Source organism: Oncorhynchus tshawytscha, linkage group LG20 (genome assembly GCF_018296145.1).
Source record: "Oncorhynchus tshawytscha isolate Ot180627B linkage group LG20, Otsh_v2.0, whole genome shotgun sequence".
Lineage (NCBI taxonomy): Eukaryota > Metazoa > Chordata > Actinopteri > Salmoniformes > Salmonidae > Oncorhynchus > Oncorhynchus tshawytscha.
Window position 1 is genome coordinate 11,044,074 of NC_056448.1, and position 70,640 is coordinate 11,114,713.

Sequence of the window (70,640 nt, forward strand, 5' to 3'; positions counted from 1 at the left end):
CTGTGTACAAGACAGTAGTTTTTTTGGAATTGTTAGTTAGATTACTTGCTCGTTATTACTGCATTGTCGTAACTAGAAGCACAAGCATTTCGCTACACTCGCATTAACATCTGCTAACCATGTGTATGTGACAAATAAAATTTGATTTGATTTTGATTTGATTTGATTAGCTTGTGTGGCCTACCACTTCCCATCTGAGCCGTTGTTGCTCCTAGATATTTCCACTTCACAACAGCACTTACAGTTGATCAGGGTAGCTCTAGCAGGGCAGAAATGTGACGAACAGACTTGTTGGAAAGGTGGCATCCTATGACGGTGTCACGTTGAAAGTCACTGAGTTCTTCATTACGGGTCATTCTAATGCCAATGTTTCTATGGAGATTGCATGGCTGTGTGCTCAATTTTATACACCTGCCAGCAACAGGTGTGGCTGAAATAGTCTAATCCACTCATTTGAAGGGGTGTCCACATACTTTTATATATATATATTCTATATACCCATTGATTCTTGAAGAACATAGTGGAGCTTAGTTCAACTGTCGGAACCCATCAGAACCCAAAATATATGCTTGTTTTACTCCAATGTTTGTAAACAAAGTAAATGTAAACAAACAATATCGTCTCAAAACATGTTTACAACTATGCATTATAGCTCTTTCTATAAATTTTAGAGTTGAAACTTTTCTCGAGCCCCATCCCTCAGCTTTTTTCGCCATAACAGTGGTGGGGAACACACTTTGTTATTGTTTCAACTGCTGATTTTATTTTTTATTTAACCTTTATTTAACTAGGCAAGTCAGTTAAGAACACATTCGTATTTACAATGATGGCCTAGGAACAATGACGGCCTAGGAACAACTGCCTTGTTCAGGGGCAGAACAACAGATTTTTATCTTGTCAGCTCGGGGATTCAATCTAGGAACCTTTCAGTTACTGATCCAATGCTCTAATCACTAGGCTACCTGCCACCCGATTGCTGCTTTAAGGAGGCCAAATGACAGTACAAGGACAGACTGGAGCAACAATTCTCCGCTAGCGATTGCTCATCTGTCTGGAGAGGGCTTCAAAAGTGCACCAATTACAAACACAAAGCCCCCATATAGCAGGCGACTCCTACTGCTGAAAAAACTGAACCAGTTCTATTGCAGTTTCGAATCACAAAAGACTCTCAACTCTCAGGTTACTACCCACCCTCCCCCATTCTACTACCAACTCCACCCTCCCCCATTTCTCTCCAGGCTCCTCTCTACTGTGCCATCCCAGACAACGTATAGAGACAGAAACAGACAGAGGAATTTACACAAAGTTTACATACATTATATACAAAAATGATAAGTGAACATAGAGAGCTGTATAAATTCCTCTCTGTTTCTGTCTCTATATGTTGTATCCTGCTAGCAGCACCATATCACCAATAAAAGTTCTGGGTATGTGTAAATATATTAACCGAATAAATGTGATTCTGATCTGGAATAAGAACATAGTCATACTGATTTTGAGTGATTTTAATGTTTCCTTCTTTCCAACTTTTATTTTTGTTTGCGTTGTCATTTTGAAAGACGTGGCTCTCTCTGACTTCATTATTGGTTCCTGTATATGTAGTCCATAGTATTTTAGCTCAAAGGTACTTTGAGACAAAACATGTTAGAAACGCGTACACTTCCCATCATCCTCAGCTGCCATAACGCAGACCAGGAAGAACCAAGGATGTGACGCTATTCTTACATGGTACACAGTGGTTGTATTTTACATGATCATAGCTGGGATTTTGGCTATAATTCTAACCGTATATTCGAAACAAAAACGAAGGTAAGATACTATTTTAGCGTATGTAGTTAGCTACAAAGACCGTTTGTTCGCGAGTCGAGGTTAGCTAATGCTAGCTATAATTGAGTATTTTTGACAGGTCGTTTGCTATTAATATTTCATCGCGGCCCAAAATGCGATAAATAAATAAGACAATTGAAGCGTTGATGTTAATTTGGTTTGACAAGTTGGATTTTAGATTTTTTTTTAAAAGTGTGGAAGCATCTTTGTTTTGTTATTGAATTGTAATGTGAGCTGACATACCAGCTAAGACGTTGGGCGCGTTCGACATTGCAGCCGACTTTAAGTCAGGTCGAGACTGACTGATCTACACATCACCTTGCATCCTAAATAACTACTCAATATTATTTGTAGATCAGTCAGTCAGTCACAATTTACCCATCATACATCACGGTTTTGATGCTCTCGAACACGGCCAATGTGTAGAATTAGCTAGTTAGCAAGCAAGGCGGCGCTCTCTGCTCATTTGAGGGATTTTATGTTTCCATGCACGGGCGCTGTTCCAAGCGCTGTTATGGATTACTTTATTAAAAACGGATTCGTTTTATTATCTTCAACATTTTTAAGCTAACAAGGGGTAGGCCTATGCCTTTCCATTTTTCTAGCGATTAGGGAGTGACTGTTATTTATAATAAGGGTTCCATGGAGAAAATCGGACCTCTTCAGAAATTTAAATGGATGGCCCTCCCTATATTTTACCTAAACCCTCCCTGAATGCTTGAAAGTGACCTTCCCCTATATACCCCAAATAATAATTCAAACAAATTGGATAGCAGAAAACATGTCTCCTTAGAAATGCATCATTAGAAACTGTGGCTGTAAGCATTACATGGATTTTGATGGTACACAGGGCTGCGGGCCAGAAGGTTGTGGGTTCGCAGACCACAGTATGGGTGGAAACATATCCTTCATAGTAAAACATTGCATGAATCTATCATCATATTTGTAGGTCAGAGAAAAAAGGTCCTATTGCAGATCAGAACAGTGTTGCGGCGTCACTACAGCCTGGGGTTCGATCCCATAGGAGTCCCATAAGGCGGCGCACAATTGGCCCAGCGTCGTCCAGGTTAGGGGAGGGTTTGGCCGTGGAGGACTTTACTTGGTTCACTGAGCTCTAGGGACTACTTGTGGCGGGCCTGGTGCCTGCAGGCTGACTTCGGTCGTCAGTCGAACAATGTTTCCTCTGACACATTGGTGGAGCTGGCTTCCGGGTTAAGCGAGGAGGTTATTTAAGAAGCGTGGTTTGGCGGGTCAAGTTTTGGAGGACGCATGATTCTACCTTCGCCTCTCCCGAGCCCGTTGGGGTTGCAGCGATGAGATAAGGTCGTAATCACGAAAAAGGGGATAACAATTACAAAAATAAAAATCTGAGACATCATTAGGAATCTGAGCCTGGTACTTTTCAAAAGTAAGGTCTACCAATGCAGAAAAATGTAAGCTTTAACTGCAGGCTACTCTTCTGTTGCTTCACGAGGTCACAAGTGTTTCGCTAAAAGCTGTCTGGGTTTAAACATCTTCTATTGTACAGAAATTGAATAGCTTAATCACAATTGATAGTGACGGAATTAGATTACTTCCCAAGCAGTTGTAGTGACTGAAGATCAGATCAAATTTTATGCAGAAATCCAGGTAATTCCAAAGGGTTCACATACTTTTTCTTGCCACTGTAAACATTATTAAAGTGGCATTATTTAAAGTTATTAGTGATCCATGTATTTAAGTGTCCAGTGATTGGGTCTCAATGTAGGCAGCAGCCTCTCTGAGTTAGTGATGGCTGTTTTGCAGTCTGATGGCCTTGAGATAAAAGCTGTTTTTCAATCTCTCAGTCCCAGCTTTGATGTACCTGTACTGACCTCGCCTTCTGGATGGTAGCGGGGTGAACAGGCAGTGGCTTGGGTGGTTGTTGTCCTTGATGATCTTCTGGCCTTCCAATGACATCAGGTGCTGTAGATGTCCTGGAGGGCAGGTAGTTTGCCCCCGGTGATGCGTTGGGCAGACCGCACCACCCTCTGGAGAGCCTTGCAGTTGAGGGCGGTGCAGTTGTTGTACCAGGCTGTGATACAGCCCGACAGGTTGCTCTCGATTGTGCGTCCTGTCAGGGTTTTGGGTGACAAGCCAAATTTCTTCAGCCTCCTGAGGTTGAAGAGGCGCTGTTGCGTCTTCTTCATCACACTGTCTGTGTGGGTGGACCATTTCAGTTTGTCTGTGATGTGTATGCCGAGGAACTTAACTTTCCACCTTCGTATTCCCACTGCGGTCCCTTCGATGTGGATAGGGGGTGCTCCCTCTGCTGTTTCCTGAAGTCCACGATCATCTCCTTTGTTTTGTTGACGTTGAGGGAGAGTTTGTTTTCCTGACACCACACTCCGAGTGCCCTCACCTCGTTCCTGTAGGCTGTGTCGTTGTTGGTAATCAAGCCCACTACTGTTGTGTGCAAACTTGATGATTGAGTTGGAGGCGTGCATGGCCACGCAGTCGTGGGTGAACAGGGACTACAGGAGAGGGCTGAGCACTCACCCATGTGGGGCCCCAGTGTTGAGGGTCAACGAAGTGGGAGATGTTGTTTCCTACCTTCACCACCTGGGAGCGGCCCGTCAAAGTCCAGGACCCAATTGCACAGGGTGGGGTTGAGACCCAGGGCCTCCAGCTTGATGATGAGCTTGGAGGGTACTATGGTGTTGAATGCTGAGCTGTAGTCAATGTTAGCGAGCCGCGACGGTGGCACTGTATTATCCTCAAAGCGGGCAATGAAAGTGTTTAGTTTGTCTGGAAGCATGACGTCGGTGTCCATGAAACAGGCTGTTTTTGTAGTCCGTGATTTCCTGTAGACCCTGCCACATATGTCTCGTGTCTGAGTCGTTGAATTGCGACTCCACCTTGTCTCTGTACCGGCATTTCGCTTGTTTGATTGCCTTACAGAGGGAATAACTACACTGTTTATATGCAGCCGTATTTCCAGACCTCTTTCCATGGTTAAATGCGGTGGATTGCGCTTTCAGTTTTGCACAAATGCTGCCACCCATCCACGGTTTCTGGTTAGGGTAGGTTTTAATAGTCACGATGGGTACAACATCTCCAATGCACTTCTTTATAAACTCACTCACAGAGTCAGCGTATAGGTCTATGTTGCTCTCTGAGGATGACCGGAACATATTCCAGTCCGCGTGATCAAAACAATCTTGAAGTGTGGCTTCCGATTGGTCAGACCAGCATTGAATGGTTCTCGCCACTGGTACATCCTGTTTGAGTTTCTGCCTATAAGATGGTACGAGCAAGATGACGTTGTGGTCGGATTTGCCGAAGGAAGGGTGGGGGAGGGCTTTGTATGCATCGCAGAAGTTAGAGTAGCAATGGTCAAGTATTATCCCTGCACTTTGTGCAATTAATATGCTGATAGAATTTAGGTAGCCTTGTTCTCAAATTTGCTTTGTTAAAATCCCCAGCTACGATAAATGCAGCCTCCGGATATATAGTTTCCAGTATACATAGTCAATCAATCAATCAAATTTATGTATCAAACCCGTCTTACATTAGCTGATATCACAAAGTGCTGTACAGAAACCCAGCCTAAAACCCCAAACAGCAAGCAATGCAGGTGTAGAAGCACGGTGGCCAGGAAAATCTCCCTAGAAAGGCAGGAACCTAGGAAGAAACCTAGAGAGGAACCAGGCTATGAGGGGTGGCCAGTCCTCTTCTGGCTGTGCCGGGTGGAGATTATAACAGAACATGGCCAAGATGTTCATAAATGTCCAGCAGGGTCAAATAATAATCATCACAGTGGTTGTAGAGGGTGCAACAGGTCAGCACCTCAGGAGTAAATGTCATTTGGCTTTTCATAGCCAATCATTCAGAGTATCTCTACTGCTCCTGCGGTCTCTAGAGAGTTGAAACAGAAGGTCTGGGACAGGTAGCAAGGTCTGCAGGCAGAACAGTTGAAACTGGAGCAGCAGCACGGCCAGGTGGACTGGGGACAGCAAGGAGTCATCAGGCCATGTAGTCCTGAGGCATGGTCCTAGGGCTCAGGTCCTCAGAGAGAGAGAGAGGGCCAGACTTCACTCAATCATAGGACCTACTGAAGAGATGAGTCTTCAGTAAAGACTTAAAGGTTGAGACCGAGTCTACGTCTCTCACATGGATAGGCAGACCATTCCATAAAAATGAAGCGCTATAGGAGAAAGCCCTTCCTCCAGCTGTTTGCTTCGAAATTCTAGGGACAGTAAGGAGGCCTGCGTTTTGTTACCGTAGCGTACGTCTAGGTATGTACGGCAGGACCAAATCGGAAAGATTGGTTGGCGCAAGCACATGTAATGCTTTGTAGGTTAGCAGTAAAACCTTGAATTCAGCCCTTGCCTTAACAGGAAGCCAGTGTAGAGAGGCTAGCACTGGAGTAATATGAGTCCAGTGAAGTTCCTTGAGGGTTGTCTTGGTGTTTGCTTGAGGGGGAATCTACACAGCTATGACTATATATAGCCATCATGAGGTTGCTAAAAACCAGCCTAAGAATGAAAGTTTACAATGTAGGTGCACACAGGTCGAGAGACAAATTTGAGGCGACAGTGACATTAAATACTGCCTTGCACACTTGCCAGCATCTAGCTGATATAGGGTGTAATCATTAGTCCAACCGTTGCAAACGAGAGTTTCTATTGGACACATTCAGGTATGTTTATCCCCATTTGCTTCCATTTAATTCTTCTTTTTAAAATGAACTTAGTTCATAACAACCATATAGTATTCCTTTTATGAACTCTCCTTCTCTCACCTTGTCCCTTCGCTTGTGGACTTCAATGCACAACACATCAGCTGTATGTGACCAGGCGAAAAAACCTTTCCAACCAAGCTCTACACACAACCTACATCGTTGTCAACATATTAGCTAAAGTAACGTCATAGTCAGCATAGCTAATAGAACTAACTTGCTAGTAAACCTGCTGCAATCATGCAGTAACATTAGTGTACAATTAGTGTACAATCAGTAAGCAGGCGGACCCCGGTGACAATAAATTAGTAATACCAAATGCTTACCTTGACTTAGAGTTCCAGTGTTGTGTTGGATAGTCATAGCCAGCTAGCTAATATAGCATTGCTCTGTTTGAGCAGGGTGTTTCAGTAGGCTAAACTAGCTACCTGTATTTGCTAGCTAAAAAATTACAATCTCTATATTTCTCTCTTGCTTCTCCTTCATTGAGGAATAAATACTATTACTAAGAAAGCTATTGTCTTTCTCACTCTGAGTCAACTACTCACCACATTTTATACACTGCAGTGCTAGCTAGCTGTAGCATATGCTTTCAGTACTGGATTATTTCTCTAAAACTTGATTGGGTGGAAAATATGTCAGTTCATGCTGCAAGAGCTCTGTTCGGATGGACGAGGTCCTCCGGAAGTTGTCATAATTACTGTGTATGTCTATGGGAGGGGTGAAAACCATGAGCCTCCTATGTTTTCTATTGAGGTCAATGTACCCAGAGTAGGATGGAAGCTAGCTGTCCTCCGGCTACACCATGCTGCTACAGAGTGCTGTTGAGTTTACTGTAGACTTTCTTTGCAAAATAGTGTGTTTTAACCAATTGTTTGGTGATGCGATTATATTCAGTATAGTTTTATCTAAAATAATTACTTTTTAAATGTTTTACCATCTTTACATTTTCCTCCTCTGAGGAGCCTCCACTGTCGCACAGTGATCCCAAAATAATACTCCTGGTCGCACAGCAAAAACTTTGGTCGCATATGCAACCACATTGGTCGCACTTTAGAGGCCTATGCTCCATTCAGTTTAGGAGTCTCAAAACCCCAAACCCTGCTCTCCTCAGAACGCTGCAATCAATACCTGGGCTTCTTCCAAAGCAAAATTGAAAACCTCAACACCATCCTGTCCCCTCCAGCCCCTTAGTTGATCTACGCTTACTGAGTCAAGGTTCTCCACCTTCACCATAGACACTGCAGCTGATGTAACCAAGCTGGTTAGGACAGTGCGGCCATGAGGCCCACCACTTATTCACTTGACCCTATTCCCCACCTCCCTGGTCAACACCTGCTTACCTGCTCTGGAGCCTTCCTTCACAGAAATCATCAACAATCCCTCATCACTGGATGTGTCCCTCCTCAGCTCAAACTCGCCTCAGTCAAATCCGTACTTAAAAAGGCTGGAGCTTTATTTTTTTCTTAAGATCCCCATTTTATTAGGATATGACCATGACGACATCCAGAACTACAGGCCTATCTCCAACCAGCCCTTCCTGAGTACGCTCATCGACACCATCTGGCCACTCACAACCTACTGGAGCCCTTCCAGTCGTCTTTAAGAGCTCACCTCCCCCATCTTCCAAGCAAAACAATTTAATGGCCCCCCTCTTGACAACAGAGAGAAGTTTTAGAGTTAATTTCATGCAATTCTACTCATTTTGCCAGATGGTGGAGAGAAATGTTTGCTAAGAAAATCAATGGGGGCCCCCCGGTCGGTAATTCCACCATGATTACTACAAGTTGAATTATCTGGCCGCTAGCCTAATTTACCAATCTAAAACATGTTAGCCCACATGGGCTAGTTTAGTTACTCCCAGTGACAAGAAAGAAACTCTGTACCCAAGAATCTGTCTGTCCTCACTCCTCATTCTACCCTCCTGCCCCACACACACCTTCACTCCTCCAGGTCTATCTCCCTTCAGCAGCCCCACAGCACACTAAAAACTATGGATGACATGGCTGTGGAACAGACTTCTAGGCACTGTCAGGGCTGCAGAGTCTCTGGCCTCATTTAAGGCTCAGCTCAAGACTGAGCTGTTCAGAAAAGCTTTCAAGGACATCCGTTAATTCTGTTCTACTGTCCACTGGATCTGACAACACCTGTATATAGCGTTGATTGGTGTCTGCTTACTATGTTCTGTGTTTTGGATTGTTTTTTATTATTAGAATTTTATTTTTGATGAATTCCTTTAGTGCCTTGGGTGTAAGAAAAGCCAGCGTTTTCTCCAAAGGAATGTTAGCGAGGTGCTGGGCCAGCTTGTGGACTGGTAACATATGTTATCATATAAGGCAATTGTTTGCTCTAGATTGCAGGAAATGGTGGTTACAGTCCGCCCCCCCGGCTATACGCAGCAGCACCACCTCATTAAAAGAATCCGGGGAAGAACCCTGAAAGCACATTTTAAATGAATTATTATTATATTAGGTAGTGAATATGGCATTTCTCTTTCACAGCCTCTAGTCTATATAACTTCTAGGGATTGATTCTAAAACTTTCTCTCTTTTCAGTGACTGCTGTTGAGAGAGCGGTAAGAGAGGCAGGATGAGTGGGGCTGCGCTGGGCATTGAGATAGTGGTGGTGTTCTTCCTGGCTCTGTTCCTGCTGCATCGCTATGCAGACTTCCGTAAGCAGCAGAGAATGGTGCTGTTTGGCACCTTGCTGGCCTGGTACCTGTGTTTCCTCATCGTCTTCATTCTTCCTCTGGACATCAGCACAGTTAGTACTATTATTGAACACATTCACCACACACTGAAGCCTCATCTTATCCATTCCCTTTGACAAAAAACCTGGATCAAAATGGTGACCATTAACTTTGTGGCGTCTGTGTTTGCGTACCTCTCTGATGTCTTCCTGTGTGTTTGACCTTTCAGACAATCTACAAGCAGTGTAAGATTGATCATGAGGAACATCCCGCTGTACTCCCTGTGATCCCACTGCTATCCAATCAAACAGCAGGAAACTCAACTATGGCCACTGCCACTAAAAGGTTAGAGTGCCTAGGGTGTCATCAAATGTTCATGTGTAATATGATTTGGTTCAGCATTCAGGGTAATGACATGATAGGTCAAAGGTCAGGATTTGGTTGACCAAAACGCCAGCGTACCCTGGTTACCAAAGACCAGGGACGAGGGGCCCAGCCAGAAAGCAGTAACCACTGCTGTAATTTCAAACATGACACTGTATTTCAGCTGTCTTCTCAAACCAGAGAGGTTTTGCAGAGGCTCGTCTAAATCTGATTTACAAGACAGGTTTTGTATATCTGTTGTCACACACACGTATTTGCAACAGCTAGACGTAATCTAATTTCACTTATAAAAGTCCAGCCTCTTCCTACCATGAAATGTTGAGTACATCGGGTCCTTTTTAGTTTTGCTCATCGTTATGTAAAGTGTTTTTCCCAGTCTGACATGTTACCCATATAGTTTATACAAGGCAAACATTGGAGTTCCATGGTTTAAATATGAAGATCAATGTTCGTGTACTTTGCTCCAGTTTCAATGTTTTGATTCATCTTAAATAGGTCACCAGCACAGTATACACTGAGTGTACAAAACATTAACTCGGTGTATAACTAACTTAGTGTATAATCAGTATAGCGTAAGCTTTATTTCCCCAAGTTTGCTTACATATTAACACTTTGTGTTTTCCTTGACAGTGTTCTAAAGGTGTGTTACAAGCCATGGAGCTACATTCCAGATGGAATCATGCCTGTGTTCTGGAGAGTTGTTTACTGGACCTCTCAGTGTCTCACCTGGTGAGGTTTAGAGCAGAATTTGCATGGTGTTGTATGTACTTGTACTGGAAACACTAGACTGACAAGGACTTGGGACAGGAATTGTCTGCCCGAGTTAATTTAGTTTGACTGACAGTCTTTCTTCACTAAGCCAAATACCCACATCTGTCCCTATAGAGATGTTCTCTTAATTCACATATTCTAGTACACCTGCCTTACTCCAGATGTTTATGTTCTTGCAGGCTGCTGCTGCCCTTCATGCAGTCCTATGCACGCTCAGGGGGCTTTTCCATCACTGGGAAAATAAAGACTGCACTGATAGAGAATGCCATTTATTACGGAACGTACCTGCTCATCTTCGGCTCACTGCTTATCTACGTGGCCGTTCATCCTCAGTGGCACCTCTCCTGGTGAGTGCACCGCAACATGGACAAATTTGTGGTTTGGAAAGTGTGCTGTATACTACAACAACAAAAAGGTTTAACATTCTGTATTTCACCTCATTTGTATTCTACACAACTCGGTGCAAACATGGAAGGGTAATTAGGAGGAACCATATTTGTCTTCGTCTCGCGTAAATCTGGTTTGGTCTGTCTCCCTGCTTCTCTCAGGTATGAGCTGCAGACAATAGGCATCACTGCAGCCAACACCTGGGGTCTGTTCCTGCTGGTGCTGTTGCTGGGTTACGGCCTGGTGGAGATTCCGCGCTCCTATTGGAACGCCTCGCGGCGGGGACACCTGCTCATCAAGACCTACTTCAAGGCAGCCAAGCTGATGACGGAGAAGGCTGATGCACAGGAGAACCTAGAGGATGTCATGGAGGTAGGGAATACTTCCTGCTCTCACTATGAAATGGAAAGTTTAACATTCTAACAGTCTAATAAATACATTTTATATACAGTATGCTATCGCAAAAAATTACATTAGAATACAAAAGGATTTCAAAGAACACAATAGCATTTTCAACTGTAGACCATACAAAGGAAAAAAACACAAACGCCATAATTTGTGTTAAAAACCATTTAAATAAACATCACCACAAATATCATTAATTCATTGCAAGCAGGTCTTAAGGAACATTTTGAATTTTTAATAAAAGCATTGAAAAAGAACAGAATAGCATTTTGAATTTAAATATATTACTGTGGGCCTCCCGGGTGGCGCAGTGGTTAAGGGCGCTGTACTGCAGCGCCAGCTGTGCCATCAGAGACCCTGGGTTTGCGCCCAGGTTCTGTCGTAACCGGCCGCGACCGGGAGGTCCGTGGGGCGACGCACAATTGGCCTAGCGTCGTCCGGGTTAGGGAGGGCTTAGTCGGTAGGGATGTCCTTGTCTCATCGCGCACCAGCGACTCCTGTGGCGGGCCGGGCGCAGTGAGCGCTAACCAAGGTTGCCAGGTGCACGGTGTACCCTCCGATACATTGGTGCGGCTGGCTTCCGGGTTGGATGCGCGCTGTGTTAAGAAGCAGTACGGCTGGTTGGGTTGTGTATCGGAGGACGCATGACTTTCAAACTTCGTCTCTCCCGAGCCCATACGGGAGTTGTAGCGATGAGACAAGATAGTAGCTACTACAACAATTGGATACCACGAAATTGGGGAGAAAAAAGGGGTAAAAAAAAAAAAAAAATAAAAATATATAATATATTACTGTGAGTGTTGCGAGTTCACGTGGGGAGCGCATGGAATCTTGGTAATTCTTCCAAAAAGTTATATATATTTTTTATAGAGCTCAAGGGTTGTTTTGGCAATGATAGGTAATTTGGAAACTACAGAATATGCTCTTTCTGATACTATATAGACATAATTTGAAAAAGTCACTTTTTTGGCGCTCTGTTTACCTGCCTCTGTGTCAATTCCAAGCCGCATCAATCAATCACATGTATTTATAAAGCCCTTTTTACATCAGCCGATGTCACAAAGTGCTGTACAGAAACCCAGCCTAAAACCCCAAACGGCAAGCAAAGAAGATGTAGAAGCACAGTGGCTAGGAAAAACTCCCTAGAAAGGCAGGAACCTAGGAAGAAACCTAGAGAGGAACCAGGCTATGAGGGTTGGCCAGTCCTCTTCTGGCTGTGCCAGGTGGAGATTATAACAGAACATGGCCAAGATGTTCAAACGTTCATAGATGACCAACAGGGTCAAATAATAATAATCACAGTGGTTGTAGAGGGTGCAACAGGTCAGCACCTCAGGAGTAAATGTCAGTTGGCTTTTCATAGCCAATCATTCAGAGTTAGAGACAGCAGGTGCGGTAGAGAGAGAGTCGTAAAAACAGCAGGTCCGGGACAAGGTAGCACGTCCGGTGAACAGGTCAGGGTTCCATATCCGCAGGCAGAACAGTTGAAATATATTGCATCAGATTCTTCATATACAATTTATAATATTCTCACCCATCAGACTATTGTCAATTTAATCTCATCTTTGGGCTAACTCTCTTATTCTATGTGTGAATTTATTTGTTAGGTGTAGTTTTGATGGGCCATCAGCTACGCAGGCTGACTGCCAGTGAATGACTCGCGGTGAATAAGGGGCACGGGGGGAAAATGTCATGTCCTCTTGAAACTGCTTATAACTCATTATGTTTGATTGTATAGACTTATTTAGGAAAGTCAAGGACATGTGGGGACATGGGATGACTTAAAAAATGGCAGAGTAATTAAAAAAGGTACATTTTGTTTTGAGTCAACATGACGCTCTCAGCTTCCCTAGAGTTAATTGATGTCTTTTTTTTTTTTGTCCACATTTGTTGTGGATCTGTTTTAGGAAGTGCGAAAGGTCCAAGAATCCATCAAGTACAACCACCCATTGAGGAAGTACATCGATACTGTTCTTAGAAAGGTAAGATTAAAGGAGCTTCATGAGGAAAGAAACAATTTGCACATTCTTAGTGAAGAATAGATGGAGCCCCAACACAATCTCCACTCCGTGTGCTTAACGTGAGGATTAAACAAGTGGAATGTGACGTGGCCTGAGAAAGACGGGCGCCTTTTGTTAATCCTAACACAAGAGTTTTCTCCCTTAGTGCCCTGTGGACTACCAGGAGAAGATGGGCAGAAACATGGATGACTATGAGGACTTTGATGACAAACAGAACACCTATCCGAGTGAGAAGAGCCTGGTGAAGCTTCACAAACAAGTAAAATGAAGAAATATATTAGAAGGCTTTTCACTTAAGTATTTCATTGTGTTTACTTTATTGTACTGATATATCCAGTAGCTATATTATATTCAATTGTGGTTAAATCAGAGTAATGTGGTTATTTTTGTGAATGGTCAGGTAATTTACGCAGTGCAGAGACACAACCGGACCCGTGTCCAGTGGCTGATCCTCCTGCAGCAGGCTATGCACCTGGAGGACGTGGCCAAGAATGAGACCAGCTCAGCCCACCAGTTTGTCCGCAGCTTCCCCTCCACAGAACCAACTAGCTGGCTCAGCCGATACTTTTACACTCCTACCGTAGGTGGGTCTCATCAAATTGTATTGGTCACGTACACTTGTTTAGCAGATGTTATTGCGGGTGTAGCGAAATGCTTGTGTTTCTCGCTCTAACAGTGCATTAATATCTAACAAGTAATATCCAACAATTTCACAAATAAAGGAATGGAACCAAGAATATACAAATATTTGGGCGAGCAATGTCAGAGCAGCACCGACCAAGATACAGCTGAACAGGAAAGGAACAGGAACAGGAAAGAACACAGCATACACATATGAGATGAGCAATGCAAAATATGTAAACCTCATCAGTGACTAGTGTTCCACTATTAAAGCGGCCAACTATTTTGAAGTCTATGTATATAGGGCAGCAGCCTCCAATGTGCCAGCGATGGCCATTCAACAGTCCGATGGCCCCTGTCCCTCAGTCTCTCGGTCCTAGCTTCAATGCACCTTTACTGCCCCCTCCCTCTGGACGACAGCGGGGTGAACAGGTAGTGGCCCGGGTGGCTGCCATCCCCGATGATCCCCTTGGCCCTCCTGTGACATCGGCGCTGCAGGTGTCCTGGAGAGCAGACAGCCCGCCCCCGGTGATGTGCTGGGCAGACAACCCCGACCCTCTGGAGAGCCCCGCAGCTGCGCCGCTTCAGGCGGCGACACAGCCCGACAGGGCGCACTCAACTGTGCATCTGCAAAAGCTTGAGGGTTTTAGGCGCCAAGCAAAATCCCCTCAGCCTCCTGAGGTTGAAGAGGCTCTGCTGCACACCCTTAACCACACTGTCCGCACGGGTGGACCGCCTCAGTGTCAGTGATGTTTACGCCGAGGAACTTGAAGCCCTCCACATTCTCCACTGCGGTCCCGTCCTGTGGACAGGGGGGCGCACCCTCCGCTGCTTCCTGAAGTCCACGATCAGCACCTTTGTTTTTTTGACGTTGGGTGAGAGGCCATCTTCCCGGCACCACACCCCCAGGGCCCCCACTTCCCCCCCTGCAGGCCACCCGGCACTGTTGGCAATCAGGCCCACCACTGCCGTGTCGGCCGCAAACTTGATGACCGAGCTGGAGGCGCGCGGCCACGCAATCATGGGAGTACAGGAGGGGGCCGAGAACGCATCCCCGCTGGGCCCCAGTGCCGAGGACAAAAGAAGTGGAGGTGCCCTTCACTACCTGGGGCTGGCCCATCAGGAAGGCCAGGACCCAGTTGCATAAGGTGGGGTTCTGACCCAGGGCCTCAAGCTTAACGATGAGCTTGGAGGGTATTATGGTGTTGAATGATGAGCTATAGTCAATGTACAGCATTCTTACATAGGTATTCCTCTTGTCCAGATGGGATTGGGCAGTGTAGTACGATGGCGATTGCATCGTCTGTGGATCTATTGGGGCGGTAAGCAAATTGAAGTGGGTCTAGGGTGGCAGGTAGGTGATATGATCTTTTACTAGTCTCTCAAAGCACTTCATGATGACAGAAGTGAGTGCTACGGGGCCATTTAGGTGAGTTACCTTTTGCTTTCTTGGGTACAGGAACAGTGGTGGACATCTTGAAGCATGTGGGGACAGCAGACTGGGATAGGGAGAGATTGAATATGTCCGTACCCTCTGGATCAACTTTACAACTGACTGACTGTTCACTCACCTACAGTATGCTCTTCGCAGTGTCGGGTGCAGGGCTCCCTAATGGGTCTTACCTTGTCTAGTCTTCCATTCCGCTTCAAATTTAGGATGTTTCTGAACGTCTTAAGATCCTTGTGTGTTTGTTGTTCTTCTCCAGAGTGGTACTGGGAGTGCCTGCTGAAACATTGGTTCTACCGGCTGCTGGCTGTGGTGTTGTCTCTGTTTTCTGTGGCCGTGGTGTGGTCTGAGTGCACCTTCTTCAGCACCCGACCCGTCCTCTCCCTCTTCGCTGTCTTCATCCAGCTCGCTGAGAGAGACTACAACTACTTGTACATTGAGGTGAGACGCCAACAGAAAGCAGTTACACCAATTAGTACAGTAGTACACCAGTATCTGATATCATCAACATCCTGTTGTGTATTCATAATTCAGTTGGAGCTTGTCGGTCTTCTCACATGGTTATTGTTTTGTCCACTAGATGGCGTGCTTCATCACCATCTTCTTCCTGTGCACCTGTGTTTACTCCACTGTGTTCCGGATCAGAGTGTTCAACTACTACTACCTGGCCTCACACCACCAGACTGACGCCTACAGCCTGCAGTTCAGTGGCATGTAAGTGACTGGGCGGTAGAGAGCAGTGAGAGGAGGAATTTGGGTCTGATTGGATAGCTAAGTATTCAAAGAGAGAGAACTTCTCTGGAAATCATAGACCGTAGAAATGGAGGAAATTGACATTCAGAAAGTGGTGTGTTTTTCTGGTTTTGGTGCATATGTGCACAGAGCTATACTGTATGTGGACAGCTACACTGAAAATGACCATACCATCCCTTACTTTTCCCCTGGTATATGTGTATGTAACATGATTTCATGTTAAATGTCTAATGTTGTCTTGTTGCTCTTTAGGCTGTTCTGCCGTCTGACCCCTCCTCTGTGTCTGAACTTCCTGGGTCTGATCCACATGGACTCTGCTATCTCCCACCAACAGAAGGAGCAGACTGCCTACACCTCTGTAAGACACAAGCACGTCCTTCTGACAGGGATTGAACATATTCCTTGATGTGTTCTTTTCCTCATGTTGATGATATGTTACTCCTTTGCAGATCATGGGTTCTATGAGGGTCCTATCGTTCATAGCTAATGGCTTCTACATCTATTACCCCATGCTCATATTGCTGCTCTGCATCGCTACCTACTTCAGGTGAGTCCAGTCTGCTGTTTAGATTTTGGAATTCAATTGCATTTGTAGATCAATAATATTAGGATACATGATGATATCAACTTACTGTTCTACAAGGAGTACTCCTCCAATGACCCAGAAGGACTATCAGCGCACACACATACTGTGCAAGAACAAGTATTGATTTATGATAGACCCTCATAGTTTCTGTATGAACCCTTTAGCCTGGGCACCCGCTGTCTGAACCTCCTGGGCTTTCAGCAGTTTGTGGGAGACAATGAAATGACCTCTGACCTGATCGATGAGGGCAAGGAGCTCATTCGGCGAGGTTTGTCACCACTTGAATTGAAACCTTTTGAGGGGGGGGGGGCTTTGGTTTTCTGTGTATGTGTGGTTCTCGACAAAAACAACGGTACTTAGTGATTTCTCTGTTTCTGACAGAGAAAAGAAAGCTCCAAAGGATTGAGGATGGAGAGAACCGACGAAGGGCGAGTGCCTAGTTTTAATTTCCCATGGCCCTTTATTGTGTGCGTTGGTAGTTATTTTTTTGCAAAGAAACAGATCCAGATGGTAACGTCAGGCCTGTGTTCTAGGAGTGGAAAGAGCGCTATGGTAACACCCGGGAAGACACCGCCAGGAACAGGATTAGAAATGAAGCAGCAGAAATGACAGAGACCAACTACTCCGATACTGTCCCTAACACTAGACGTGAGTGAATGGTCGCCGAGCCTGCTTGCATTACGTTGTGCTTGTTTTTCTACAGTTTGACTAGGTTTTACACGTTGCTTTGTTAAACAATCAATCACTGGTTCGTTTCCTATTGTAGAGTCATGGCTTATCATAACGCCACTGAGGATATCAACACCACATTTTCTTTATAAATCCCTTCTAACATGTATCTGAATTGAACTGCGGAAGGCAGTGAAAACGGTATTGACTGTTGTCGTTCCTCCAACAGAGGCCAAGTACTCTCGGACTGGCAGAGGAACAGAGAGAGACTCTATAGAACTTCTCCAGGACGCAGAGCCTTTGGACTTCAATGCAGAAACCCTTTCAGACGACCCTCTTGAAGCAGGTTCCACCAGGTAATACGTCCTCCAGTGCCCACTCTTATCTAATTAAGTGTGTTAGTATAATTTTCTGCTCTGCTGTGGTCGATACCTGTAAGCAAATAACACAGACGTGTGTGTGTGTGTGTGTGTGTGTGTGTGTGTGTGTGTGTGTGTGTTGTTAAACATATACAATATGCTCACTGTGCCTCTCCATGTTGCAGACATGTACCAGGCAGGTACCTGTCCATGTCCTCGTCACGGAGCAGAATCTTTGATGACGTTTGAGAGAAGTAGAGAGGGGAAGTCGAAGGAACAGGAAAGCTAGAAACACACATTCATTTTCATCCTCCACTTTTCAGGGAAGACCATACGAAGGAGAGACGCTCTCTCAACCTCTGTGAATGTAGCACATGACCTCTATCTCACACTACACTGTTGGCCTGATGTATCTGCTACCCTTCGTTTCCAATAGCTTGTCGCCTGTCAGAACACTCCAGTGGCTGTTAATATACACTTCCCCATTAGGCAGATGGTTGTCCTCCCAGTGCCAGCCAGTGTGCATCATGTCATGAATGCATGAACCTGTACCCTATTTGGGCTTATCATTGTTAATCTGTTTTGTTATTTCATTTGTTACTTATGTGCATGAATTTCTATTAAAGGTCCTCTGTTCATTTGATACCCACTGGGATGTGTCTTCCCTCAAAAATCTGGTTGACGGGTTGAGCGAATTGTTATTTTTTTTGAGAAGATAAGTAATTAACACTAATGAAGGATATTATGGAGGGGGGAGACATTATATACACTACCGTTCAAAAGTTTGGGGTCACTTAGAAATGTCCTTGTTTTTGAAAGAAAAGACATTTTTTTTGTCCATTAAAATAACATAAAATTTATCAGAAATACAGTGTAGACATTGTTAATGTTGTAAATGACTATTGTAGTTGGAAACTACAGATTTTTAATGGAATATCTCTGAGACCCATTATCAGCAACCATCACTCCTGTGTTCCAATGGCACGTTGTGTTAGCTAATCCAAGTTTATAATTTTAAAATGGCTAATTGAACATTAGAAAACCCTTTTACAATTATGTTAGCACATGGAATAGTCTTCATTTCTCAGAACAAGAATAGACTGATGAGTTTCAGAAGAAAGAGCTTTGTTTCTGGCCATTTTGAGCCTGTAATTGAACTCACAAATGCTGCTGCTCCAGATACTCAACTTGTCTAAAGGCCAGTTTTATTGCTTCTTTAATCAGAACAACAGTTTTCAGCTGTGCTAACATAACTGCAAAAGGGTTTTCTAATGTTCAATTAGCCATTTTAAAATGATAAACTTGGATTAGCTAACACAACGTGCCATTGGAACACAGGGGTGATGGCTGCTGATAATGGGCCTCTGTACGCCTATGTAGATATTCCATTAAAAAATCTGCAGTTTCCAGCTACATTAGTCATTTACAACATTGACAATGTCTACACTGTATTTCTGATCAATTTGATGTTATTTTAAAGGACAAAAAATGTCCTTGTTTTTTTAAAGAAAAGCACATTTCTAAGTAACCCCAAATCTTTGAATGGTAGTGTGTGTGTGTCTGTATATATATATATTTTTTAATGCGTTTTATATTTATCTCCTAAAAGTTCCTAACTACCTACTTTATTTAACTGTGCCAGAAAAATAGAAATAGTGGAACAAATGATCAATGTTTCAATGAATTAGTCTTGTGTTGTCACTTGTCAGTCTTGTAGAATTCTATGATTTATGGTTCTGGTTTATGGAAGGATGGACAGTTGCTTGGGACTGTTTCTGAAGCTGCTACCATAGAAACCAAGTGTACAGTAGACAGTCCTCTATTTCTTGTATAATCTATGTGATCCAGCCCATACTGAGCTAAGACGCATGGTGTTTATACTGCCCATAGAGCTGAATACTAACTTGAGATGTGTGTTGTTAACTCGCATTATTTGTGCAAGGGAATTGATGTCAGATTAGTGCAAAACGGAACTCAAGTTGGAATTCGGCCCATAACGCTAGAGATGTTGTTGCAATTGATGGAGGTCAACTGATACAGCTGTTATGTATTGTTATGTATACTCTCTTTTCTATTCCTAATGTCAGAATGACCTTAAACTTTTTGTGTTTGAGAATTTATTTGTTTAAATTCTGTTGAAAGGCCTGTTTAAAAAAAATAATTAGCAATATTGTGTCATTAACCATTGACCGCTGGACATTTAGTAAACTATTTAGAATTGTAGGTGTTAAAGAATCTACTGAAGTCTTTTTGGGGTATCATTGTGCCATTTATTGTTTTATTTGTGTTTATTCGGCTGCATTACGAAAATGGCAAATACACATTTTCCCAATTATGATTCCATTTTTGGTTTTAATTACTTGGCTCAATCAACAAAAACAAGTGACCTTCAAATGTCTTACTTTTTAAATGTTTATCCTTACATTGATCAAGAGGTCTTGCTGGCAGGTACAGCAAAGCAACAGGCCATTTTACATCTCTGAAATACTGTACATTCCCAAACATCTTTCAAGGCAGGTTCCCAAAAGAAGGACTGCACAATGTGTCAACATGGAAGAACTACTGTATGAGCTCTAGTTGGATTGAGTAATTCAGATGTAACACACACCATAGCATGCAGGTTAAATGCATGATATTCATATTTGAAGGAGATGGACAATTATTCTAAAATCATGTTAAATTATAATTGAATGTAATCTGCTGTAAATAATATTTTAGATTTAACCAGAAAAGTCTCTCCGTGTCTTTGTTAATGATGCACTGTTGTATATTTTGTTTGCTTTTTTGTTTTGTTTTATATTGTTATTTTAATATAGCAGACAGAAAAGGTCAACACATGTACAACATGCTATTTATTGTAAATGAATTGAACTACATCTGTTTAGATGCCCATTTAACTTAATCTCCTTAAAATCTCTGTAAAAAAGTAAGAAATTAATTAAAGTTCCTAATGAATTATACAGTATACTGTAGTGTTAGTGAGATGGGTAACCTCACACTGATTTTGGTGAAGACGTTTTTGCTTTGTATCTTGAAATATATTATGTACAGGTATATTTCATTTTCTTTGCACATGTACTCTGATGCTGGAATGTTATAATTTATTAAACCCAGGTGTTGGTCCTCTGGGTTTTTTTAAATGTAGTATTTAGACTAAAGTGTTGTGGAATGAAATAAAACATCTTAAAATTATGTATTCCTATCATATCGTATTTTTTTTGGAGAGGACTGGCAATTTACAGACAGGACAAGGGGCACCTATGGTGCACTTGCGTAACCTTTCTTTTCAACAATAAAAAGGTTATTATGATCTTCGTAAGCAGTGGTGGAAAAAGTACTCAATTGTCATACTTGAGTAAAAGTAAAGATACTTTAATAGAAAATTACTCAAGTAAAAGTGAAACTCACCCATTTAAAATTCTACTTGAGTAAAAGTTGAGTGTTTTTGAGTCTGCCAGATTACAAGCAGTAGGGATGACAATGCGTAATGTTGAGGATTAATGTACTGTAGGCTACTTACTGTGATGTGGTTGTTCCACCTTGCTATCTTAATGTGAATGTACTAACTGTAAGTCTCTGGATAAGAGCGTCTGCTAAATGACTAAAATGTAAAATATTGATAGGTGCGTGAATTTGACCATATTGCTCTCCTGGCTGAGCATTTGAAATGTAACTAAACTCAGCAAAAAAATAAACATCCTCTCACTGTCAACTGTTTATTTTCAGCAAACTTGTGTAAATATTTGTATGAAAATAAGATTCAACAACTGAGACATAAACTGAACAAGTTCCACAGACGTGACTAACAGAAATAGAACAATGTGTCCCTGAACAAAGGGGGGGGGCAAAATCTAAAATAACATTCAGTATCTGGTGTGGCCACCAGCTGCATTAAGTACTGCAGTGCATCTCATGGACTGCACCAGATTTTCCAGTTCTTACTGTGAGATGTTACCCCACTCTTCCACCAAGGCACCTGCAAGTTCCCGGACATTTCTGGGGGGAATGGCCCTAGCCCTCACCCTCCGATCCAACAGGTCCCAGACGTGCTCAATGGGATTGAGATCCGGGCTCTTCGCTGGCCATGGCAGAACACTGCCGTTCCTGTCTTGCAGGAAATCACGCACAGAATGAGCAGTATGGCTGGTGGCATTGTCATGCTGGAGGCTCATGTCAGGCTGAGACTGCAGGAAGGGTACCACATGAGGAAGGAGGATGTCTTCCCTGTAACACACAGCGTTGAGATTGCCTGCAATGACGACAAGCTCAGTCCGATGATGCTGTTACACACCGCCCCAGTCCATGACGGACCCTACACCTCCAAATCGATCCCACTCCAGAGTACAGGCCTCAGTGTAACACTCATTCCTTTGACGATTAAACGCAAATCTGACCATCACCCCTGGTGAGACAAAACCGCGACTCGTCAGTGAAGAGCCCTTTTTGCCAGTCCTGTCTGGTCCAGCGACGGTGGGTTTGTGCCCATAGGCGACGTTGTTGCCGGTGATGTCTGGTGAGGGCCTGCCTTACATCACTGATGGAGGGATTGTGTGTTCCTGGTGTAACTCGGGCAGTTGTTGTTGCCATCCTGTACCTGTCCCACAGGTGTTGTTACACGTGGTCTGCCACTGCGAGGACGATCAGCTGTCCGCCCTGTCTCACTGTAGTGCTGTCTTAGGCATCTCACAGTATGGGCATTATAGTTTATTGCCCTGGCCACATCTGCAGTCCTCATGCCTCCTTGCAGCATGCAAGGCATGTTCACGCAGATGGTCATGGACCCTGGGCATCTTTCTTTTGGTGTTTTTCAGAGTCAGTAGAAAGGCCTCTTTTTAGTGTCCTAAGTTTTCATAACTGTGACCTTAATTGCCAACCGTCTGTAAGCTGTTTGTGTCTTAATGAACGTTCCACAGGTGCATGTTCATGAACTGTGAATGAAGCATGGGAAACAGTTTTTAAACCCTTTACAATGAAGATCTGTGAAGTTATGTGGATTTTTACTAATTATCTTTGAAAGACAGGGTCCTGAAAAAGGGACGTTTCTTTTTTTTGCTGAGTTTAGTATGGTCTACCCTTTCGAAAATGTATGGGAGTAAAAAAGTACATATTTTCTCTAAGGAATGTAACGTTAGTCAGGTCAAAGATATCAACAAAATATAAACAGTAAAGTACAGATACCCCCAAAAACAATTTAAGTAGTACTTCAAAGTATTTGTTTGTAGATACTTTACACCACTTTCCGTAAACTGACTTGTGCTCAAGGGCCAAAGGGGGCAGTGAAGAGGATAAGGCAAGCCCACATTTCTATGGAAACGCGTAGGGGTGGGGACTGGGAGGGGCCGCTGCTGATGTTGTTTACAGTTGCAGGTTGCAATATTAACTTTCACGGTAAGTTGCTCGCATCTACAGATAAAGTAGCAAACAAACTCCAAATAATTTGTAATTAGGAAGCTAGAATATCTAAATGTATACAGTCAGACTTTATTGCCAACACGGTCATAATGCAAACGACTTGCTAGGCTAGTTTGACCGTTCAGCTAGCAAGCGCCAGGTGACAACTTGAACCTACCTGTTCGTTTCCCCACTACGCCCTTTTTGTCACATAGCTATCACATAGCTCTAGCTTTATGTTTAATTTATCTTTGTCACCAACGTCACTCAAATACCGTCCCACTACGCCCTTTGTCACATAGCTATGGCATAGCTTTACGTTTCATTTATCATTGTCACCGTCTCTCGAATACTGTACTAGGCGTCATCGAAAATGGAATGTTTTCTGTATCAAATCGAACTGAATGCTTGGAAATCAGTTATGCAAATGCATTTCCCGGCAGCAGGTATCATGGCGGGGACGTCACGACATGATCGGGAGATGGCAGTGAACGCCAAAAAACAGCTATCTGTGTGCACAGACCCTGTGGAAAGCTTGAGGTTGCAGTGTCTTGCAAGAGGCTCTTCTGGCATCAAGGGTCTGGGCAGGTGAGAGAAAGGACAGTAATACTTTTATGTGATGGGCAGAGTAAATAGTTATATATCAACTGTTGCCCAGGAGGTCATCAACATCAAATTAATAGTTTTATTTTATTTGACCTTTTATTTAACTAGGCAAGTCAGTTAAGAACAAATTCTTATTTTCAATAAAGTAGTCTGAATTAGTCTAAGGACCTTTCTTGATTAGTTTATAAAATGCAAGGATTGTTTCAGTAATGTAAACTCCAAGAAATACTGTCTGATTTTCTTCAACAGCCAAGTATTTATCTTTTTTTCTTCTTCAATTGTTTAATTATCTGTCAGAACATTCAAGATAATGGATGATGACAATAACCGTACATTAGATATGAAGGAGTTTATCAAGGGCCTTAATGACTATGGTGTCCTCATCGAGAAAGAGGAAGCCGTGGCAATGTTTCAGCGTTTTGACCGGGACAACAGTGGATTCATCGACTTCGATGAATTTCTCCTCACTCTCAGGGTAAATATCAGTGGTAGGGGTGAGCCTCCGAAGTACATGATAGCTGTTGAAATGTGATCACACTTACAGTATGCCATTTGTAAACTTTATTTTTGCTTGCAGCCTCCAATGTCCAATGCCAGGAAGGAGGTGATCACGCAGGCCTTTAGGAAGCTGGATAAGACTAATGACGGGGTGATCACTATTGAAGATCTAAGAGGGGTTTACAATGTCAAGTACCACCCCAAATATCAAAACGGGGAATGGACAGAGGAGCAAGTATTCCTCAAATTCCTGGACAGCTTCGACTCTCCTTACGACAAGGACGGACAGGTAATACTGATGACAACGTTGGGTAGAGGTAATAATGGTCTCACCATCATCCACCTCTAATGTAGTGTACACCTATACTGCTCAACTAACAGCCTGTACATTATTCAGTCAGATATGAATGAGATTATAGATTTTCTTATCTAACCTTTATTTAACTAGACAAATCGGTGAAGAACGAATTCTTATTCACAATGACGGCATACCAAAAGGCAAAAGGCCTCCTGCGGGGACGGGGCCTGCAATTAAAAATGATAATATAGGACAAAACGCACATCACGACAACACAACACTACATAAAGAGAGACCTAAGACAACAACATAGCAAGGCAGCAACACATGACAACACAGCATGGTAGCAGCTCAACATGACAACAACATGGTAGCAGCACAAAATATGGTACAAATATTATTGGGCACAGACAGCAGCACAAAGGGCAAGAAGGTAGAGACAACAATACATCACGCAAAGCAGCCACAGCTGTCAGTAAGATGTGTCCATGATTGAGTCTTTGAATGAAGAGATTGAGATAAAACTATCCGGTTTGAGTGTTTGTTGCAGCTCGTTCCAGTCGCTAGCTGCCATGAACTGAAAAGAGGAGCAATCCAGGGATGTGTGTGCTTTGGGGACCTTTAGCAGAATGTGACTGGCAGAACGGGTGGAGGATGAGGGCTGCAGTAGATATCTCAGATTTGGGGAGTGAGGCCTAAGAGGGTTTTATAAATGAGCATCAACCAGTGGGTATTGCGACGGGTATACAGAGATGACCAGTTTACAGAGGAGTATAGAGTGCAGCGATGTGTCCTATAAGGAGCATTGGTGGCAAATCTGATGGCCGAATGGGAAAGAACATCTAGCCGCTCGAGAGCACCCTTACCTGCCGATCTATAAATTATGTCTCTGTAATCTAGCATGGATAAGATGGTCATCTGAATTAGGGTTAGTTTGGCAGCTGAGGTGAATGGATGATTATGAGACACCTTTCTTAGACTCCTGACATTTACTGCTTATCTATGAAACCATCTTAAATGGTTGTTATCTTAAAAGCTACAAACTTGTTCTTGTTGATCATCCTTTCTTATTTCTGGAACACATTTGGTCACACGAGGAGTTGCGAGTGCCCCCGTTGATACATGTATCTACTTTATTATCATGATGAAAAGTGCCTGGAAACTTAACTAACGGAGGGGGGCGGGGGCGCAATGCAAATGAGGGTAGCAAAAGGGTGACACCCTCAGCTCTCACACAACCTTGTCTTTCCCTTTCACCTCTTTGGTGTTCCAGTCCTCCTTATCAGTGCAATGTGGGTTTTCTGTCTCTATCTGACACTGATGGTATAGGCTGGTTCAGTAAGGTCTGTCTGTCACTTCCTCCCCTTCTGCAGGTCACCAAGGAGGAGTTTCTCAACTACTACTGCGGAGTCAGCGCCTCCATCGATAGTGATGTCTATTTCATTCTCATGATGAAAAATGCATGGAAATTATGAGTTTTAAGCTGATACATTTATGATAATGATTTTTAATGGACAGTTCTTCAAGGTGCTTTCTTAAACTAATATTTTGTTATGGAAATCATGTTGACAAACTAATATTTATAATTTTCCAATGATATGCAAATGGTTATGAATGACTTGTTTATATTTTGTGCAATGTTAAAATATGTATTTCAGTTAGTCACTCTCTCCACAAGCTAACTAACAACATCTAGCTATACAGTGGGGCAAAAAAGTATTTAGTCAGCCACTAATTGTGCAAGATCTCCCACTTAAAAAGATGAGACGGGCCTGTAATTTTCATCATAGGTACACTTCAACTATGACAGACAAAATGAGGGAAAAAATCCAGAAAAACACATTGTAGGATTTTGAATGAATTTATTTGCAAATTATGGTGGAAAATAAGTATTTGGTCACCTACAAACAAGCAAGATTTCTGGCTCTCACAGACCTGTAACTTCTTCTTTAAGAGGCTCCTCTGTCCTCAACTAATTACCTGTATTAATGACACTTGTTTGAACTTGTTATCAGTATAAAAGACACCTGTCCACAACCTCAAACAGTCACACTCCAAACTCCTCTATGTCCAAGACCAAAGAGCTGTCAAAGGACACCAGAAACAAAATTGTAGAACTGCACCAGGCTGGGAAGACTGAATCTGCAATAGGTAAGCAGCTTGGTTTGAAGAAATCAACTGTGGGAGCAATTATTAGGAAATGGAAGACATACAAGACCACTGATAATCTCCCTCGATCTGGGGCTCCACGCAAGATCTCACCCCGTGGGGTCAAAATGATCACAAGAACGGTGAGCAAAAATCCCAGAACCACACGGGGGGACCTAGTGAATGACCTGCAGAGAGCTGGGACCAAAGTAACAAAGCCTACCATCAGTAACACACCGCCAGGGACTCAAATCATGCAGTGCCAGACGTGTCCCCCTGCTTAAGCCAGTACATGTCCAGGCCCGTCTGAAGTTTCCCATCTGAAGTTTGCTAGAGAGCATTTGGATGATCCAGAAGAAGATTGGGAGAATGTCATATGGTCAGATGAAACCAAAATATAACTTTTTGGTAAAAACTCAACTCATTGTGTTTAGAGGACAAAGAATGCTGAGTTGCATCCAAAGAACACCATACCTACTGTGAAGCATGGGGGTTGAAACATCATGCTTTGGGGCTTTTTTTCTGCAAAGGGACCAGGACGACTGATCCGTGTAAAGGAAAGAATGAATGGGGCCATGTATCGTGAGATTTTGAGTGAAAACCTCCTTCCATCAGCAAGGGCATTGAAGATGAAACGTGGCTGGGTCTTTCAGCATGACAATGATCCCAAACACGCCGCCCGGGCAACAAAGGAGTGGCTTCGTAAGAAGCATTTCAAGGTCCTGGAGTGGCCTAGCCAGTCTCCAGATCTCAACCCCATAGAAAATCTTTGGAGGGAGTTGAAAGTCCGTGTTGCCCAGCAACAGCCCCAAAACATCACTGCTCTAGAGGAGATCTGCATGGAGGAATGGGCCAAAATACCAGCAACAGTGTGAAAAACTTGTGAAGACTTACAGAAAACGTTTGACCTCTTGTCATTGCTAACAAAGGGTATATAACAAAGTATTGAGATAAAATTTTATTATTGACCAAATACTTATTTTCCACCATAATTTGCAAATAAATTCATAAAAAATCATACAATGTGATTTTCTGGATTTTTTTTCTCATTTTGTCTGTCATAGTTGAAGTGTACCTATGATGAAAATTACAGGCCTCATCTTTTTTAGTGGGAGAACTTGCAATTGGTGGCTGACTAAATACTTTTTTGCCCCACTGTATATGTATTGTAGAAAACTGTAGTCCACAGTCTGACGCCTCTATCAGACCGACAGCGTCATTACATACCGTTTTGCATCGCTACCCAACTAAACTGAACACATGTATATACCATACCATGTAATGCATTACACAGAACGCACTGCAACTGCCTCTGCAACGCAATGCTGCAAAGCAAAAGCAGCATTCCTTTGTAAATGAATGTACTTCTGGTGTACCAGATTGTGATTGAGGCGTCAATGTAGGAGTACAACTTTATAAAGACACAGGAAAACCATAGAGATCCCCTTACATTCAGATTGGTTGAGCAGATACAACATGAATGATACGTCAAAGTACAGTCATTTCAGGGGATGAGAGCAGAAGAAATTATACTTTTTATTTATTTATTATGCATACATACACATTTGATCTGTTTTAATAAAACGTTTTAAACAAAATTCAACAACAGTGATTTTTATACAGGAAATGCTGTCACATTTGTCAGAGTAAAATATACAAATTTAAAAAAACTGTAATACGGTGAAGCTGAAGACTGTCTAATGCTATGTCTCCCATAACGTGTTCAACAAAATGATCAAGCATTCTGCATTGAAAACGAATGCATGATAGTGCATAGTATAGTAATAGTATAATACATTCAAAGTAAAAAACTACGTACTGGTAACTGCAGGAAATACAATCATGTATGTGCAAAAAAGAAGGGAAAAATGTGACAAACATTAGACAGATAAATTAATCAAACCTTATTTCCATGTTTATGTATACAAATGTGTAGAAGGGTTCAAACCCTGAGGAATTGAATGATACATTCTAGGTTTACTTTGCAGCTGTTGTCATGGTAAAGTAAAGAGTATCTTTGTCAAGGCCATAAGAAGCAGCAGTGTGTATTATTATAATATTAGGCCAGGATATCACCATGGCTCCTCACTATACTATCCTCAGTATAATATACAGAATGGGAAGAAGTGCAAATGCAAAAATAATGTATAAAGAGGGAAAGCTTTGTATTTCAAGTTAGTCAAGTCAAGTTTGCAACTTCCAACAGATTAATAACACAAGACCTAAGAAATGTAATGAGGATAATAATGAGGATGTCTCCTATCATTTGTAAATAACATGTGCATTGAGTTCTGCTAGTCTCTTGTGATACTGGGAGTCAGTGGATAGTCAGTTTGAGTCACGGTGGATCAAATAGTCTTCAAATGAAAGCAGCCGTTAACAAAGTCGCTCAGAGCTCAGCGTAAGAATGTAATAAGAAGCTATAATCTTGAATAAGCTCTTTCTCTCTACATCTCTCACTGGATCTGATAGAAACTAGACATGGTGACATACACCTCACCTTTGTCTCCTTGCTGAGTAGCGACTAGCCCCTCAGGACCAATGTTACCATCACTGTCGTCTGTCTCCACACTCTCCGTGTCACTCTTCAGGTCCAGGATACCCATGGTGGAGCCACTGCTCCCAGCCCCAAAGTTGGGGTGCTCTCCTGGGGACTCACACCTCAACAGTATGGCCTCCGAACCTCCACTACTGGTGCTATGGCAGGACTTCGTATCTCCGTCACACTCCTGAATGAGGTATTGATCTTTGACCTCAGTGAGGTGATTGGCGTTAGAGTCAGGGGTTTGGGCAGTAACGTGCTGCTCCTCGTCCAGCTCCACCAGCTGGATCTTGAGGTCACTGAACACCTCGGGGTTAAAGCTCAGAGGTTGGCCCTGCTGGGTCACAGGAAAGAGACAGGATAAACCAATATCCTTCTAACTCATTATGGACATTATTGTTCCCAATCTAGTGCATATCAGAGGACTTACACTACATAACAAAAAGTATATGTGGACACCTGATTGTTGAACATCTTATTCCAAAATCATGGGCATTAGTATGGAGTTCGTCCCTCCTTTGCTGCTATAACAGCCTCCACTCTTCTGGGAACGCTTCCCACTAGATGTTGGAACATTGCAGCGGGGACCTGCTTCCATTCAGCCACAAGAGTATTATTGAGGTTGGGCACTGATGTTTGGCGATTAGGCCTGGCTCGCAGTTGGCGTTCCAATTCATTCCAAAGGTGTTCGATAGGGTTGAGGTCAGGGCTCTGCAGGCCAGTCAAGTTCTTCCACACCAATCTCGACAAACCATTTATGAATGGAACTTACTTAATGCATGGGGGCATTGTCATGCTACAATAGGAAAGGCCCTTCCTCAAACTGTTGCCACAAAGTTGGAAGCACAGAATAGTCTAGAATAGTATTGTATGCTGTAGCGTTAAGATTTCCCTTCATTGGAACTAAGGGGCCTACCCGGACCATTAAAAACCAGCCCCAGACCATTATTCCTCCTCCACCAAACTCTACAGTTGGCACTATGCATTCGGAAAGGTAGTGTTCTCCTGGCATCCGTCAAACCCAGATTTGTCCATCGGACTGCCAGGTGGTGAAGCATGATTCATCACTCCAGAGAACGTTTCCACTGCTCCAGAGTCCAATGGCGGCAAGCTTTACACCACTCCAGTCGACACTTGGCATTGCGAGTCGTAATCTTAGGTTTGTGTGCGGCTGATTGGCCATGGAAACCCATTTCATGAAGCTCCTAATGAACAGTTCTTGTGCTTTTGAGTTCTTGTGCTTGTAAGTGCTTTTCTTGAGAGTTTGCAACCGATGCGGCTTAGCACTCGGCTATCCCATTCTATGAGTTTGTGTGGCCCACTTTGTGTTCATGAACTGGCTTGTTGGAAAGGTGACATCCCATGACGATGACACGTTGAAAGTCAGTCACTGAGCTCTTCAGTAAGGCCATACTACTGCCAATGTTTGTCTATGGATATTGCATGGCGGTGTGCTGGATTTTATACACGTGTCAGCCATGGGTGTGGCTGAAATAGCCGAATCCACTAATTTGAATAGGTCTCCACATACTTTTGTATGTAGAGTGCATTTGAAAAGTAATTCAGACCCCTTTTTTTTCACATTTTGTTACGTTAGAGCCTTATTCGAAAATAGATGTTTTTCCCTCATCAATATACACACAATACCCCATAATGAGAAATAGAAAACAGGTTTTTAGAAAATGTTGCTAATTTATTTATATACCTTATTTACATAAGTATTCATACCCTTTGATATAAGACTTGAAATTGAGCTCAGGTGCATCCTGTTTCCATTGATCATCCTTGTTTCCATGACTTGATTGAATTTACCACAGGTGGACTCCAATCGATTGTGCATGATTTGGAAAGGTACACACCTGTCTATAAGGTCCAACAGTTGACAGTGCATGTCTGAGCAAAAACCAAGCCATGAGGTCGAAGGAATTGGCCCTCAAGCTCCAAGACAGGATTGAGGCACAGATCTTGAGAAAGGTAGCAAAAACTTTCTGCAGCATTGAAGGTCCCCAAGAACACAATGGCCTCCATTCTTAAATGGAAGAAGTTTGGAACCAGCAAGACTCTTCCTAGAGCTGGCCGCCCGGCCAAACTGAGCAACGGAGGGAGAAGGGCCTTGGTCAGTGAGGAGACCAAGAACCCAATGGTCACTCTGACAGAGCTCCATCTGTGACAGAGCTCCACCTTCCAGAAGGACAACTATCTCTGCAGCACTCCACCAATTTTTTTAATTTTTTATTTTTTATTTCACCTTTATTTAACCAGGTAGGCTAGTTGAGAACAAGTTCTCATTTGCAACTGCAACCTGGCCAAGATAAAGCATAGCAGTGTGAACAGACAACACAGAGTTACACATGGAGTAAACAATTAACACGTCAATAACACAGTAGAAAAAAAGGGGAGTCTATATACATTGTGTGCAAAAGGCATGAGGAGGTAGGCGAATAATTACAATTTTGCAGATTAATAACACTGGAGTGATAAATGATCAGATGGTCATGTACAGGTAGAGATATTGGTGTGCAAAAGAGCAGAAAAGTAAATAAATAAAAACAGTATGGGGATGAGGTAGGTAAAAATGGGTGGGCTATTTACCGATAGACTATGTACAGCTGCAGCGATCGGTTAACTGCTCAGATAGCAGATGTTTGAAGTTGGTGAGGGAGATAAAAGTCTCCAACTTCAGCGATTTTGCAATTCGTTCCAGTCACAGGCAGCAGAGAACTGGAACGAAAGGCGGCCAAATGAGGTGTTGGCTTTAGGGATGATCAGTGAGATACACCTGCTGGAGCGCGTGCTACGGATGGGTGTTGCCATCGTGACCAGTGAACTGAGATAAGGCGGAGCTTTACCTAGCATGGACTTGTAGATGACCTGGAGCCAGTGGGTCTGGCGACGAATATGTAGCGAGGGCCAGCCGACTAGAGCATACAAGTCGCAGTGGTGGGTGCTTTAGTGACAAAACGGATGGCACTGTGATAAACTGCATCCAGTTTGCTGAGTAGAGTGTTGGAAGCAATTTTGTAGATGACATCGCCGAAGTCGAGGATCGGTAGGATAGTCAGTTTTACTAGGGTAAGTTTGGCGGCGTGAGTGAAGGAGGCTTTGTTGCGGAATAGAAAGCCGATTCTTGATTTGATTTTCGATTGGAGATGTTTGATAGGAGTCTGGAAGGAGAGTTTACAGTCTAGCCAGACACCTAGGTACTTATAGATGTCCACATATTCGAGGTTGGAACCATCCAGGGTGGTGATGCTGGTCAGGCGTGCGGGTGCAGGCAGCGAATGGTTGAAAAGCATGCATTTGGTTTTACTAGCGTTTAAGAGCAGTTGGAGGCCACGGAAGGAGTGTTGTATTGAAGCTCGTTTGGAGGTTAGATAGCACAGTGTCCAAGGACGGGCCGGAAGTACATAGAATGGTGTCGTCTGCGTAGAGGTGGATCAGGGAATCGCCCGCAGCAAGAGCAACATCATTGATATATACAGAGAAAAGAGTCGGCCCGAGGATTGAACCCTGTGGCACCCCCATAGAGACTGCCAGAGGACCGGACAGCATGCCCTCTGATTTGACACACTGAACTCTGTCTGCAAAGTAATTGGTGAACCAGGCAAGGCAGTCATCTGAAAAACCGAGGCTACTGAGTCTGCCGATAAGAATATGGTGATTGACAGAGTCGAAAGCCTTGGCAAGGTCGATGAAGACGGCTGCACAGTACTGTCTTTTATCGATGGCGGTTATGATATCGTTTAGTACCTTGAGCGTGGCTGAGGTGCACCCGTGACCAATCATGCCTTTATGGTAGAGTGGCCACACTTAAGCCACATGGCAGCCCTCTTAGAGTTTGCCAAAAGGCACCTAAAGGACTCTGACTATGAGAAGCAAGATTCTCTGGTCTGATGGAACCAAGATTGAACTCTTTGGCCTGAATGCCAAGCGTCACGTCTGGAGGAAACCTGGCACCATCCCCATGGTGAAGCGTGGTGGTGGCAGCATCATGCTGTGTGAATGTTTTTCAGCTGCAGGGAAAGATGAAGGGAGCAAACTAAAGGGAGATTCTTGATGAAAACCTGCTCCAGAGCACTCAGGACCTCAGACTGGGGCGAAGGTTCACCTTCCAACAGGACAACGACCCTATGCACACAGTCAAGACAACGCAGGAATGGCTTCAGGACAACTCTCTGAATATCCTTGAGTGTCCCAGACAGAGCCCGGACGTGAACCTGATCGAACATCTCTGGAGAGACCTGAAAATAGCTTTGCAGCGATGCTCCCCATCTAACCTGACAGAGCTTGAGAGGATCTGCAGAGAAGAATGGGAGAAACTCCCCAAATACAGGTGTGCCAAGCTTGTAAGCATCAACACTTGGGGATGTAATCGCTACCAGAGGTTCTTCAACAAAGTACTGAGTGAAGGGTCTGAATACTTATGTAAATGTAATATTTTAGTATGCTTTGTCATTATGGGGTATTGTGTGTAGATTGATGAGGAAACATATATATATTTTTTTACAAGGCTGTAACGTAACAAAATGTGGAAAAAGTCAATGGGTCAGAATACTTTTAGAATGCACTGTATAGTGTACCTTCATTGGCTCGTACGTCTGGACGATCTGGAGAAGTGTGTGTTTGGGATGTGGAATGCTTGGCCATATGAAGGAATGTATTCTGTGAGGAAAGAGAGACATGAGAGTGGAGGACATGCACACACGCACACACACATACATGCCGGAGGGGATGGCTGCCGTCTTATCGGTTCTTAACCAACCATGCTTTGTTGTTTGTTTTTTCACATGTTCGTAACTTGTTTTGTACGTAATGTTGCTGCTACCATCTCTTATGACCGAAAAAGGGCTTCAGGACATCAGAACAGCGATTACTCACCTCGAATTGGACAAAGAGTTTTTCTTTATTGAGCCGGACGGGAAGGATATACTACAAACACTCTAACGGACCCTCATCTCCGTCATTCACTTGAGAAGGTAACAAAGATTTGCGTAAAGAGATCAGGGTGCCTTGTGAGGATCAGGCAACGATCTGCCTTTACCATCCGTCCTGCTAGCTAACGTTCAATCCCTGGAAAATAAATGGGACGAACTGAAAACACGTATTTCCTACCAACAGGACATCAAAAACTGTAATATCTTATGTTTCACCGAGTAGTGGCTGAACGACGACATTTAATAACATACAGCTGGCGGGTTATACACTCTATCGGCAGGATAGAACAGAAGCTACTAGTAAGACACGGGGCGGGGGCCTATGCATATATGTAAACAACAGCTGGTGCACGATATCTAAGGAAGTCTCAAGGTTTTGCTCACCTGAGGCAAAGTATATCATGATTAGCTGTAGACCACACTATCTACCTAGAGAGTTTTCATCTGTAATTTAAAATGACTACATACCACCACAGACCGATGCTGGCACTAAAACTGCACTCAATGAGCTGTATACCGACATAAACAAACAGGAAAGCGCTCATCCAGAGGCGGCACTCCTACTGGCCGGGGAGTTTAATGCAGGGAAACTTAAATCAGTTTTACCTCATTTTTATCAGCATGTTAAATGGGGGAAGAAAACCATAGAAAAAAAACACCTTTACTCCACACACCGAGACGCGTAAAAAGCTCTCCCTCGCCCTCCATTTGGCAAATCTGACCATAATTCTATCCTCCTGATTCCTGCTTACAAGCTAAAATTAAAGCAGGAGGCACCAGTGACTCAGTCAATAAAAAGGTGGTCAGATGAAGCAGATGCTAAACTACAGGACTGTTTTACTAGCACAGACTGGAATATGTTCCGGGATTCTTTCGATGGCATTGAGGTGTACACCACATCAGTCACAGGCTTTATCAATAAGTGCATCAATGACGTCGTCACCACAGTGACTGTACGTACATACCCCAACCAGAAGCCATGGATTACAGGCAACATTTGCACTGAGCTAAAGGGTAGAGCTGCTGCTTTCAAGGAGCGGGACTCTAACCCGGAAGCTTATATGAAATCCCGCTATGCCCTCTGACGAACCATCAAACAGGCAAAGCGTCAGTATAGGACTAAGATCGAATTGTACTACACCGGCTCCGACGCTCGTCGGATGTGGCAGGGCTTGCAAACTATTACAGACTACAAAGGGAAGCACAGCCGCAAGCTGCCCAGTGACACGAGCCTACCAGATGAGCTAAATAACTTCAATGCACACTTCGAGGCAAGTAACACTGAAACATGCATGAGAGCATCAGCTGTTCCAGACGACTGTGTGATCACGTTCTCCGCAGCCGATGTGAGTAAGACCTTTAAACAGGTCAACATTCACAAGGCCGCAGGGCCAGACGGATTACCAGGACGTGTACTCCAAGCATGTGCTGACCAACTGGCAAGTGTCTTCACACCCTCAGGGGTGCGTGCTCCCTTCCTGTACTTCCATTTCACTCATGACTGCACATCCTGGCACGACTCCAACACCATCATTAAGTTTGCCGATGACACAACAGTGGTAGGCCTGATCACTGACAACGATGAGACAGCCTATACGGAGAAGGTCAGAGACCTGACCTGACAGGAAAAGGAGGACTGAGCACGCCCCCATTGTCATCGACAGAGCTCTAGTGGAGCAGGTTGAGAGCTTCAAGTTTCTTGGCGTCCACATCACCAACAAACTAACATGGTCCAAGCACACAAACACAGTCATGAAGATGACCCAACAAAACCTATTCCCCCTCAGGAGACTGAAAATATTTGGCATAGGTCCTCAGATCCTCAAAAGGTTTTACTGCTGCACCATCGAGAGCATCCTGACACGTTGCATCACTGCCTGGTATGGCAACTGCTCAGCCTCCGACTGCAAGGCACTACAGAGGGTAGTGTGTACAGCCCAGTACATCACCGGGGCCAAGCTTCCTACCATCCAGGACCTCTATACCAGGCGGTGTCAGAGGAAGGCCCTAAAAATGGTCAAAGACTCCAGCCACCTTAGTCATAGACTGTTATCTCTGCTACCGCACGACAAGTGGCTAATCAAATGGCTACCCAGACTATTTGCACCCCCCCCCTTTCTGTGCTGCTGCTACTCTCTTTTATTATTTATGTATAGTCACTTTAATAACTCTACCTATATGTACATATTACCTCAATTACTTTGACACCGGTGCCCCCGCACATTGACTCTGTACCGATACCCCCTGTATATAGCCCCGCTATTGTTATTTACTGCTGCCCTTTAATGATTTGTTATTCTTATCTCTTACTTTTTTGTAGGTATTTTCTTAACTGCATTGTTGGTTAAGGGCTTGTAAGTATTTCACTCTAATGTTGTATTCGGCGCATGTGACAAATCACATTTGATTTGCACACACACACACACACACACACACACACACACACACACACACACACACACACACACACACACACACACACACACACACACACACACACACACACACGATTTGCAGAGGAAAAGGAGACCAATTTAATACTCACTGTATTCTCCAGAAAATACTAACTGCCAAGGTGACCAGAAGCAGAGCAAAAATGGCCACGATGAGTGAGTAGGACAGCATCTGGACATCTGTCTTTGTCTCTGTAGGGGAGGGGAGAGAGAACGAGAGCAGAGACGATGCATGTGACTCCCATTTCCTCTACACTCTATCACTTCCAACTGCACAGTCTCGATATCATACTATACTTTTAAGACACGTAAGTCTCTTTTTTTTTACCTTCGTCTGTTCTGAAACTGAGAGGGACACTCCATTCACTCCAGCTCCCTTCAAAGTACCCCCCGTTTGGCTTGGCTCGAACCTTGACGTGATACTCTGTGTTCTTATGGAGGTACTCGTCCCCCTCGATGATCAGAGGCTGATAGGTTATGCTATGAAACTATGAACAGGGGACACCGTAACAGAAGAACAAGACAGAAATTGTGTTCATAGAATATACTGTAGTATACAGAGTAACTACAGTGTTGCGAAATAATTATTATGTCGGAATTAAAGTGAAATATATATCATATAGTTAAGCGTTTGCATCCAAAAATCCAAGAAAAATCGGCTTTTGGCTACTGTACCAGAGTATTTTTGACACTCCAGATGTGAAATTGGAACAGTTGATTGCGGGCTTTCAGGTAATCGTTTAGGTATGGATTCCCAATGTAGATAAGAGCCCGGTTGGAGCTCCCCAGAAATGTGACATTCACCACCCAAGGACTCATGGGTTTAACTAAACCAAAAAGATGAACAAGAAACAGAGGATAAGTGTTAAGGGCAATTGATGAAGGAGACAACTAAGGACTATCAATTGATGGAAGATGTCATGTAAAAACTGTAATTCAAACCATAGTGTCTTCACTGATATTTTCAACCTCTCCCTGACCCACTCTGTAATACCTACAAGTTTCAAGCAGACCACCATAGTCCCTGTGCCCAAGACCACCAAGGTAAACTGCCTAAATGACTATTGCCCCATAGTGCTCACATCTGTAGCCTTGAAATGCTTTGAAAGGTTGGTCACATCAACACCATCACCCCAGACACTCTGGACCCACTCCAATTTGCATACCGCCCCAACTGGTCCACAGATGACTCCATTTCTATTGCATTCCACACTGCCCTTTCCCAGCTGGACAAAAGGAACACCTATGTGAGAATGCTGTTTATTAACTACAGCTCAGCGTTCAACCCCATAATTCCCTCCAAACTCATCACTAAGCTAAAGACCCTGGGACTTAACACCTCCCTCTGCAACTGGATCCTGGACTACCTGATGTGCCGCCCCCAGGTGGTGAGGGGGTAGGAAACAACACATCCGCCACGCTGACCCTCAACACGGGGGCCCCTCGTGTGTGCTTAGTCCCCTCCTGTACTCCCTGTTCACCCATGACTGCGGTGATAGGCCTGATAACCGATGACGATGAGACTATAGGGAGGAGGTCAGAGACCTGGCAGTGTGGTGCCAGGACAACAACCCCTTCCTCAATGTCAAAGATGCCGATCGCGGATTACAGGAAACAGAGGGCCGAGCACGCCCCCATCCACACCGACAGGGCTGCAGTGGAGCAGGCCGAGAGCTTAAAGTTCCTCGGTGTCCACATCACTAAGAAATGATCATGGTCCACACACACCAACACAGTCATGAAGAGGGCACGACAACGCCTCTTCCCACTCAGGAAGCTGAAAAGATTTGACATGGGCCCTCGGATCCTCAAGAAATTATACAGCTGCACCATTGAGAGCATCTTGACTGGCTGCATCACAGCTTGGCATGGCAACTGCTTGGCATCTGACCGCAAGGCGCTACAGAGGGTAGTGCGTACGGCCCAGTACATCCCTGAGGCCGACCTCTCTGCTATCCAAGACCTCTATAGCAGGTGGTGTCAGAGGTAGGCCTTAAAAATTGTCAGACTCCAGCCATCCAAGTCATAGACTGTTCTCTCTACTACCGCATGGCAAACAGTACCGATGCACCAAGTCTGGAACCAACAGGACCCTGAATAGTTTCTACCTCCAAGCCATAAGACTGCTAAGTAATTAGTTAAAAAGATAACCACTAGGCCTCCTGAGTGGCGCAGCGGTCTAAGGCACTGTATTGCAGTGCTTGAGGCGTCACTACAGACCGAGGGTTCGATCCCAGGCTGTGTCGCAGTCGGGCGCGATCGGTAGACCCATGAGGCGGTGCACAATTGGCGTCCGGGTTAGGGGAGGGTTTGGCCGCCCGGGATGTCCTTGTCCCATCGCTCTATAGTGGCCTGGGCGCATGCACGCTGATGCACGCTGATGCACGCTCTAGACCTTCATCTCTCCTGAGTCCATACGGGAGTTGCAGCTATAGGACAAGACTGTAACTACCAATTGGATATCCCAATATTGGGGTAAAAAAAAATTCAACTAAAGATGACCAATAGCTACCCGGACTATTTGCATTGACACTTTTTTCACTAACTTTTTTGACTCATCACATACGTTGCTGGTACTGTTTATTATCTATGTTGCCTAGTCACTTTATCCCTACCTACAATACCAGTCAAAAGTTTGGACACACCTACTCATTCAATGGTTTTTCTTTATTTATACCAATTTTCTATATTGTAGAATAATAGTGAACACATCAAAACTATGAAATAACAAATAAGAAATCATGTAGTAACCAAAAAAGTGTTAAACAAATCAAAATATATTTTATATTTCAGATTCTTCACCCTGTCTTGATGACAGCTTTGTACACTCTTGGCATTCTCTCAGCTTCATGAGGAATGCTTTTCGAACAGTCTTGAAGGAGTTACCACATATGCTGAGCATTTGTTGGCTGCTTTTCCTTCACTCTGCGGTCCAACTCATCCCAAACCATCTCAATTGGGTTGCGGTCGGGTGATTGTGGAGGCTAGGTCATCTGATACAGCACCATCACTCTCCTTCTTGGACAAATAGCCCTCCCACAGCCTGGAGGTGTGTTTTGGGTCATTGTCCTGTTGAAAAACAAATGATAGTCCCACTCAGCACAAAACCGATGGGATGGCGTATCGCTGCAGAATGCTGTGGTAACCTTTCTGGTTATGTGTGCCTTGAATTCTAAATATATCACTGACAGTGTCACCAGCAAAGCACCCCCACACCATCACATCTCCTCCTCCATGCTTCACGGTGGGAACTACACATGCAGAGATTATCCGTTCACCTTCTCTGCATCTCACAAGGACACGGTGGTTGGAACCAAAAATCTCAAATTTGGACTCATCAGACCAAAGGACAGATTTCCACCGGTCTAATGTCCATTGGTCGTGTTTCCTGCCCAAGCAAGTCTCTTCTTCTTATTGGTGTCCTTTAGTAGTGGTTTCTTTGCAGCAATTCGACCATGAAGGCTTGATTCACGCAGTCTCCTCTGAATAGTTGATGTTATGATGTGTCTGTTACTTTGTAACTCTGTGAAGCATTTAATTGTGCTGCAATTTCTGAGGCTGGTAACTCTAATGAACTTATCCTCTGCAGCAGAGGTATCTCTGGGTCTTCCTTTTCTGTGGTGGTCCTCATGAGAGCCAGTTTCATCATAGAGCTTGATGGTTTTTGAGATTGCACTTGAAGAAACCTTCAAAGTTGTTGAAATTTTCCTGATTGACTGACCTTCATGTCTAAAAGTAATGATGGACTGTCGATTTCTCTTGGCTTATTTGAGATATTTTTGCCATAATATGGACTTGGTCTTTTAACAAATAGGGCTATCTTCTGTATTCCACCCCTACCTTGTCACAACACAACTGATTGGCTCAAAAGCATTAAGAAGGGAAGAAATTCCACAAATTAACTTTAAACAAGGTGCACCTGTTAATTTAAAGGCATGCCAAGAACGATTTTGATGTCTTCACTATTATTCTACAATGTAGAAAATAGTAAAAAATAAAGAAAAACCCTTGATGAGTAGGTGTGTCCAAACTTTTGACTGGTACTGTGTATGAACATACAGTATCTGCCTCAATTACCTCGTGCCCCTGCACATTGACTCGGTACTAGTACCCGTGAGTGTAGCCAAGTTACTGTTACTCATTGTGTATTTATTCCTCGTCATTATTTTTTAACTCTGCATTTTTGGGAAACTACCCATAAGTAAGTATTTCACTGTTGGTCTACACCTGTTGTTTAACTTACTTATTTTTGCCAAGAGGATTGTTTTCCAAAATGTGCTGCCTCCTTTCAATTGAATGGTGAGATTACATGGTGACAGTGTGTCCAGGTTCGTAAATGTGACATTATTCCCCTTCTCTGTTAGACAGCGTTGCTCACCAATGCGCTTGCTGTAGCTGTAAACATAATATTCATAAAATCAGATTCAGGGAATCATTTCCTAGTCCAGCTGAGGATTTTACACATTTGGATATCTGTATACGCAGTAAGGGTGGAGTTCTTCTTCCCATGATTTATGTCCTATGTATTGTACAAGCTCCTAACTAACATAGCTGATGTTCAGTGGTCTTCTAGAAGGTTCATTACCAAAGAGTCATGGCTTTTACGTCCTCTATTTCATCATCCCCGTTGTCATCATCAAGGTAGCAGGTTAGGGTGTTTGGTGACGACAGACTTAGATGAGAAGTGCAGAGTATTCTGGGTTCTGGGAGGGAAAGGAAAGGAAAGGAAATAATTAAAGCAGTTTAGATGAGGTCAACAGCAGCGAATCCAGATACATTTTGGTATGGAGTGAGAAATAACCGTCAATGATGCACCAGCACTGTATTTTTGGACACAAACGTTGCAGTGAATGTAAATAACTCAAATTAAAATAACTCTTCAAGAGAAAAGGCAGCTCACCATTGTCAGCCCATTCTCTTCCACTTTGAGAGTGCACCAGAACCGGGAGAAGGAGTAGGGCAATCCACAGGCTGTATGCCATTTTTATTTTTTACAAAGGTGTCGCACTAACGTAAGATGTAGTGGCCCCACACACAGCGGTGTTAGACTAGGGCACACACGCACAAGGAACTCAAAGTGATGTCTCAGCTGTCTCAACGAAATGTCAGTATAAATATCACAGAGGAGAGCAGAAAAGAGCGAGAGAGAGAGTGGTAGGAAGAGGGAGTGGCAGAGAAAGGGAGAGAGGGTGGGGGCAGAGAAAGGTTTTTTGGGTCCATATGCCTTACTGGATACGTTTATGCAATTGTCAGGTTATATTCTGTAATATCCCTGAGAGTAGTATGGATATTCATCCAGTTGTCGGGTTATATTCTTCTGCTATTGACGGGCTAACCCTAACTTCAAGATTTGTATTACCATTGTTTATTCTAAGCACATCACTCTCAGTGATATCACGGGGTCAGTATTTCAAGGTTTATCTAGCCAGGTCACATTGCTGTATGTGAATTTCAGATTGAGAACGTTCTCACAGAAACAACTAAGAAAAGGGGAGGTGTTGGGTGCCTATTTGTTCAGTGCTCCAAGCATTACAATAGGTTTGCTGTTATGGAGACCTTGTATATTTACACAGACAGAAGAATATATAATTGTCTTACTTTCAAACACTTGTGTTTTCACATAGTGTAAGGACCTAGTCATTTGAATATTAGAATACTTTTCAGCTGTCTTTACTATTGTGCAACAACCTGTGCATTTACTATCGTGCAACAACCTGTGCATTTACTAATGTGCAACAACCTGTGCATTTACTATCGTGCAACAACATGTGCATTTACTATCGTGCAACAACCTGTGCATTTACTAATGTGCAACAACCTGTGCATTTACTATCGTGCAACAACATGTGCATTTACTATCGTGCAACAACCTGTGCATTTACTATTGTGCAACAACCTGTGCATTTACTATTGTGCAACAACCTGTGCATTTACTATTGTGCAACAACCTGTGCATTTACTATTGTGCAACAACCTGTGCATTTACTATTGTGCAACAACCTGTGCATTTACTATCATGCAACAACCTGTGCTGCGTGCATTTAACGTCTTTAAGTCTTCCTCTCCATGTACCAACAACCATGAAGAGAAAAACAAACCAGTAACCTACAAACCACTTCCTGTCAACTCAAATTAACTGGTTTGGTTTCAAATGAGGCCAGTACCTTATCACTGAACAAAAGTTTGAGTTTGAATAATTCTTCACAATCAATATATCCTTCATTGCTTGCCAAAATATAACAATATAAAATCAGAAAAAGGAGTTTACCATTACAGGATGTTGTGAGGATGACTTGACACACTTGTTTCAACAGTTTCTTGTATTACATTGACAAGGTTCCATTGCATTTGTGGTATGTGTCCTGTAACTTGACAGTAAAGAAAATCCCCTTACTGATATCATTTCCCCACATTTTCCTGTTATGTCTAGAGACCAACCTAACTACCAAGGAAATATTTAAAAAGTAAAAAATATAAATAGTAAAGTACAGACCCCAAAAAACGACTTAAGTAGCACTTCAAGGTATTTTTACTTAAGTACTTTACACCACTGGACACATGCATACTCATACACACGCTAGTACACACACACTACTGTTCAAAAGTTTGGGGTCACTTAGAAATGTCCTTGTTTTTGAAAGAAAAGCACATTTTTTGTCCATTAAAATAACATCAAATTGATCAGAAATACAGTGTAGACATTGTTAATGTTGTAAATGACTATTTTAGCTGGAAAAGGCAGATTTGTTTATGGAATATCTACATAGGCGTACAGAGACCCATTATGAGCAACCATCACTCCTGTGTTCCAATGGCACGTTGTGTTAGCTAATCCAAGTTTAGCATTTTAAAAGTCTAATTGATCATTAGAAAACCCTTTTTGTAATTATGTTAGCACAGCTGAAAACTGTTGTTCTGATTTAAAGAAACAATAAAACTGGCCTTCTTTAGACGAGTTGAGTATCTGGAGCAGCAGCATTTGTAGGTTCGATGACAGACTCAAAATGGCCAGAAAAAAAAGACCTTTCTTCTGAAACTCGTCAGTCTATTCCATGCGAGAAATTGCCAAGAAACTGAAGATCTCGTACAACGCTGTGTACTACTCACTTCACAGAACAGCGCAAACTGTCTCTAACCAGAATAGAAAGAGTAGGAGGCCCCGGTGCACAACTGAGCAAGAGGACAAGTACATTAGAGTGCCTAGTTTGAGAAACAGACGCCTCACAAGTCCTCAACTATCAGCGTCATTAAATAGTACCTGCAAAACACCGGTCTCAACGTCAACAGTGAAGAGGCTACTCCGGGATGCTGGCCTTCTAGGCAGAGTTCCTCTGTCCAATGTCTGTGTTCTTTTGTCCATCTTAATCTTTTATTTTTATTGGCCAGTCTGAGATATGGATTTGTCTTTGCAACTCTGCCTAGAAGGCCAGCATCCCGGAGTCGCCTCTTCACTAAGTGACCCCAAACTTTTGAATGGTAGTGTACATTGTAGTATTGTTGTATGGATACTCATCCAATATTCAGGTTATATTCTTAGGCTAATCCTAACTTCAAGATTTGTATTATCATTGTTTTTTATTTTCTTGTAATGTAGTGAAGTAAAAGTAGTTAAAAATATAAATAGTATAGTACCGATACCACAAAAACAAAAAAACTACTTAAGTAGCATTTCAAAGTATTTTTACTTGAGTTCTTTACACCACTGGACACACGCATAAACACGTACTCTACACACACGTACATTGTATTATTGTTGTATGATGGTATTATACATGTTGTATTGTAGATATGTAGTGGTGTAATAATGTTATATGATGTACTGTTTTATCTTTTGTGTGATGTAAGTGCTTTAATGTGTTTGGATCCCTTAGCAGCAGCTAATGGGGATCCCTAATAAATAAATAAAATACCTAATGTGTTTATCAGGATTTAACATTAGAGAGAATAACATAACCTAGATCTGGAGGATTGGAGGGAAGGATCTGTGTGTGTTTTTGGTACCTGCGGGTGCCCGTGGGTGGAAGGTAGATGTTGGTGTGAGCGAATGCGTCTGTGGGTGGCAGCTGTGGTTCTGATGCTGAGTTTGATGTAGAAGAAAGATTTTAAAAATATGTAGGGGAAGAATCCTATTCCTCTCTACACTCACTGGCTTTTGCACTGTTTACATTGAGGGGCCACATCTTACAAGAGATTACAAAGCAGGATCAAGGAGTTGGCCAGCTAACTTGCCTAAATATTCAGAAATAACTGTTTTTGAAAGATAAGATTGAAATAGGCATGGTCTAATTGACTCAACAAGCACAAACACATACAGTGGGGAGAACAAGTATTTGATAACCTGCAAAATCGTCAGTGTTTCCTCCTTACAAAGCATGTAGAGGTCTGTAATTTGTATCATAGGTACACTTCAACTGTGAGAGACGGAATCTAAAACAAAAATCCAGAAAATCACGTATGATTTTTAAGTAATTAATTAGCATTTTATTGCATGACATAAGTATTTGATACATCAGAAGACCCAGCCACGACCCATCTTCAATGCTCTTACTGAGGGAAGGAGGTTGTTGGCCAAGATCTCGCGATACATGGCCCCATCCATCCTCCCCTCAATACGGTGCAGTCGTCCTGTCCCCTTTGCAGAAAAGCATCCCCAAAGAATGATGTTTCCACCTCCATGCTTCATGGTTGGGATGGTGTTCTTGGGGTTGTACTCATCCTTCTTCTTCCTCCAAACCCAGCGAGTGGAGTTAAGACCAAAAAGTTATATTTTTGTCTCATCAGACCACATGAGCTTCTCCCATTCCTCCTCTGGATCATCCAGATGGTCATTGGCAAACTTCAGACGGGCCTGGACATGCGCTGGCTTGAGCAGGGGGACCTTGCGTGCGCTGCCGGATTTTAATCCATGACGGCGTAGTGTGTTACTAATGGTTTTCTTTGAGACTGTGGTCCCAGCTCTCTTCAGGTCATTGACCAGGTCCTGCCGTGTAGTTCTGGACTGATCCCTCACCTTCCTCATGATCATTGATGCCCCACGAGGTGAGATCTTGCATGGAGCCCCAGACCGAGGGTGATTGACCGTCATCTTGAACTTCTTCCATTTTCTAATAATTGCGCCAACAGTTGTTGCCTTCTCACCAAGCTGCTTGCCTATTGTCCTGTAGCCCATCCCAGCCTTGTGCAGGTCTACAATTTTAACCCTGATGTCCTTACACAGCTCTCTGGTCTTGGCCATTGTGGAGAGGTTGGAGTCTGTTTGATTGAGTGTGTGGACAGGTGTCTTTTATACAGGTAATGAGTTAACAGGTGCAGTTAATACAGGTAATGAGTGGAGAACAGGAGGGCTTCTTAAAGAAAAACTAACAGGTCTGTGAGAGCTGGAATTCTTACTGGTTGGTAGGTGATCAAATACTTCTGTCATGCAAATTAATTACTTAAAAATCATACAATGTGATTTTCTGGATTTTTGTTTTAGATTCCGTCTCTCACGGTTGAAGTGTACCTATGATAAAAAATTACAGACCTCTACATGCTTTGTAAGTAGGAAAACCTGCAAAATCGGCAGTGTATCAAATACTTGTTCTCCCCACTGTAGCTGTTTATCAAAGCCTGTGATTGCCTGTGTTACACTGATAACTGCATTAGGGAAGGGGAGATGGTTATGAGAAGGGTCAAAGGTTAGTTAACACTTGCCTAGCAGCACACCATTCTCTACAATGCGTCGTAAAAGCCTGGTTGGTACACATCTGATTCTACAGAGTTCTGAGGAACCAACCAGCCTGCCCCGCCTCGCCTGAAACCACAAGCTGGCGGCATTATCTCTACACTCATCTCACAAACATCATCTGCTGTGGTTTTATACCACATGGTTTTCTGGAGCTCCACAAGGCCTGGGGAACTGTTCTCTCGTCTGTTTTGTAGTCTCTCGGGGGTGTCTAAATCCTCATCCTTTGACTGAGTGTAGAGACTACTTAGTGCTTGTGGGTAAAGGATGATGCATGGTCCCTGTGTGCTGGTGAAAAGAGTCTGTAGTAATGTATTGAAAAGCAACCGCAAAAAAACAAAAAAATATATCACATAATTAAAGAGCAACTGTCCCTAAAAAGCTACTTTTCATTTTGAAAATGGCCTATGTGGCATCAATATGAAACATTTATTCTTGTGTAAAAATTGACTACAATGTGTAAATAGGATAATTTTTGTCATAAAGTCATTCTCGTCCAAAACTGAGATTTGAGAGATGATATGATAAAATGGTATGTTACTGAATGAAGGGTACCGTAACAGTTTTCCTTGGGTTGGGTTTATTTTAATCCTGCTCAGATGCCCACAGCTGGCAGCACCCAAGTAATCATACATTTGAAGCGCAGCAGCATTGGACTCGATTGTAATGCCCATGGTCAATTTGGTTGTACATTCAACATCCCTATGGGGCAAGTTAGGCCCCATCAGTAAAAGATGTACAAGGAACAATATATTAAAAGGTCAATAGCTCCAAATTTCAATGACTTAACCTCAAACCAACTAAATTGTAGAAATTCATTTTCAAATATTTAGAGCATTTATTGAGACAACTAATAGATGTGCAACATTAAAATATTGTCTCATTTACATTGTGTAATTTTATTGACAGTCCCAGACTAGCCTCAGATATCGTATATCCAAAGTCAAACCAATTTTGCCAGTGCACACCAGCCGGCTGAAGCGAATTGGTTAAATGATTTGGCTAAGTTTTCCCACCTGCAAACACACACAGGATACACCCACATCAAACCACACACCGAAACCGACTCACTTTGAATTCAGTATAAATTCAGCATTTCTTAATTAAACAAATCTAAAACAAGGTCAAATCAGGAAGTGCAGTCGACCTTTAAAGATGCACTCCAGGATCTTAAGCACAACAAATCTGTAACATCATATGAATATAAATATATACAGTATATATTTTTTAGCCCGACGTAGCATATCATAAGAAATGGATGACATGGTACACAAAGAACAGGGACCACTATTGACTCATGAGCAGCACTTTCAGAACTACTGGCTGAAATTATACAAAAGTTTGAGAGTGCATCTTTAACCAAACACAATTAAAACATCCCCATCAAGCATGTAAACAGATTCGGTAGTGCTGCTTTAAGCCACCTCTGACCTCAACCTTCAGATATATCCTCCACCTCCACTATGAAGGCACTCTGTGAGCTCATAGTACTATTGTTTGGCTCATTTCCAGTGAAGCCACACCAAAATAAGCAACTCTTTGAACCTGTCTGTGGCAGCCACATGAATCTCTCCGCTGCACAGCAACTCTGAGAGCTTCCTGCTTCCTTTTGCTTCTTTCTCTAACCAAGGTTGCACTCAACATCAACAAACTGTTTTGCAATATTCTGAAACAAAGGTAGACCTGGTTGCAGAGGTAGCTTAGTGTTTTTGCCTATAAAACTCAACTGAATGACTTTCACCTGGATATCTTTTGACTAATTGGTCAAGAAATCCACCTCCTTATGTCACTCTGTAATTGTGTTCAACATTCACAAATGTAGAGTGGATGTTGTCATCTCACAATGTCTCAAGTCTGTTCTAATCATACAGCTTAGTGTTTTTGGTGCAGGCAGAGGCAGAGAGATACTGAGTCATCCTCGGAGTCAAAGATGAACCATAGAGGCCCATTTGACAACACGTTTGTGTGAGACACACTTTCATTGATGTAAACCTACCAAAACCTGCTTTAACCCAGGAAGCTGTCATTTGTAATAAGACTGGCAGACAATAGAGATGTTTTTGGTGGTTATGTCAATGGAGGTCAACCTGTCTACGTCAGCCTTACTGTCAAACTGAACATAACGTGGCCTGGTGTGTTCTGGAGCACATGTACGATGTACAGTTGCCAGCATGGGTTTGAATCAGACCCACTGTCAGCATTCCCTCTCCTGCCTTTAATTAAACAGACAGATTTTGATGGGGATTTTTGTGTTATGTTAATTCATTTCCACAGGGCCGCAGAAATTGTAGAAGGGTTAACCTCTATCGTTCTCGATCCAATAAACATACCAAAAACGTACAAATATATTTAAAAACAAAACATACCAAACAGCCATGCAACACTACCTATCATTTCCTCGCTGATTAGCCTGTTCTGAGAGCAGAGTTACTAACCACCTGAGAGACTGAAGTTAACCACGGACACGGAGCTAGACAGCCATTCAGTGACAGCTGCTTAGCTATAGACACAACCGGTCTGCTACCACGTGAGACACTTTCACACATCGGCTCTGTCCGTGTATTGGTGTTTGTGTGAAATGAAGGTGTCTGTGTGAGAGGAAGAAGGGGAGACTGCCATTCCACCAATACCCACAGACACCAAGTGGTTGCAGGGCTGTAGCTGTGTTATTACAAAAGAGTAACGCAAGTTACTCTTAACTAATAGCCTTGAGTAGTTTAAAACATTCCCCAGGGCAATCCCACACAGCAGATAATGTATGCAATTCTGTAATCACATCTGAAATGTTTTTTTGATAGTGAAGAGGCTTTGGTTTTTCCATTTATGTTTTGAGGTTGGACTTTGCACATATAGCTATAACCGATTGATGTCACCTCATTAGTCAGTATGCGTACACCAGTGCTGATTTGTCATCTCATTAAGTGTTTCATCTGTGCTGGCACAGCTGATATTTAAGAGCGGCTGGCCCAGTACTCCGGTTGTCTTGAGAGATGTGGAGGGTCAACACCTTTAGTTGGCTCTCCAAATTGGATTTCTAGAAAAACATTCCTTTGTCTGATTTTGTTTTGCTCCACTTTTTTGGTTTACGCCCTGGTGGGGGTTTTAATTTTGTTTTCCTGTTCTTGGGCAAATTTAGTGGGTTCTCATGGTGGGTGTCTTTTTGGTTCCAGTTGTTGTTGTTAGTTAACTTTCCATGGACACCCCCACGAGTTTCGTTCAGAACCCCTCCTAAAACCCCACGTTTCCTTTTGGCTGTTGTCAGTGACTTTGTTCGATCCTCCTTCTGTTTGAGCAACATTATTTGGTTTTCTTGCTGGGCAACGTAACAGTAGTAAACCACAATTCACAACACAAAATATAAATTGAACATTTTATTTCATTTTTACAACATTTTTTTCAAAGAAAGATTGTGAGGTTACATTTTGTTCAAACTGAGTCAATACACTATTTTAATTTCCCCCAATGACTAAATATATTTCCTAATTATACAGATATAAGATGGAAAACCATACATCACCCTGACCATACAAAACATTGTCATATGCATTTGCTTATCATTTACTCATCCACAAAACCAGATCATTGTGGGCTTTCAATGCTTCATCTAAAATAATTCACAATCCTTGATCATTCAATGAGATGTTGGCAGAATGAATGTGTCCATGTCACCATATTCATACTGTGCAACATGTACTAATCTGCATACAATCAAACACACTTCTATAAAGTCCACATCAAGATTCAACTTTAGGACAAGACCACTGCTTTAGAAAGAGCTTCAATTAAGGACAACACATCAATCAATGTATGAACGCTGGCATCCATACTCTAATCACCAGGGCCTCGACCCCAGTTCAATTTCCTCAATGATTTTACCCAATAAATTACTGGGAGTTTATATATATATATATATATATATATATATATAGTGTGCGACTATTTTTATATCGATGAACATTACGTCATTGTTAAATGTATGCATTGTTTGTGTTTTCTAACTGTTATTATGGCACACAGGGCCCATAGACTGAAGGCCTCTCTGGGGATGTGGCCCCTGTGAAATATTTTATTCTGTGTATAGCCTCATGATATAATGGATATGATCATAAGTTATGACATAAAGAGGAATGCAGTGAAAAATACTGAACTTCCAGTCTTAACATAAGCAATATCAAGTTCTTTACAAGTGAGAGTAGCAGAAAGGATGTTATAGGAACCTGCATCTGAAACTCTGCTATAATGGCACAAAATCGACAGAAGACCAAGTTATATAACCACATTACAAAACAAACAACGGAAATAGGAATGACACTCAAAATGAGCGAGTAGTAGTGTTAGAAAAAGCCTGCTCCCTTTACCATAAACTCTCAACAGTAATAAAAAATAACTAAAAATAAACACATGAACATATTCCAAACAAAATACAAGCACAAGGTGAATCAAAGATGGTCCTGTACATGTTAGTGGCATCATTAGTAGCTAGAGACCTTTCCCCACACAGGCTTTGTTCTAGTAAAAGCTGCTCTGATATCTCTGAACGTGATTTGAAGACGAGCTTAAAACTTCAGAGGCCCAACAACAGTATGTGTTTTCTATCCAATAGGAATAGCCGGTGCGGAAACAGTGGAGTTGCAGACACGATCTGTTATTTATTACTTCAGTTTCATGGAGCTGATACGCTCGCAGTCTTAACTTTGAGATACAGTGCTCTCCAAGTATCGTCATGAAGTTACTTTGACCTTCCGCGTGCTCTCTGCTTCACAACTGTGGCAGCAGTCCAAGGTAACGACAACAAATCAGACAAATGCCGCTTTCGATTACTTGGGCTCAAAATGTAGTCATTATTGGAAGTCAGTTTTCATTCTTCCTCTCTCATCAGTAGTCTTTGATAGCTGTGTGGCTCTTCTCGTTCCCATCCAATGTCACTTCTAATTTTCTCCCTTTTCACTTACTAATGAACAATCTCTCACTTCCACTTAACCTTTAACCCTTTACACTCGTACCAGTATGCGGGGTTGTATAAATGGCAGATTTGGGCACTGATAAGCGCCTAAATTGGAATGCAGTGGATGTACAGTAGCATGCTATACATTACATCAGAGCTCTGGCTCTGCACTTCACAGCTCTGTAGGATTTTGACTGACAGCCGTTCTGAATTTGAGCACTGCATGCAACAAGAAGTTGACCCCATCCCTCCTGCTAATTGGGAAACTTTAGCAAAACGTTTCGTTGTCCGAGTGAGGGAAACCAGTTAGTCCTCTCACTCAAACCCTTGTCGTTTGTTTGGTATTATGTTGCACCTACCCCACATTTTCCAGGGAATATTCTCATGTTACTGAATGTATCCAGAGTATTTTCAGATTTTGTTATCAACAAATGCGGCAAAATGTACAGTAAATGTAAAATGCACATCCAATCGACAGTGTAATGTTTGGATTCAGTCTTACAGTGTGTCAGGTTGTGTCTTCAATTTTGGTCTAATAATTTCCCCATAATATCCAAACTGTTCCCTTTCAATTGCTACCATGCTTATGCATATGCTTTCCATATGTCTTCTGTGAGAAACATTTCAATTTAGCCCTATCCATATGCCAATTCCCACAAGTGCAAAGTGTTAATCCCTCTGTCCTGCAGCAGACCTAGCATGGCCCCAGATCTGTTTGTGCAGTCTTGCCAACTCCTGCCAGTCATTGTCATGCCATGCAGGAGTTGGCAAGACCACACAAACAGATTTGAAACCAGGCTAAGTCTGTCCTCTCCAGTCCCATTTTCAAGTGCTCTCTCGCCCATCTCTACTCAACCCTAGTCTTCACAAACACATGGATCTACCCCACTACATAAAGGTGTCCTTCACTTCTCCTGATTCAGAGATCATACGGGTTCAATTCATTTGAATTGAATTCAGCGTAAAAACAACAACTAATCTCTCTGTTGAGAGATTTGTTGAGCGCTTCAGACTTCCTGGACCATAGCGTGTAGTAGGAGATGGTGTGACGGTGTGCTCTGATCTGAACACAGAAGAGATACGGCTCTTATATAAGATCAAAACTCGAGCCTCAGTGAGAGAAGGGCTCTGAAGACTGAGGATTCCTCAAGGCAGAGGAAGGATCGAGAGCAGCAGAGCCACAGTGCTGCGTGTAAGACTGTGAGTCACAAACAGAGCCACTGCAATGCAGGGGTGCTCCCGAGTCTGATCTGTTGTCCATTGACAGGGTGTAGAGACGAGTAAGGCTACAATTAACTCATCATGAGGAAGCCAGACTGACACGGTAGACCACTGCCTACTGTACAATAAATAAAACAGGACACCGAATGCTTGGCGGAGTGGCTAACTGGGAATCAATACCTTGTCAATGGAAGTGGGAGCACACATTTACACAGATTCAATTCATCTTTAAGAGGAATGTATTTACAGTAGGCTTACCATAGAGACGACTTACAGCGAATGAAAATAAATGTGACTGTATGGGACAGAACTGAGGAAGCACAGCATCTCGATAGCCCACTGTAGAAGACGCCAAATAGAGGAAGCAATTGTGGACAGCTATAAAGAACGGCTTGACACATTCTGCTGGATTTACACAGACAGAAGCTTGACAGCATCCATTGTTGGTCAGCTGGAAGGTTCTTTTGCCTTCCATTGAGTGCTGTAGACTTGGTGCCCTCTGCTGTTTAGCAGAGCAACTGAAAGCCACCCAGGTTAGAGGGAGCTCCGTTGGGCTCTGCTTCTCCTTGCTAAGAACCAGGCCTGTGGTAGGCCTCGCTGAAGCCTCAGACTCGAGTGAGGAAGTGTAGGCTGAGGTTGGCAGGGATGTGAAGGGTCTCCAGGCTGAGGGCTGAGGGGGTATAGGGGAACAGGACAGGGAAGGTGTGCTTGGTGTCCACCAGGAGCATTGGGACATCGTTCCTCTCCTGCAGACGATTCTGAGGACATGATTTTTAAAAAACAACATGAATAAATGGCATGGAAAATAGATTATATTTGACTGGAAGGGGTTTCAATCACTCATTATAACAGACGGAGAGTTGTTACCTGGATGTTTCTGATGAAGGACACAGTGACTCTTTCCTCAAACTCGTTGAGCGGGGTGTAGAGGTTGAGGATTTTCACAATCTGTATGACCAATAGGACACTGGTTAGTATATGAAGACACGTCACTCTTCCTGTGAACTTTGAGACGGAGTTGTGAGGGGCGTTCCTGTGATCAAGGATTGGTGATGTGCAACAGGCTTGTAACAGGTTTCTGTAACAGGTGTATGAGTGTACCTGTTGCATGGTGAGAGCGGTACACAGTGAGCAGATGGCCTCGGCGTCCTGGGACGTCTTCTTCTTGACCTGAAGCAGCTGGGCGGCCTGGATGACGGGCTCCATGTTAATCACCGCCCCGCTCTGGTGGAGGTTCTTCCCCCGAAGCCACTCCTCCATCTGACTGATGTTGTACCTGACCAATCGCAGTGAAAGACACTTAGTAGTACAGACCCACCTCTTCAGTGACGGGTCATAAATCAAACCCAATCAAAGCTACTTTCTCTCTCTAACAGTACCGAGTGCTCCTCTTAGCTATACTGTATGTAGCATTAAGGGCCTTTTCCTGGTCAGTCCCTAGTAACATATAATATCCCCAGCATGGTTCTGTATGTATGTGTGTAATATATATATATATACACACACACACATAAATAAACAAACATACCGGAGCTGCATGCCAGTGCTCCAGGAGCAGACGTCTTTCCTGAGCAGCAGGTTGTTGAGGGTGACAGCGTTGATGCTGTAGAACAGCTGCCGGATCACCTGGCCTGCTATCTCTGGGTCCAGGCCGTGCTCGCCCATCACCCCGTGGAACTGGCCCAGCTGTCTGATCAGGGCCTCTAGGGTGTAGCTCCCTGGGCCCTCCTCGTCCTTGTCCATGCTGGAGGAGCGGTTCCTGTAACCCATGGGCTTCACTCCCGCAAGGCTGGGGATAGACTCACTCTCCAACATGGCCGACACTGCCCAGTTGAAGGGAGGAGATATGAATGAATGAACATTGCGTTAACTATCTATAGGTTTAATTGGTTCACTTTTCTTCTTTTAGGAAACCTAAGTACTGAACTAAACATTCAGCTGTGAAAATATAGATCAGTATAATAAGGGATTTAAAACACATACACATACACACACACATATATATATATATCAAAACAAAACAGCGGTACAATCAACCCAGAATGAAGAAACGGTTGGTCAATTTCCAAGTCCATTGTCTCCAACTTCTGGACCATACAGTTCTTGCCCACCGAGCTGCCCCAGCACCTCACCGATCATGGGCTGCATCACATGCTCTGCCACCTTGACGAGCTGCTGGTAGATCTGGATGGAGAGGTCACTCAGCACCTGGCGGTACTCTGCCAGATCAAAGTTCTTCAGACAGTGCTCATTCTGCTTGGCCGTGTTCTGAGTCATAAACGCCTGGGAAAACAGCAAGAAAGGAATGAGAGTCGTAGAGAGCTTCGATTTGTAGAGTAGGTTAAAGCAAGTGTATGTCAGTCTGCACATCTGTAAAATGCATCGTGCATGGAGAGGAATCAAGGAGCCGTCAGACTGTCTAAATGTCAGACAATCTACCCCTTATTTCAACCAGCTAAAGTACTGAGCATCCTTTCTAGCATCTCGTCACAGTTCATAATAAGCAGAATGATCTCTGATCGTTCAAAGTAAGGCTCACCTCATCTCCACTGTACTGCTTGAGACAGTGCAGCAGACGGCTCGTGTTGGCCAGCCAGAAGGAGGTCATCTCAAAGTCATCATTGTTTTTCTGCAGAGGCATTGCAAAATGAAAATAAAGTTCAAATACCAGAGTCGCTGTACTCTATTCTGACCGAGCGTTCCTCGCAACTTACTTCCAAAGACTGTGCACCGCGTTAAAGTATGTGAGTGAAGTCTCCATCTGTATGCGGGAATACAACTCTGTATCTATACCTTGAGGACCTTCTTAATGGCGTTGATGGTGGAGGTGAGCAGAGAGTGGACCTTCTGGTCATCGTTGATGTAGTCCGCATGGCGGATGCACATGAAGAGGATGTAGGCAGGTAGGCAGGGCACCGTTGCTGATACAGCGTGGGGCTTCATGTCTGGAACACCAAACAGCACATCTTAGTTATTACAATAACATTACATTAACACTGCATTACAATAAGTTATTCCAATGACATTACATTAGTGACATTCCATTTCTATAACAGAGAGTGATGTGTCCTGGAACAGGTTCCTCCACTAATTTCAGTAGTCATCGTGTGGATTTGAGAATGTAGTGATACGCTCTGGACTTGACAGGTGTTTGTACTTGGGATGCTGTCATATTGTGTGATGAGCCGACTTTCTGCCGCCACGTCATACCGGTGATGAGCGTTTTGACCAGCAGGGCCTCGTCCTCTTTGTAGTACTCCAGCATGCCCTCAAAGTCCTTCTCTCTGCGCTGGACAGTCACCTGACGGGTCATCTCTGGTTTGGCCGTGGTGGACTGAGATGCTGCTGCAGTCACGGACACTGGACAGAGCAGAGGACAAAGTGGTCACTGATACCGCAACAACCATCATACAGTATGTCCCTTTTTTGCCCTTCACTACAGCTTAGTGAGACCAATAAATGAATAGGCTACAGAATTCATTAGGAGCTCCAGGTCTCTCACCTTCCAGCTCCTGTACTTTCTTCATGTAGATCCTCAGCTGCTTCTTCAGCTTCCTCTCGTTCTTCTCCAGTTTCTCCACAAGCTCTTTTAAGTCCTATAGTAACAAAAACATTCAAGATGGTCAACTCTACACTAACTTTCAGAGCTCTGGGCTGTTCCATTCCAATAGGTGCCCCTGGGCCTGTATTCACAAAGAGTCTCAGAGTAGGACTGCTGATACAGGATCAGTTTTGCCTTTTGGATCATAATAGTATGGTTGAGAGTCCTAGAGCAGCACCCTGGTTGCAGTGTTCTCACCAGGTTGTCATTGGTGAGGCGGGTGATCTCCTGCTGGATGCTGTACTCCACCTGGGCCTCAGGGGACAGAGACATGGTGTGGTTTAGCATCTCCTGCTTCTTCTCTATGTCGTCCCTTAGCAGCTCAATCTGGGTGTGGAACGCCTCCAGCTCATCCTCGTGCTTCCTGGCCTGAGACTGGAGCTGGGCCTCCAACAGCCTGGGAGAAAGGAGGAGAAGGGGAGACAGGAAGAAGGAGGAGAGAGGGGATGGTTACAATAAGCCCAAAGCTGACTGAACCTTCCCAAACGTCTAACTTGTAGCATTGCGGTACCATAGTGTGGAGACTTACTGTATTAAGTATGGTTTTATAGCTCATTAACTCGCATCTTAACCCCCACAGTTTGTGCCTCTTTTAGGCATAGGAACGGGGGAGAGGATAAAACAGGAAGGCAGTAAGTAGAGAAGGAAAGCAGAAGATAACCTGGCCACTTGCTTTAGACCCTGGTATGCCAGGCCCAGCTCGCCATCTTCATTCAAATAACCCCAGTCAGAAGCTTTGCTGCCGGCGGCAAGCCAGGAGAGATAGAGGAAAAGAGAGAGATGGCAAAGAAGAAAGGAGTGACAGGAGGAAGTGAAACAAAAATGGACAGGAGAAAACAGAACAGAGCAATAGGAGTTAGCACCACAGAGAGGTAGAGCAGAACCAGAGATTCTCCAGTTAAAATCCTATTGCTGACATAGGAACAAGCTCTCACACAACAGACAGATAGACAGACACTAACATCACCCTTTTAAAACCCGATCACGATGAGAGAGAGTCGTTATATCAGCATCTGCCTCTCATTACTGCCATCTATCTGCATCTATCTGCATTCTGCCATAATGAGGACGTCTAACAAATACCTCTGGGTTCAAAGGTTCTGCTCTGCAGACACAACAGAGGTGTTCAAATCACCCTGGCATTTTGGCTAGGTCTCTCAAACCGGGCCGGTACACAGAATGAAAGATATAAAAAAAAACAGGAATAGATCGCGGGTCAAAGGAAGATTGCTTTGGATCGAGATAAATCGGTGTGCTTCGAGTGGCTCATTATGAGCAGCACAAATGTCTTTCCTCCCTGGCAATCTGAGTGCCATCTAAGTCCCGTCACTCACTTACTGTCTGAGGGTTCTGTTATTGATGATGACAGAGGGCCATGAAGGTAGATGGCTCAGGAAGGATATTACTGTGTCAATTTCAATAGGGTGGAATCAAAAGCAGGGCAGTTTTCCATGAATATGTCATTATACCATCAAAGTGATTGGGACAGTTTAGATTAGAAAGGAGATCTGATGTTACATCTGAGAGTAATCTCCTGTGGTCTGTCACCTTGAGCATACGGTAGCTACACTGTGTATGTTGGACTAAGCGCCGGACATAGAAGTACAGTAGTGAAGGTCTCTAGGCAATTTCTAGTTGGACAAAACAATAATAGCACTGGCAACAGTTTGATGTAGTCACATGGAATGATAACCACCAGACACTTTCCTCATTTCACCCTGTCAATCCAGAAGTATAAATGTGATATTTACATTGAAAAACATTCTGTGCGCCAGTGGGTATGACAAAAAAAAGGGAAAAAAAGGCCATATTCATCACAGGCCAGTGTGTATTCCATTACTGTACTTCCAATATAAAAGGTCAAGACACTTACTTCTTAGACTCACAGAGTCCATGATAGGACCTCAGAGCCTCCTCCTTGTCTATGGGCTTCTTGCTGTTGGTCCATTCAGGCAAGTTATTGGTTTCCTATGGAGAGAGGGGGACATGAAGGTCAATTTATGATGCCATTGAAGAGGTAGTAAAACCCGTGGGACTGCTTTATAAGGTAATGACATTCATCCGACTTGTCTCTTTCCCTCTTTAGGTCAAAACTAGTCCGTGTTTAACACACACTCATAAACCTGAGTCATAGGCCATATTATAGTAGAGCTGCCCTCAACATACTTCCATATTACAGGCCAGCGCCTCTCTAATATCTGCATCTGAACTAATCAGCTTCAACAGTTGGGAAAGGAAGAATCAGAGCGACAGGCCATCATCTCAGTGGAGTCATAATCACCACCCTTCTAAGGAGTATGACACGCAAGGCATATCCTCCACTAGCCTAGCAGGTGGGACTGGGAGAGTGCAGCTCAGGATTGTCTGAAATATTACCTAGATGTGAGGGGGGAGAGGTGTGGGGGTAGAAGTGGAAACGCCTGAGTGAATGAGAGCTGTCTGTTCTGCTGCCTCCCGCACGCCATGCTCTCTCTCTCTGCTCTCCTGTCCTGATGCACTCCCTTCTCAAACCAAACGCCTGGCTACCCACGGTGTTTAACAGCAGTGGGGATCATATTCAGAACTCTCTTCAGGAGGACATAACTACAGGTGAATGCCGCGCTGGATTATTGCAGTGTAAGGGCTGATCTGTCAGACTCTGTCATTCTCAGTTCCAGTTGGAGGTCAGGCACGGAGGCCAGTCTCTCTCATATGTCTCATAATGAGACCTCTCCAGTTACATGCTTGTCTGCCTGTACCTCTGTCTAAATCCAACTGGAAACATTTGATTAAATATTCCAGTGTTTTGTTTGGGTAAGATACAGGTCACTGGAATCCATAACATACAGAGCAAGACTATCACGTGCTTTTCCATCACTGGCTGACTTGACTCAATTGCGCTGCATAATGATAATAATCCTGTTGACCTTCAACCCACGAGTCGCAAACAAGAAAAGTATATCAGCGATCCTTAAACGAACGTTCAGGATTTTTTTTTTTTTTTACCTACATTTTTTTGTCATGTTACGGAAACAGCTTCCAAATGAGTTCTGTAGATCAAAAAGCTAGGTATTGTTATTTTCCAGATTTTACCAGATGTTTAGCTCTTGGCCATAGTGGAGTTTGGAGTGTGACTGTTTGAGGTTGTGGACAGGTGTCTTTTATACTGATAACAAGTTCAAACAGGTGCCATTAATACAGGTAACGAGTGGAAGACAGAGGAGCCTCTTAAAGAAGAAGTTACAGGTCTGTGAGAGCCAGACATCTTGCTTGTATGTAGGTGACCAAATATTTATTTTCCACCATAATTTGCAAATTAATTCATAAAAAATCCTACAATGTGATTTTCTGGATTTTTTTTTCTCATTTTGTCTGTCATAGTTGAAGTGTACCTATGATGAAAATTACAGGCCTCTCTTATCTTTTTAAGTGGGAGAACTTGCAATTGGTGGCTGACTAAATACTTTTTTGCCCCACTGTATATGTATTGTAGAAAACTGTAGTCCACAGTCTGACGCCTTTATGAGACCGTCAGCGTCATTACATACCGTTTTGCATCGCTACCCAACTAAACTGAACACATGTATATACCATACCATGTTATGCATTACACAGAACGCACTTTTGCCCCACTGTGTGTGTGTGTGTGTGTGTGTGTGTGTGTGTGTGTGTGTGTGTACATATACATATATATAGGCAATTTGGATAACTAGGGCCACTAACAACTTGCTGTGAAGTTGTGGAGACAAGCTGTGGAACATTATTTCAACCCTTGGCCTATAGCCCCAGTGGAAATCTAATTAACATAAAAACATCCCCATCAAAATCCATCTGCTTAAACTATAGATATGCGTGACATGCTGAGACTCATGAACATGGTGTTCTCTGTTTTGCCCTAGAACGCAAGCCTCAAGACTAATTTGAAGGTCCTTGGTACCAGTTTAATGTGTAGATAACCTTTTGATTAACCAATAGGGCCATATAAACTGGACAATAAACACTTCCCATTGGACAAATGAAGCCATGTCAACTTTCAGCTCCCAGTTTGGTGACTTACAATGTGATTGGTTGTGTCCTTCTCTTTCTGCTGGGCTGCAGTGACAATCTGACTCCTGAGGATAAGGACCTCCTCCTTGCGCACATCCAGCTCCTCATTGGCTGCCTTGAGCTGACCCAGCAACAGGTTGTAGCCATCCTGAAGCTCATTGGAGGAGCTGTTCTTGGAGGCGCGGTCAGCGATGGCCTTCCTCAGCTCGTTCAGGTCATTCTTCAGCTTCTTGTTCTCAGATTCCAGCTCCTGTCTCTGTGGAAAAACAAGGCCAAAGTTCAAAGAGATTTATCGACAATCTAAAATGTCATTTTGGTAATCGTTGGTAATAAAAGTAATGAAATGCCAAGGCTCAATGTAAGGAAGAACCCAAATAGTTGAATTAGCTGGCCAGTGTTATAGCACCACTAAATGTGAAGAATATGTCATACATTGTAAGTGATTATAATCCATCCGCTGTCTCATGTTGCACAGACAATGAGCATTAAGGAGACATAAGTATTCCTGAAGCCTCTAACCGTTTCCCCAGGACAGGCATGCAAAAGGTAGAGGGGAGGTGTAGGATATGGGATCAGACTTTATAAACAGTATTGCTTCCGTCCCTCTCCTCGTCCCAACCTGGGCTTGAACCAGGGACCCTCTGGACACGTTGACAACAGTAACCCTCGAAGCACCGTTACCCATCGCTCCACAAAAGCCGCGGCCCTTGCAGGGCAAGGGAACCAACTACTTCAAAGTCTCAGAGCGAGTGACGTCACAGAATGAAATGCTAAAAGCGCACACCGCTAACTAGCTAGCCATTTCACACCGGTTACACTCACCCCCTGTGACCACCTCCTTTTCTGCAGCAACCAGTGATCCGGGTCAACAGCATCAATGCGATAAACTTTTTTTCTACGACTACAAATCGTTTTCTACGCGTGATGAACACAAAAGGTAAAGGCAGTTATTTTACTTATGGCCCATGGAAAAGACCTGCACATCTGCAGTTATAAATCAAAACGTGTTTGTGGATGGTGATTTACATTTGTGAATATATTTGGCATGATATTGATTCCATACTATTACCCAAGGTGCAAGAAGCAAGCCCATAGAGATCGGCAAATTGAGCAGAAATCTCTTTTTAGGGGTTCACAGCAAATCTGTGAATACCTATTGTTAAAAAATTTGGTGCACAGAGCCCATGAGTAACTTGGTAAAAAATAATGGCACCCACAAATTGGCCTATCGCTGTTATTAGCAGTCTCACCTTTGACCTCTTTCCACTTTTTACCACTGCTCCGTTTGACCTAGTGACTTAACTTTGTATGTATGGGTTTTATTTCTTCATACAGAAGAAATTCTCTTCAAGGACCCATTAGGTGCGTCAGAATAGATTTTCCTCAATCTTGGAAAATTATTCTCATGAACCATAAGTCCAAATAACACCAAGTGCGGTATGTAGGCCCATGGTATTAACTTAGCTTGAGAAAAGGGATTGGTTAAGAGAAGACTGAGGTATTGACAAATCAGGAAATCTGATTTCACATGTCCATTGAAATCCTTTGTAAATCCACCCCACAATGGCATATCAAGTTGAAACTTGTTAGGGTCAAGGACATTACCATGATGAAGCAGGTTACGTTTGGCAATGATATCTTAAAGAATAAGGAAACTATTAACAATTCACTTTGACTATGTAACGCTGCTTAAAATAAAACAAATCTTCATGAAATTCAAGTCAGATTCACTCCAAATTTTACGAGTGACCCCTCTTCATAAAATTGGAAACTCCTTAGACCCAAATTACTATAGGCCTACACTCATTGGACAGTTTATTAGGTACACCATTCCGTCCACAAAAATGGATCGCTCCTACAGACAGGAGTCACATGGCCGTGGCTTGCTATATAAAAGCAAGCAGCAGGCATTGAGGCATTCAGTTACTGTTCAATTGGACTAAACAACCTTGAGCGTGGTATGATCGTCAGTGTCAGGCGCGCTGGTTCCACTATAATGTATTAAATTGTTCCCCCCCCAATCTACACACAATACCCCACAATGACAAAGCAAAAACAGATCTGATAAAATAACATTTTAAAAATGGATATATCACATTTACATTTACAACCCCTTGAGTTGTGCCGTGGCGGAGATCTTTGTGGGCTATACTCGGCCTTGTCTCAGGATGGTAAGTTGGTGGTTGAAGATATCCCTCTAATGGTGTGGGGGCTGTGCTTTGGCAAAGTGGGTGGGGTTATATCCTGCCTGTTTGGCCCTGTCCGGGGGTATCATCGGATGGGGCCACAGTGTCTCCTGACCCCTCCTGTCTTAGCCTCCAGTATTTATGCTGCAGTAGTTTATGTGTCGGGGGGCTAGGGTCAGTCTGTTATATCTGGAGTATTTCTCCTGTCTTATCCGGTGTCCTATGTGAATTTAAGTATGCTCGCTCTAATTCTCTCTCTCGGAGGACCTGAGCCCTAGGACCATGCCTCAGGACTACCTGGCATGATGACTCCTTGCTGTCCCCAGTCCACCTGGCCGTGCTGCTGCTCCAGTTTCAACTGTTCTGCCTGCGGCTATGGAACCCTGACCTGTTCACCGGACGTGCTACCTGTCCCAGACCTGCTGTGTGTCTCTAGAGACAGCAGGATCGGTAGAGATACTCTCAATGATCGGCTATGAAAAGCCAGCTGACATTTACTCCTGAGGTGCTGACTTGTTGCACCCTCGACAACTACTGTGATTATTATTATTTGACCATGCTGGTCATTTATGAACATTTGAACATCTTGGCCATGTTCTGTTATAATCTCCACCCGGCACAGCCAGAAGAGGACTGGCCACCCCTCATAGCCTGGTTCCTCTCTAGGTTTCTTCCTAGGTTTTTAGCCACCGTGCTTCTACACCTGCATTGCTTGCTATTTGGGGTTTTAGGCTGGGTTTCTGTACAGCACTTTGAGATATCAGCTGATGTAAGAATGGCTATATAAATAAATTTGATATGACATAAGTATTCAGACCCTTTACTCAGTACTTTGTTGAAGCACATTTGGCAACGATTACAGCCTCGGGTCTTCTTGGGTATGACGCTACAAGCTTGGCACACCTGTATTTGAGGAGTTTCTCCCATTCTTCTCTGCAGATCCTCTCAAGCTCGATCAGGTTGAGAGGAGAGCGTCGCTGCACAGCTATTTTCACGTCTCTTCAGAGATGTTAGATCAGGATCAAGTCCGGGCTCTGGCTGGACCACTCAAGGACATTGAGAGACTTGTCCTGAAGCAACTCCTGCGTTGTCTTGACTGTGTGCTTGAAGTTGTCTTGTTGGAAGGTTAACCTTTTTCATCAAGGCTCTCTCTGTACTCCATTCATCTTTCCCTTGATCCTGACTAGTCTCAAAGTCCCTGCGCTGAAAAACATCCCCTCAGCATGATGCTACCACCACCATGTTTCACCGTATGGATGGTGCCAGGTTTCCTCCAAACGTGACGCTTTGCATTCAGGAAAAATAGTTCAATCTTGGTTCCACCAGACCAAATAATCTTGTTTCTCCTGGTCTGAGAGTCCTTTAGGTGCCTTTTGGCAAACTCCAAGCGGGCTGCCATGTGCCTTATACTGAGGAGTGGCTTCCGCCTGGCCACTCTACCATAAAGGCCTGATTGGTGCTGCAGAGATGGTTGTCCTTCATGGAAGGTTCTCCCTTCTCCACAGAGGAACTCTAGGAGCTCTGTCAGAGTGACCATCGGGTTCTTGGTCACCTCTCTGACCAAGGCCCTTATCCCCCGATTGCTCAGTTTGGCCGGGTGGACAGCTCTAGGAAAAGTCTTTGTGGTTCCACATGTCTTCCATTTAAGAATGATAGAGGCCACTGTGTTCTTGGGGACCTTCAATGCTGCAGAAATGTTTTGGCTCTGACATACACTGTCAACTGTGGGACCTTATATAAGACAGTTGTGTGCCTTTCCAAATCATGTACAATCAATTGAATTTACCACAGGTGGACTCCAATCAAGTCATAGAAACATCAAGGATGATCAATGGAAACAGGATGCACCTGAGCAAAATGTTGAGTCTCATAGCAAAGAGTCTGAATACTTATGCAAACAAGGTATCTTTTTTTATCTGTAATACATTTGCAAACAGTTCTAAAAAAAAATGTTTTCGCTTTGTCATTTTGGGGTATTGTGTGTTGATTGATGAGAAAACATTTAAAAAAAAATCTAATTTAGAATAAGATTGTAACATAACAAAATGTGGAAAAAGTCAAGGGGTCTGAATAGTTTCCAAATGCACTGTATATATTATAGGTACTTCGTTTTATTAGTTGTAGTTGGAAGTCATTTTTATTAGTTGTAGACCTATTAGTAGTTGTACAACAACTGTTTTATTCTGTTTGTACGTTTTATTATTAGACAGTAGTTGCCATATTCTTGTTACTTTGTTCATTTTCTTTCATTTGAACACTTGAAAATGGAATGGTGCATCAAGAGATTTCATCCTGCAAAATTTTTAAAAAATTAATTAAGTTGGTTTTTGGACTTATCACAATAGTCCCTAAAGAGTTTGAGAAAATAACGCTAAAGCATTCAAAGATGGCCACACTATACCACTAGAAGCATATTAGCACATAGGCTAATATGCAAAAAAATACTTCTCATGAACCATAGGATCAAATGACAACACATTTGGAAAGTATACCCATGGTACGCATCTTAACTTAGTTTGAGAAAAGCTGGTCAAAAGATGGTGGATTTCAGATTTTACGTATCCATTTAAACCACTATAAATCCACTTCACAGTTGCCTATTAACTTGAAACTTGTCATCGCTATCATGAACGTCCTTAAGGAAAACCACATTGAATTTGGTATTGATATCTCAAAAAACAAGGAAACTTTTAAATATCTAATTATTTTCACATGTAACGGTAATGCTCAAAATCATATGCAATCATCTTCTCCTCACGAACCATACACCAGATTCACTCCTGATTTTGTATTTAGACTCAGTCTTTAATGGTTTTGAGATTTTTTTTTGCTGCATTCAAAAATGGCCGCACTGTACCTATAGATCTACATAAGTAGATATGCTAAAAAATACTTTAAACATATTCCTCTAATGAACCTTTGCTTTGTTATCCAACTGCCCGTGCGTCCTTTCTCTCATCCTGTGAACCCCATTCATTGCTGCTTGCAGCTATATTTTAGTTTTTTTGTTTTCAACTGTGTGTCATGGATATTGAAATTATTATTCCAGTGAAAAGGTGTTGCTACAAAATTAACATGAATCAGATCCTCTACCTTTCTGTGGCGACCTGTAAACATACAATTTCATTTTTTGAATATTCTTGAGAAGCTGAGGGCAGGAAGACCAAAGACACCAGAACATCCAGAGTGAAGAAGAAATGAAACATGACAAATAGAGACATCCCACTGCTGAATAGTACTGTACACTGTGGTTGTCTGTGTGTATGCATGTTAATTGGTGTATCTGTGTGGGGGTGGATGGATCTGTACCTTGAGACTGTTGTAGGCCAGATCTGCATTCTCTTGCTCTGATGTCATCTTTGGCTCAATGCCCTAAGAGAGATGGCTAATAGTAAATATTGAGGATCTTAAACTTAAAGGTATTCAAGACAAAGAGTAACGGGAGAAACTTCTGTGTAAGTATTTTAGAAGTATAGAAAAACAAGCAAGAGCATAACACTAGACTGAGACATGGGCCCACCTTGCGCTTAGACTGGTCCTCCATCTTTTCCAGGTTGACTTGCAGTCTCTTCCTCTCCTGTTCCAGCTCCCTAACACGCTTCTGCAGCTTCATGAACACACCGATGTCCATTGCTGCCTTCTCCACTCCCATCTCCTACAGGGGAACAATGTCAGGTGAAAACCTAGCCCAAGCAACTATGTACAGTAAGCCTGTGTTAGAATGTATAAGACTGTATAAAATGGGTTAATCCTAGTTAAGGAGGTCTTACCTCTACGAGTTGGATGGCATCGTCAGTGTCTCCCACCTCCGAGGTAGAAATGGAGGGATAATTGGAGTCAGACTCCAGGCTGCTCTGGTTAGAATTGTTCCTCCTGTGGCCAGGCTGAAACTGAAGGGTAAGAGGAGACAGGGAACCATTGGACATCTGGCTTGGCATAGGAAACCTACATGCAAATGTGCACACACACAAATACACACACGCACCTTGGCCTCCTGTAGGTTGTCATATCTCTGCTCCAGTCTGGAGAACTCCCTGAGCAGGTTCTGATAGCGCTGCCTCTCCTCATCCAGCTCTGCCTGGACCCGACCCACACTCTGGGATGCACTGCTCTCCTGGTCTGAAACACACACACACGACCAGTCCACATCAAATCACTTTCACGAGTCTCCACTTTTACTATTACTCAATTACTGTCCTATAGATGAGCCTTCATTTGATTGACTAGAAAACAAGCCATCATTAAGTTACATACAGTATTCTCCATTACAGGTACTGAATATCTATTGCTAGTCTTTGATGTCAGCACCATTTCATATGTTCATTTGAGGGATAGGTTATTGTATTGTCGTGATTCCAAATAACTTTTCTATCTTGGACCGTTTTCACATTGCTGATAGCATAGGGACATTCTTGAGAGGTTTTCGAGAGGCATAGATTTTTGAGAGACAATAATACTGTCACGTAAACTTGCGAAATGATCACGCCTGGAGCATAACATCTGGTTTTACACTAGAAAAGAGATGACAGTTTTCACGCACTACACTCGCCCCCCTCCGAGCAGGGCAGTTGACCTCGTTGAGCTTAACACTCCTACAGAGAAATGTTTTCGAAACAGCTGAAATGTATAGACTTATATTTGAGACGTGTTTTATTGAGTTTTTACCTGTGATGGGTTTAGATTTCTAAACTTCAAATATTGAGACATGAGGGGTGCCATAGTCTAGGGTCTACACCAGAAGTTAATGGTTATCTGTAGGAGGAATGTATATGGTGGAGACAATTAAGCTTGGAATGTACTGAGTAAAGGAAAAGCAATCACATCTTGGCAGGCACTGATAAGGGTGGAGAGCTGTGGATTAGTGAGAAAGGCGGCCGAGGTCAGGTCACGTTAAGGGAGAAGGAACAGTTTATTGCACGCGTCACTTAATTTCCTGCCTAGCGACAGAGATGTAATGTTTAAAGGAAGAGATTCCAACCCAAACTGGGGTACATATACCACCACTGGTGGAACCCTGTTCAGCTGTTCGATGCTTTGGGTTGAATAAACTTGGTTTAAGCTTTCATAGTGTACATTGAGTTCTTACTCTGATATTTAGAACCTAACAACTGAAATTGCAGTTAACACCCTGTTAGACTCTGAAATTGTCACAGTAGCCGCTGCCTGCCGGCTGCACTGAGCCAAGAAAAACAATGGATTAGAGCAGTGTGTGTGTGTCTAAGGTCGAGAGAAGTGCGTCCTCCGAAACACAACCCAACCAAACCGCACTGCTTCTTGACACAATGCCCGCTTAACCCGGAAGCCAGCCGCACCAATGTGTCGGAGGAAACACTGTGGCGACTGTCAGCGTGCATTGCGCCCGCCATAGGAGACGCTAGCGCACGATGGGACAAGAGCATCCCTGCCCGGCAAAAACCCTCCCCTACCCCGGACGACGCTGGGCCAATTGTGCGCCGCCCCATGGGTCTCCTGGTCACGGCCGGCTGTGACAGAGCCTGGACTCGAACCAGGATCTCTAGTGGCACAGCTAGCACTGCGATGCAGTGTCTTAGACCACCGCGCCACTCAGGAGACCCCCAGATTTGTAATCAGGTTGATGAAAACATGAAAGTTGCCTGATAACTCGTTTGTCTCTTCTCATGCCCACGGATCCTAGGAGGACCATGTCATACTCTGTTATTACAAGGGAATGAATATGAAGGCAGCATCACTGGGATCATAGTATGTTACTACTGTAATAATGTAATCGATAAATAACAGGGTCTCTCTGGTCTGTAATATCCCTAGCTCCATAAACATGGGTTATTACCCCAACCTGGACAACATGCTGCTCTAACCAGCAGTAGAAAAGAAAAACACAGTAATGTTACAGTACATTGTGATATCTCTCATCCCAAGGGGCCCCGAGAGAACCCTACAGTAACACTGCAGATAAAGAGAGCAGATTTGGCCAATACAACTCTTCAATAACTACTGACATTTTCACCAGAAAAGAGTGGATACGGTATTCAGTAAGTCAGATGTGGGTCAAAAATCAAATCAAATTTTATTTGTCACATACACAAGGTTAGCAGATGTTAATGCGAGTGTAGCGAAATGCTTGTGCTTCTAGTTCCGACAATGCAGTAATAACCAACAAGTAATCTAACAATTCCAAAACTACTGTCTTATACACAGTGTAAGGGGATAAAGAATATGTACATAAAGATATATGAATGAGTGATGGTACAGAGCAGCATAGGCAAGATACAGTAGATGGTATCGAGTACAGTATATACATATGAGATGAGTATGTAAACAAAGTGGCATAGTTAAAGTGGCTAGTGATACATGTATTACATAAGGATGCAGTCCTGTACTGACCTGTACTGACCTCGCCTTCTGGATGATAGCGGGGTGAACAGGCAGTGGCTCGGGTGGTTGATGTCCTTGATGATCTTTATGGCCTTCCTGTAACATCGGGTGGTGTAGGTGTCCTGGAGGGCAGGTAGTTTGCCCCCGGTGATGCGTTGTGCAGACCTCACTACCCTCTGGAGAGCCTTACGGTTGTGGGCGGAGCAGTTGCCGTACCAGGCAGTGATACAGCCCGCCAGGATGCTCTCGATTGTGCATCTGTAGAAGTTTGTGAGTGCTTTTGGTGACAAGCCGAATTTCTTCAGCCTCCTGAGGTTGAAGAGGCGCTGCTGCGCCTTCTTCACGATGCTGTCTGTGTGAGTGGACCAATTCAGTTTGTCTGTGATGTGTATGCCGAGGAACTTAAAACTTACTACCCTCTCCACTACTGTTCCATCGATGTGGATAGGGGGGTGTTCCCTCTGCTGTTTCCTGAAGTCCACAATCATCTCCTTAGTTTTGTTGACGTTGAGTGTGAGGTTATTTTCCTGACACCACACTCCGAGGGCCCTCACCTCCTCCCTGTAGGCCATCTCGTCGTTGTTGGTAATCAAGCCTACCACTGTTGTGTCGTCCGCAAACTTGATGATTGAGTTGGAGGCGTGCGTGGCCACGCAGTCGTGGGTGAACAGGGAGTACAGGAGAGGGCTCAGAACGCACCCTTGTGGGGCCCCAGTGTTGAGGATCAGCGGGGTGGAGATGTTGTTGCCTACCCTCACCACCTGGGGGCGGCCCGTCAGGAAGTCCAGTACCCAGTTGCACAGGGCGGGGTCAAGTCCCAGGGTCTCGAGCTTGATGACGAGCTTGGAGGGTACTATGGTGTTAAATGCCGAGCTGTAGTCGATGAACAGCATTCTCACATAGGTATTCCTCTTGTCCAGATGGGTTAGGGCAGTGTGCAGTGTGGTTGAGATTGCATCGTCTGTGGACCTATTTGGGTGGTAAGCAAATTGGAGTGGGTCTAGGGTGTCAGGTAGGGAATGTTTTAATCGTTGCTATGGGAACGACATCTTCAACGCACGTTCTAATGAACTCGCACACCGAATCAGCGTATTCGTCAATATTGTTATCTGACGCAATACGAAACATATCCCAGTCCACGTGATGGAAGCAGTCTTGGAGTGTGGCGTCAGCTTGGTCAGACCAGCGTTGGACAGACCTCAGCGTGGGAGCCTCTTGTTTTAGTTTCTGTCTGTAGGCAGGGATCAACAAAATGGAGTCGTGGTCAGCTTTTCCGAAAGGAGGGCGGGGCAGGGCCTTATATGCGTCGCGGAAGTTAGAGTAACAATGATCCAAGGTTTTTCCACCCCTGGTTGCGCAATCGATATGCTGATAAAATTTAGGGAGTCTTGTTTTCAGATTAGCCTTGTTAAAATCCCCAGCTACAATGAATGCAGCCTCCAGATAAATGGATTCCAGTTTGCAAAGAGTCAAATAAAGTTCGTTCAGAGCCATCGATGTGTCTGCTTGGGGGGGATATGTACGGCTGTGATTATAATCGAAGAGAATTCTCTTGGTAGATAATGCGATCTACATTTGATTGTGAGGAATTTGAGTTCCTGTATGTTTCTTTCATCACACCATGTCTCGTTAGCCATAAGGCATATGCCCCCGCCCCTCTTCTTACCAGAAAGATGTTTGTTTCTGTCGGCGCGATGCGTGGAGAAACCCGCTGGCTGCACCGCCTCCGATAGCGTCTCTCCAGTGAGCCATGTTTCCGTGAAGCAAAGAACGTTACAGTCTCTGATGTCCCTCTGGAATGCTACCCTTGCTCGGATTTCATCAACCTTGTTGTCAAGAGACTGGACATTGGCAAGAAGAATGCTAGGGAGTGGTGCACGATGTGCCCGTCTCCGGAGTCTGACCAGAAGACCGCCTCGTTTCCCTCTTTTTCGGAGTCGTTTTTTTTGGGTCGTTGCATGGGAACCATTCCGTTGTCCTGTTTGAAAGGCAGAACACAGGATCCGCGTCGCGAAAAACATATTCTTGGTCGTACTGATGGTGAGTTGACGCTGATCTTATATTCAGTAGTTCTTCTCGACTGTATGTAATGAAA

At 43.5% G+C, this 70,640-nt stretch overlaps 4 protein-coding genes across 7 annotated transcripts in view; 2 read left to right on the forward strand and 2 right to left on the reverse strand.

The window, feature by feature from the left end:
- Window positions 1–1,666: 1,666 nt before the first annotated feature.
- lmbrd2b (LMBR1 domain containing 2b) lies at window positions 1,667–18,261 on the forward strand. Its single transcript, XM_024380817.2, has 18 exons — window positions 1,667–1,809; window positions 9,082–9,289; window positions 9,445–9,560; window positions 10,230–10,328; window positions 10,550–10,717; window positions 10,919–11,129; window positions 13,070–13,144; window positions 13,329–13,442; window positions 13,584–13,767; window positions 15,511–15,692; window positions 15,832–15,965; window positions 16,257–16,362; window positions 16,454–16,551; window positions 16,755–16,858; window positions 16,972–17,018; window positions 17,124–17,238; window positions 17,489–17,615; window positions 17,804–18,261. The coding sequence occupies exons 2-18, from the start codon at window positions 9,116–9,118 to the stop codon at window positions 17,865–17,867; spliced, it is 2,118 nt and encodes a 705-aa protein (XP_024236585.1). The 5' UTR covers window positions 1,667–1,809; window positions 9,082–9,115; the 3' UTR covers window positions 17,868–18,261.
- Window positions 18,262–22,948: 4,687 nt separating this feature from the next.
- capslb (calcyphosine-like b) lies at window positions 22,949–26,196 on the forward strand. Of its 2 annotated transcripts, none has more exons than XM_024380827.2 (5): window positions 22,949–23,006; window positions 23,453–23,597; window positions 23,913–24,090; window positions 24,193–24,402; window positions 25,785–26,196. In XM_024380827.2, exons 1-5 carry the CDS (start codon window positions 22,967–22,969, stop codon window positions 25,884–25,886), a joined length of 675 nt encoding a protein of 224 aa, XP_024236595.1. In that variant the 5' UTR covers window positions 22,949–22,966; the 3' UTR covers window positions 25,887–26,196. The 2 variants fall into 2 exon arrangements, with proteins under 2 accessions (XP_024236595.1, XP_024236596.1); XM_024380828.2 differs by having other exon boundaries at window positions 23,456–23,597; window positions 25,785–26,195.
- A 1,886-nt stretch (window positions 26,197–28,082) lies between these two features.
- Window positions 28,083–41,589, reverse strand: il7r (interleukin 7 receptor). Of its 2 annotated transcripts, none has more exons than XM_024380820.2 (8): window positions 41,389–41,589; window positions 41,074–41,191; window positions 40,732–40,883; window positions 37,164–37,315; window positions 36,817–36,976; window positions 36,581–36,680; window positions 33,682–33,763; window positions 28,083–29,435 (listed from the first exon to the last, which is right to left on the reverse strand). In XM_024380820.2, the coding sequence occupies exons 1-8, from the start codon at window positions 41,468–41,470 to the stop codon at window positions 29,016–29,018; spliced, it is 1,266 nt and encodes a 421-aa protein (XP_024236588.1). In that variant the 5' UTR covers window positions 41,471–41,589; the 3' UTR covers window positions 28,083–29,015. The 2 variants fall into 2 exon arrangements, with proteins under 2 accessions (XP_024236588.1, XP_024236587.1); XM_024380819.2 differs by having other exon boundaries at window positions 28,083–29,438.
- Window positions 41,590–49,570: 7,981 nt separating this feature from the next.
- The window catches only part of myo5b (myosin VB), an 83,210-nt gene continuing 62,140 nt past the window's right edge, over window positions 49,571–70,640 (reverse strand). For both annotated transcript variants that reach the window (XM_024380814.2, XM_024380815.2), the window contains exons 24-39: window positions 66,177–66,310; window positions 65,962–66,081; window positions 65,712–65,846; window positions 65,501–65,563; window positions 60,016–60,261; window positions 57,853–57,947; window positions 56,178–56,376; window positions 55,881–55,974; window positions 55,589–55,738; window positions 55,172–55,323; window positions 54,918–55,007; window positions 54,511–54,661; window positions 53,907–54,201; window positions 53,480–53,654; window positions 53,246–53,326; window positions 49,571–53,136 (exon numbers count right to left, since the gene is read on the reverse strand). In XM_024380814.2, coding sequence (XP_024236582.1) covers window positions 52,984–53,136; window positions 53,246–53,326; window positions 53,480–53,654; window positions 53,907–54,201; window positions 54,511–54,661; window positions 54,918–55,007; window positions 55,172–55,323; window positions 55,589–55,738; window positions 55,881–55,974; window positions 56,178–56,376; window positions 57,853–57,947; window positions 60,016–60,261; window positions 65,501–65,563; window positions 65,712–65,846; window positions 65,962–66,081; window positions 66,177–66,310 — 2,333 coding nt within the window. In that variant the 3' untranslated portion in view covers window positions 49,571–52,983. The remainder of the gene's footprint in view (window positions 53,137–53,245; window positions 53,327–53,479; window positions 53,655–53,906; window positions 54,202–54,510; window positions 54,662–54,917; window positions 55,008–55,171; window positions 55,324–55,588; window positions 55,739–55,880; window positions 55,975–56,177; window positions 56,377–57,852; window positions 57,948–60,015; window positions 60,262–65,500; window positions 65,564–65,711; window positions 65,847–65,961; window positions 66,082–66,176; window positions 66,311–70,640) is intronic.

What these genes read in the sequence shown, in the direction of transcription:
- lmbrd2b (XM_024380817.2), top strand. Translation starts at nt 9,116, where the DNA reads ATGAGTGGGGCTGCGCTGGGCATTGAGATAGTGGTGGTGTTCTTCCTG. An exon ending in CTTTTACACTCCTACCGTAG is followed by an intron (nt 13,768 to 15,510) that starts GTGGGTCTCATC and finishes GTTCTTCTCCAG; the next exon opens with AGTGGTACTGGGAGTGCCTG. An exon ending in ACAACTACTTGTACATTGAG is followed by an intron (nt 15,693 to 15,831) that starts GTGAGACGCCAA and finishes TTTGTCCACTAG; the next exon opens with ATGGCGTGCTTCATCACCAT.
- il7r (XM_024380819.2), bottom strand. Translation starts at nt 41,470, where the DNA reads ATGGCATACAGCCTGTGGATTGCCCTACTCCTTCTCCCGGTTCTGGTG. An exon ending in GGAGTGTCAAAAATACTCTG is followed by an intron (nt 36,977 to 37,163) that starts GTACAGTAGCCA and finishes CCCTGTTCATAG; the next exon opens with TTTCATAGCATAACCTATCA. An exon ending in CAGTTTCAGAACAGACGAAG is followed by an intron (nt 36,681 to 36,816) that starts GTAAAAAAAAAG and finishes CCTCCCCTACAG; the next exon opens with AGACAAAGACAGATGTCCAG.
- capslb (XM_024380827.2), top strand. Translation starts at nt 22,967, where the DNA reads ATGTTGTTTACAGTTGCAGGTTGCAATATTAACTTTCACG. An exon ending in GGCATCAAGGGTCTGGGCAG is followed by an intron (nt 23,598 to 23,912) that starts GTGAGAGAAAGG and finishes ATTATCTGTCAG; the next exon opens with AACATTCAAGATAATGGATG. An exon ending in CTTACGACAAGGACGGACAG is followed by an intron (nt 24,403 to 25,784) that starts GTAATACTGATG and finishes CCCCTTCTGCAG; the next exon opens with GTCACCAAGGAGGAGTTTCT.